Source organism: Leptopilina heterotoma, unplaced genomic scaffold, assembly GCF_015476425.1.
Source record: "Leptopilina heterotoma isolate Lh14 unplaced genomic scaffold, ASM1547642v1 Lhet_62, whole genome shotgun sequence".
In the NCBI taxonomy this organism is placed as follows: Eukaryota; Metazoa; Arthropoda; class Insecta; order Hymenoptera; family Figitidae; genus Leptopilina; species Leptopilina heterotoma.
In genome coordinates this window covers 451,385-523,473 of record NW_025111146.1, presented here as the reverse complement: position 1 = coordinate 523,473, position 72,089 = coordinate 451,385, and the positions used below count along the sequence as shown (strand labels likewise).

Here is a 72,089-nt window from a genome sequence, read left to right as displayed (position 1 = left end):
CGATCAACTTGAAAACGCATTTGACGCATCATCGAATATCCGATTTACCACACAAAAATAAAACGCAACCACTTTCATTCTTTCTATTCAATAGAAAAATATATTTGTGATGTGCTCCCAAGAAAGGTACCTAAGAAACAAAAAAAATTTAGATTAATGTTTATAATTTTTGGAGTAAAAGTAACTTTTGGTTTATAAACTTTTGTTTTGTAAAAAGAAACTTTTTATTAAGGGATTACACCACTGTAGAAATTTCAAAAAAAAAATTAATTTTTTTATTAGCTTAAAAAATTCTTTGAACCTTCTAAAATAAGGGACAAAAGGTTTTATACATGTTCGAAATCGATTACATTGAAATTTCAAGCTTTTTACCGGAGAAGAATTTTTCCTAGCATAAAATATGCATTACAAAAATGGCTCCAGTGCCGCGATTTTTGAATATTTATTAATGAAAATTTGTAATTATTAACTTTAATACATAAGTTAGTAACTACTTAAAATATTGTTACTGTATATCCTTCCATTACATTAAGAAAATTATTGAAACAATGCATTTTATAGCCCGTTATACACGGAAAAAAAGAAATTAGCTGCAGCAGTAAACAGATGTTTGCTGTGAAATCTCTGAAAATTAGCTACCACAGCTAAGAAGTTTGCAGTGGCAACGAATATGTTAGCTGTGACAGCAAACATTAGTAAAAATTTATGCGAGTTTGCTGTCATAGCGAACTTGTTTGATCTCACAGCGAACCCTTTCTATGCGTGTAGTGGTGTTGCCCTTCAAACGCGTTTTTCTCAAATCACAGTTTTTGAAATCTGCATGCAGCATAACTCATACGAAATTTTTAATATTTTCAATCGGGTTACAAGTTAAAAGTGCAATAAATTAATCCCTTTAAATCGATTCCTGTTTACTTTATTCCTTCTATGTAAAAAAATTCATGAAAAAAGGTATAAATTGTGCTGCAAAGGTGTCACTCCCCCTTAAAGGTAACTATAGTTACCTTTCTTCGGAACGTGTCACAGTGAGAAAAAAGTGTGAATAAAAAAAATGTTCAAAAATTTTTCTAATTTTTTCGTTTTTGGTCCGACATCTTAGATCCGCCAAATTGTATTTTGAAAAACTGACGAAAGATTCGTAATCAGCGACCCCGAAAACTCACGAGAAATGATTATGGTGAGATTAAATCTACTTTTTGAATCTATTATTTCAGGTAAATGAAAAACAATTTTAAATTATAAAATTTATGGAAATTAATATTTTTTTCTTTTTATTTTTTGAAAGATGATAAAATTTTTAAAAGAACAAGATCTTTCAGAAGTCATTTGGCCAATATTTTATTTAGATATTTTTTAAAAATTGTCATTTTCAATGTTTTACAAAAATTTGAATAACTTATAAAATAATGAACGCTTTTTAATGTTCTTAGGCTCATTTTACAGGTCATTTTATGCAGTATGGTTTTTCAAGAGAATTTAATTAAAAAAATATGTTTGAATTTTAAAAATTATTTTTCTGTTAATAAGATTGTTTCAAATTTTTTTGATCCAAGTTGACGACCTGCATAAATTTTATGTTCTAAAATGTTTTCCATTCACCTGAAAATGGGTGGTCTCTCAATTTTGACCGGTAGTGTATTTTTTATCATTTTCTTTCTATATAGGGTCAGTCAGGGTTGATGCGGACAGGGGGTAAATGCGGACAAGAGGTGTTGAAGCTTAATTTACAAATTAAAAATTAAGTTCGACGTCAATATTTCAACCTCAGATCACCTACAAGAGATTCTGAGTATTGACAAGTTTTTATCTTGACAATTGACAACACGATAATTTAAATTCTCGATTAATGCAAAAAAAGTTGACAATCAATGTGAGACTGGTTCAGTATTTCATCTCTCATTTGAAAAATAACAAACTTAAAATTCATACAAAAATTTTTTATTATTCCTAGTTACTCCCGAAAGAGAAATTGACTTGGATTTTTAATTTTTGTCAATTCAGTTAATAATAATGACAAGCTGTTCGAATTTACCCCACAAATTCGAAAACTTGGGGTAAATCCGGACAGAGATTTTATTACATTTTAAAAAGTAGAGAGTGTAAGAGAGAGTGAAAGGGCGATAAAGAGGGAGAGAGAGAGTGACTTCAAATTCGTAATCAGCGAACCCAAAAACCCCCGACTAACAGGTTTCAAGCAAATCCGATCAATTTTTTTTAAAAGTTCGCCATATTGGATCTGCCATTTTGAATTTTCAAAATCTGACTTCTTATTCTTATTCAGCAACCCCAAAAACTTTTCTTTACCAAGTTTAATTAAAATCCATTCAAATTTGTTAGTTATTTAAGTTTTTCATTACTACTTTTTGAATGGTTGATTTCTTAACTTATTTTATAACATAACACTTAACTGATTGAACTTTTATACACCCTGGCGGGTTGGGCTACCGTAAATCTACCCAAGTTATGGTAGATTTAAGGTAGGTTTTGGGTAGACTTAAAAAATTGCTATTATTCAATGAAATATTATAAAATAAATTATTGGGAATAATAAAGTAACATTTGTAGATTAAATTTTTAAATTATATTATGTAAATTAAACAATTATAAATAAATTATTGATATGTAAAAGTGACAAAGTAGTTTCCAGTGAATATAGTGGGTTTTAAATAGCATATTTAGTGAATAATGAAAAGAAAAAAATTAGGAAAACTTATTTAATTTAACAAAAGTAATCACTAAAGCATTTATTTATTACATATTTAGGGCAAATTAATGTTTACTTATTGAATAATTATAGTTTAAAGTTGGAGATGTCAGTTCTACCGTGAGATGTATGCGTGTGTGTGTGAAGCAATGATAATATACTACTTGATATATCGCCGCGCATTTCTCACGACAGATGGCGGGACTGACATTTGAACTCCTCTGTTTTATCCACATTCAAAACAAGAAATAGGAAAACCAACTTTCCAAGATGAATTTTATTTAAAGCAATTCTAAAAATTGTATTTTGAAATTAACCTTTTTTTAATTTAATCAATTTCAATGACAATTATTAGTATATTTAATAAAATATAAAAAATAAAAAAGCAGAAAATAAATAATTATACTAAGAAAGATAAAATATGCAATTTTTTCTCATTTTTCTAAAATTAATAGAAAATTTACTTTTTAGACCAATTAAAATGAGATTCTAACTCCTCCTACTTTAAAAAAGCAATTTTTTATTCGTTGGTCCAACATTACAAAAAGGGAGTGAATATTCAATTTTTAAAAAGTTACATTATTAGTTTTAACCCATTAAGAAAAAAAGATGTCTGGCCAATAAAAATAAACTCCTCCTATTTTCAAAATGCAATTTTTGATTTGTTAGTTGAGTGAAATTAATATTTGAAAAATAAAACATAAATAATACCAACCCCCAAAGAAAAAATGGATGATTTAGACCAATGAAAATAATAAACAAACTCCTCCCATTTTCAAAATCAATTTTTCTATTTGTTAGTTTAGTTAAACAAAATGGAGAAAAAATTAATATTTAAAAAATAAATCATATATAGTTCCAACCCCCAAAAGGAAAAATGGATGATTTAGACCAATTAAAATAAAATTTAAACTCCTCCTTCTTAAAGAAACCTTTTTTTCTATTTGTTGGTTGAGTTAAACAAAATGGAGAAAAAAGTAATATTTAAAAAATATAAAATTTAGTCCCAACCCCCAAAAGATAAAATGGATGTTTAAGGCCCATTAAATTAATATTTAAACTCCTCCCTCTTAATAAAAACTATTTTTTATTCGTGGGTTCAATAGAACAAAATGGAGAAAATATTAAACTTTAAAAAATATAAGTCTGAACCCCTCACGAAAAAAATGATATTAGCCAATAAAAAAATCAAACTCCTCCTATATTTTTATTCATTGGTTCAGTTAAACAAAATGGAGAAAAATTTATTATTTAAGAAATAAAACATATAATTCCAACCCCCAAAGAAAAAATGAATGTTCTAGACCAAGTAAAATAAAATTTAAACTCCTCCTTATTAATCAAAGCTTTTTTTCAATTGTTGGTTAAGCTAAACAAAATGGAGAAAAAATTAAATATTTTAATTTAAAACATACTATTCCAACCCCCCAAAAAAATAAATGTTCTAGACCAATTAAAATAGAATTTTAACTCCTCCTTCTTAAAGAAACCTTTTTTTCTATTTGTTGCTTCAATAAAACAAAATGGAGAAAATATTAAACTCTAAAAAATATAAAATTTAGTCCCAACCCCTTACGAAAAAAGAGACTGCTATTAGCCAATAAAAAAATCAAACTCCTCCTACAGATATATTTATTTATGGGTTCAGTTAAACAAAATGGAGAAAAATTAATATTTAAAAAGTAAATCATATAATTCCAACCCCCAAAAAGAAAAATGAATAATTTAGACCAATTAAAATAAAATTTAAACTCCTCCTTCTTAAAGAAACCTTTCTTTCTATTCATTGGTTGAGCTAAACAAAATCGAGAAAAAATTAATATTTAAGAAATAAAACATATAATTCCAACCCCCAAAAGAAAAAAAGAATGTTTTAGACCAACTAAAATAAAATTTAAACTCCTCCTTCTTAAAGAACAAGAGTTCTTCAATAGAACAGAAATATATGATTTATTTTTTAAATATTAATTTTTTCTCCATTTTGTTTAACTAAACTAACAAATAGAAAAATTGATTTTGAAAATGGGAGGAGTTTGTTTATTATTTTCATTGGTCTAAATCATCCATTTTTTCTTTGGGGGTTGGTATTATTTATGTTTTATTTTTCAAATATTAATTTCACTCAACTAACAAATCAAAAATTGCATTTTGAAAATAGGAGGAGTTTATTTTTATTGGCCAGACATCTTTTTTTCTTAATGGGTTAAAACTAATAATGTAACTTTTTAAAAATTGAATATTCACTCCCTTTTTGTAATGTTGGACCAACGAATAAAAAATTGCTTTTTTAAAGTAGGAGGAGTTAGAATCTCATTTTAATTGGTCTAAAAAGTAAATTTTCTATTAATTTTAGAAAAATGGGAAAAAATTGCATATTTTATCTTTCTTAGTATAATTATTTATTTTCTGCTTTTTTATTTTTTATATTTTATTAAATATACTAATAATTGTCATTGAAATTGATTAAATTAAAAAAAGGTTAATTTCAATATACAATTTTTAGAATTGCTTTAAATAAAATTCATCTTGGAAAGTTGGTTTTCCTATTTCTTGTTTTGAATGTGGATAAAACAGAGGAGTTCAAATGTCAGTCCCGCCATCTGTCGTGAGAAATGCGCGGCGATATATCAAGTAGTATATTATCATTGCTTCACACACACACGCATACATCTCACGGTAGAACTGACATCTCCAACTTTAAACTATAATTATTCAATAAGTAAACATTAATTTGCCCTAAATATGTAATAAATAAATGCTTTAGTGATTACTTTTGTTAAATTAAATAAGTTTTCCTAATTTTTTTCTTTTCATTATTCACTAAATATGCTATTTAAAACCCACTATATTCACTGGAAACTACTTTGTCACTTTTACATATCAATAATTTATTTATAATTGTTTAATTTACATAATATAATTTAAAAATTTAATCTACAAATGTTACTTTATTATTCCCAATAATTTATTTTATAATATTTCATTGAATAATAGCAATTTTTTAAGTCTACCCAAAACCTACCTTAAATCTACCATAACTTGGGTAGATTTACGGTAGCCCAACCCGCCAGGGCATCTACTATGAACTTTTTTCAAGTTGTTTCATCCTTTAATACAGTAGTATACTTAAGCTAACTTTTTTTTAAAACCTTTCTTAGAAACTAAGCTGTCCTGATTTACCCCAAATTTTAGGATTCACCCCAACTCACCCTAAAAGAAAATAAATAATAATTTAAGAGCTTAAAATATCACCTAAGCATTTTTTTTAATATAAGATAAAAACAAATTATTTTTTCAAAATAAAATAGTAGGTAATAATTATTATTTTATATTATTTATTTATAAATATTTTCATATCCTTATTAATAAAATCAGATGTCTGTCTGTACATTGCTTAAAACTTCAAAATGTTAACATGATTAGTTATTATGGACATCAGAGATTCCAAAAATGTTCTTAAAAAATTTAATGTATGTATGTATGTATGTATGTATGTATGTATGTATGTATGTTTGTCTGTCACAAAAACTTTGTACCCCAATCACACAAAAACATGTGAATCGATTTAAGTCCAACTTGGTAGGTTATTAGGTATTGACCCAAGGAAGGTTTATAAATTTACAGATTTAAAAAATATTAATTAGAACGGGAGATATTCAATTTTTTCAAAAAATTCAAAAAATCGAAAATTTCAAAATTTTTTATTTTTCATGGATTGCTTTTGAAGTTTATATACTTGAGTATTATATGTTATTTAGTCACATTATAGCATAACTTTGCAAAAAATAAAGTCCTATAACTAATATGTAAGTATAAAAATGTTTTCAAAAAATCGAAAATTTCAAAATTTTACATTTTTTTATGGATTGCTTTTAAACTTTCTATATTTGAGTATTACATGTTATTTGGTCACATTTTAGCATAATTTTTCAAAAAATACTATTCTACAACTAAGATGTAAATATAAAAATATTTTCAAAAACTTGAAAAATGGAAAATTTCCAAATTTCACAATTTTTAATGGATAGCTTTTAAACTTTCTAAAAATGAATATTATATGTTATTTAGTCAGATTTTATCATAATTTTGCAAAAAATACTATCCTACAAGAAATATAAAAAAATTTTCAATATATCAAAAAATCGATACTAATTACTATATGAAGTATAATTCAGTAGTATTTTTGGAGTCTCTGATTAATATTTTGATGTCAAAATAGTGCAATTCAAAATTATTTATCAAATCAATCTAATATTTTCAAGAAGTTCAGAAATATTGAAAATGGAAATTTTTTATGATTAAAATGATTTCGCAGGATGTCAAGAATTGTAAGTCACCTGTGATACAATACAAGCATATTATGCCACTAGGCAAAAACTTACATGTTAAAACGTTTTTTCATTTTAACTCTAGATTTAACTTTAAGAGATGTTTTGAGCAATGTAAAGACAAAAGTTAACACGGTGTCTATTTTTGTTTAACAAAATTCCCTGCTTTGTCCAAACTTTTCACGGTTTATCTCTTTTTTGTCAAATTTAAATTTACTTGATTTTATCCATAAATAAATCTACAAATGGCTATAAAAATTTACTTATTTTATGAAAATACTGTTTCTTAAGTTCATATAAATATAGATTGTATTACTTGCTGTCGTACAGTTTTCTGTTTATACTAATACATTTAACTGGGTATCTACCAAACGGGAAAAACTGTAAAAAGCTGGGAATATGCCGAACCGGGAATTTTCCTATCAAATTAAGAAAAAGTTTCATTATATTAATTCGCTTTTAAAAAATTGCTTTTTACTTCAATTTTTATTGATGTATAATATTTATGAAAACAGACCCGAGTCAAAATTTAAGCCCTACTTTCAGCCTAAAATTTAGGTCTTATGTTAGGTTTTAGCAGTCGTAACGTAGGGTCTACTTGCGATACAATTAGTTCCAATTAGACTCTACTATAACTCCAAAAACTGTATGGAAAATTTAATTTTTTTAATACATTAATTAAAGTACTACAAATTGATAAATATTGTTCTCTGCATTTGAATTGGTTAAAATAACTAATTTGATAACAAAAAGTCAATCACTGATTCAAATAGTAATATTTTCCTACTAAAATAGCTATAATGGTAACTAATTATTATTTTTTTCCGGTCAAATTAAATTCCCTAGCTATTTCCTGATTTTCCAGATTGGTAGAAACTTAAATGTATTGGTAGAAACTAAAACCCGTCGAAGACGGGTACGACAGCTAGTATTATTATATTATCATTTAATAATTTAACAATGTTTTCATAAATGTATAAAAAGAAGTTAATAAAAACCCTATAAAACATTTACATAACATAAAAATTATTTAAAAGAATTTTTAACATTTTAAATATTTTTTGTATTATAATTTGATATATGTATTGTATAAATAAAAGTGTACATAAAAACATATTAATTTAAAAAATTAATGAATTCCTTTATTTTGATTAGGAAATTGAAAAAATGTTCGTGGAAAGAGCGTCGAAATAAAACCATAGCAACCGATTAAAAAAAAATCTGCCCGCCCTTCGGGCGGACACATTCTCACCCGCGCTTCGCGCGGGGGGCTCGCTTCGCTCGCAAGATTCAGCGCGCCTCGGGGCGCGCGAATTTTGGTCGTCGCGCTGTGCGCTCCGAAGATTTTTGCGCGCTTCGCGCGCAAATAGCTCGCAGTTGTCCTAGACCGTTGCGCATTATTAGTGTTCTTTATCCTGTTTCCCAGTAAAAAAGGATTTTTTGATATAGCATTTTGGACAATTGAGCAAGCCGTCTGCTCAATTGTCCAAACGGCATTTGGACAATTGGACTGGTTGCTCTATTATCCGATGCATTGGGTCCAATCATCCCAAATGTTTTTCGTGGCTAAAAAACAGCTGAATGAAAAAAAAAGTACTGAAATGTTACAGAAACTTTAGAGAATTCTTAATTCCAGACAAATACAGGAAAATTAGGTATAAAAATACCTCGAGTGAGGAAAAAGAACAAGATTTCTAAAATATCACTTTCTAACTGACAGTGCAATGCTGTACTTGGAATTTAGTTGGCAAGAAGTGAGGATTCTGATAAAGAGAAACACTTCATTATCCACTCTCAATACTCCTCATGTGGTAATATATTGTACATTTCGGAGTCTCATTTTAAAAAAGAGATAATTCAGCAAAATAAAATATTATTGTCAATACACTATTATTAAAAATCTACAATTATACATATATTACCACATGAGGAGTATCGAGAGTGGATAATGAAGTGTTTCTCTTTATCAGATTCCTCACTTCTTTGCCAACTAAATTCCAAGTACAGCATTGCACTGTCAGTTAAAAAGTGATATTTTAGAAATCTAGTTCTTTTTCCTCACTCAAGGTATTTTTATGCCTGATTTTTCTGTATTTGTCTGGAATTAAGAATTCTCTAAAGTTTCTGTAACATTTCAGTACTTTTTTTCTTAATTCAGCAGTTTTTTAGCCACGAAAAACATTTGGGATGATTGGACCCAATGCATCGGATAATAGAGCAACCAGTCCAATTGTCCAAATGCCGTTTGGACAATTGAGCAGACGGCTTGCTCAATTGTCCAAAATGCTATATCGAAAAATCCTTTTTTACTGGGTTCCTATATTATACGTTTCCTAAAACCATTTTTTTTCTTAAAGTTACTACGACTTTAAGGATTACATTCTCATCACATATTTTTGTTTGCTGATGATTGACAGATTAAGTGAACTTAATGCAAATTTTTGTTCTTGCTGTTGGAAAATATGAAAATATTTTTAATCACTAATTATCTTCGCAGAAAAATGGTTTGCTTAAGGGGTTACGTACAGTTAGAGCTTCAAAAAAAAGTTGTTTTTTAGGAATTTTTTGTGGCCACACATTAAAATAATTAATAACAAATCTTCTTCCACATAAAATATATATATTTCAAGAAATTTTTCTGAAATGATAGTCTATAAATATAAAGAAATATGCGAATGATAGAACATTTGCGTGAGCTCCTTAAATAAAAATGGTTTCGCGGTGATCACGCTATCTCTTGACTAGATCATCTAAAATCAAATCGTGAAGAAGAAATCGTTAGGTAATGATATAATGCGGTACTTGAACGAAGGGATGTGAAAAATTTTGATTTTTCGCAAAATGGCGGATGTTGAAAGTCAAAAATTGTTTTTTGACCAAAATTTTAGTCATATTTTCGGCTATACAAAAAAAATTTATTGTCAAAAAATAAAATCCTTCGTTCAAGTACCGGCCAATTATATAACAAATAAGTGGTAAAAATTTCAAACTGATCGGTAAAGCCGTTCTCCAGTTACAGTGATCACCGACTCTCAAAACATGGTTTTGAGAAAAACGGGTTCAAAGTTTTGAATACCGCCGCCTGGCCACAGAAACGGCTGAGACGGCTCCATTCAAAATTCAAAATTCTATATCTCCATAAATAATAGTCCGATTTGTCTCAAATTTTCAGAGAATGCTTTTGAAATGGTATACTTTTAGAAAATGCATTAAAAAAAATCGATTTTTTGAAAATCCTAAGTGTACGTAACCCCTTAATAAAATGTTAACCACTAAACAAATATGACAATAGTTAATAATGTATTTGTACATTTATAAATTGATTAAATTAATAAACAAGAAGTACACTGCCAACATTGTCTCAATATTATGAATACTTCTTCCAGCTTATTACAATATATGAGTATTCAGACAATGTTGCTACAAGTTTTAGTTATAACTGAATTAAAATCAGATGAGGTAAATTATTAAAATACTTTGATTAAGTAAATATATAAGTTAAAGAAAAATTGTATAACTTAATTGAAAAAGCATGAAAATGGTTTATTTTCTAAACTAACAATTTATAAAATGAAGAAGGGACATAAATAAGAAATGTTGTATGTATTTGTGTGTATGAAGATGGCTAGTAACCGGAAAATAGCAGGGAATTTAAGGGTTCATACCACTTTACACGCTTAAAAATGAAGCTATTTTCTAGAATTTTTTTTACGATTCCTATGGATTATATTAATCTGCATTTTTTTAGTTCAATAAATACACTCTTTAATTTTATAAAAAACCTTATTTTATTCAAAAAATATTATTTGTTTATTTAAAATTTAACAATAATTTTAGACGTGCTAAAAATAACGATGCCAGCTGCGGGATTGATTTCTCAGATTAGAAAAATCTAAAACACAAAATTCAAATTGATTTATCTTCAGTAGGACTGTGCCTATCGCCCGAACTAGAATTTTTAATTTTTATGCAAAAATAACAAAATGGCGGCAATTAAAAATTTTTTTTTCGAAAATTAAGGTTTTTTTTGACAGTTTTTCGGTTTAAAAAAATAGTAAAAATTAATATTTTTAAATAATTCTAGTTTCGGCGATACCCACCCATGTGACGAAGATTTTCGTAAACAAATTTTGAGAATCGGTTCAGTAGTTTCCGAGAAAAACATCCCGCAGCATGGAAAAATGTGGTTTTGAGAAAAACGCGTTTAAAGTTTGTGTTATATACATACATAGCCGTGTACGCGCTCAAATAGCATTGAAAAAAATATATTTTGAGTGCTGGGATCTTTCTAAAAATTTTACACCACATTTTTGACATATTTTACTTTTGAAATCCATAATAAAATTTTTTTGCTTTTTTGCAGATGACAAAGTGGTATGAACCCTTAATTTGTCTTGTAATGAGCGAGGAATTTTATGACAAGCAGGGAATTTTCTTACAAAATTAGGAAAGTTTTATTATATTAATTAGTTTTTAAAAAATTGTTTTTTACTTCAATGTAAGCTAAAATATATATATTTCATTTAGGTTTTAGCATTCGTATTGTAAGGTCTAATTGTAATATAATTTGTTCGATATCTATTTTGACTCCAAAAACTGGCGGGATTTTTATAATTAATGTTTAATACATTAAATTATCTACTAATATTTAGTTATTTTCTAATAATTGTTAAGGTAAAAAGTCAATCACCATTTCACTAATAATTAATTATTTTTATCTAATTCAGATTTACGGTGACATGTTTTATAGCATCTATATATACACTACTAATAATTGTTAATTCAAAATGTTAATTTAAAAATATTATTAGCGAAATTTGAGTGCTGTATTTATGAAAAAAATTTTTTTGAATATTATATCTTTATTAAGAACATGTACTCATATTAATATAATTTGTAGATTTTAAAATAAAAAAAATTGTTCTAAAACTAAGAAAAATGTTTAAATGCTTTTATTTAAAGTTTCTAATTTAACTACATGTATTAAATTCAGAATTATTCTGCAAATATATTTTTAATACCAAAAAAAGAAATATTAAAGAAACGAAATACATTATGTAAAAATATGAAATAAATTATATAAGAAATAATATATTAAATTCGAAATGTTAATCATGTTTAAATAATAAATAGTTTGAATTACATTAAAAACCAGCCCTTCATTTGTAAATAACAAAAATTTGTATAAACTGCGGATCAAATTGATCAAATCATAAAATATCTTCATATTTTTATGAACATCTTAATTATTTGCAAAATTTAAAAATAACCCTAGTTTTTAGGTGCTTAAGATAAGAAAAATAATAATAACTACGTAGTGTACTTCTTATGAGATTCAATGCAATTCAAGGGGTAGAACATATAAAAAATTCAAATTGTTTATAAAATTATTATTGCAAATATGAAATTTTTAAATTTACAATCATGAAAATATTTTCATTTGAAAGAGTGAACTACTTTGTGTAATCAGTGTAAGTTTCATTAATTTATTGTAAACGCATTTTTAATTATTAATTATTTTTTAAAATGATGTAGTATTCTGTTATAATGCAAATAAAAAATTTCAAATTTAAAAAAACAGTTAAAAGTTTTATTTTATTTATTCTAAACTACAGATATTTATAAAAGTTTTAAGATTTTAAAAAACAATAATTTTTTTTAACACAGTAGAACTGATCGGGCCCAAAAACTTAAAAAAAAAAAAAAAAAAAAAAAGTTTTTTTAAAAAAATGTTATAGAGAAAAGTTGTTTGTATTTTTCTAATCTAAAATAATATAAAGTTAAAAATTCTGAAATTTGAAAAAATTGAATTTTCAAAATTTTGAAACTACCGTAGTTTTTGTAATTTTCAACGAAAATGGCTGGTTAACGAACTTAACCTTCATTTTTACACTAACTTTAAGTGTGTTAAATTTAAAAACGATCAGATAAGATTTTCAAAAGTTATTGTGCCTACAACATTTTGGTCTACAGACGGACATACATACAGACAGACGGACAGACAGACAGACAGACAGACAGACAGACACACAGACAGACGGACTCGCCGGACCATGTTTTTCGGGTTCAGGGGACCTCAAAACGTAAAGATTTCATAAAATTAGCAAAAGTCAATTTTCGACCAAAACTAATACTTTCTCATGTGATGAGAATGTAATAAAAATTACTTTTTTTCAAAATAACTCGAAAAGTATAGGGTTTGGCGAAATGATGTCTACAGCAAAGTTGTAGCTGAGGATGAGACGAGAAAAAAAGTCTCTAGTAGCAATATTCCATTCAGAATAGATTCGGAGATAATTGAGTCGGAATATCGATTTTTAGTCAAAGAAGCGCACAAAAAATATATATATAGAGTGGTTTTTCCGGAAATTACGACTTTTTTGTGTACAAGTATATTTTTCAAGTATTTTAGGGTGAGAATATGTCAAAATCAATTGATTGACTTTTATTCCTTTAAAAAAATTCGATTTTCAGTGATATTTTAGGATTTTTTTAGTTTTTTTGACCATTTAAGAGACTATAACTTCGAAAATTGAGTTTCTATGAAAAAATGTTGTAGAGAAAAGTTGTTTGTATTTTTCTAATCTAAAATAATATAAAGTTAAAAATTCTGAAATTTGAAAAAATTGAATTTTCAAAATTTTGAAACTACCGTAGTTTTTGTAATTTTCAACGAAAATGGCTGGTTAACGAACTTAACCTTCATTTTTACACTAACTTTAAGTGTGTTAAATTTAAAAACGATCAGATAAGATTTTCAAAAGTTATTGTGCCTACAACATTTTGGTCTACAGACGGACATACATACAGACAGACGGACAGACAGACAGACAGACAGACACACAGACAGACGGACTCGCCGGACCATGTTTTTCGGGTTCAGGGGACCTCAAAACGTAAAGATTTCATAAAATTAGCAAAAGTCAATTTTCGACCAAAACTAATACTTTCTCATGTGATGAGAATGTAATATTATTGAAATAATTAGTTGAAGAAATATTGTGTAATCAATTATTTAAAAATAATTACTTGTTCGACCTACTAATAAATCACTGCATGTCAATCTTTCTGGCTTTTCTTATAATTGAAATTATATTGAAGAAAAAAATAATAATAATGTAATCGCGTAGTGGTGTTGCTTGTCACCACCAATCACAAAAAAACAGTCAACTTATTGAATTAAATTTATATTTAGGCCAAAAGAATTTAGCTGACCCTTGAATTTAAGAAAAACAACTGTTATTATCAAAAGGAAAAACAGCTCCTGCGAAAAGTAACAAAAAAGAGAAAATAATGTGACTTTTTTTATTGCAACTTGGACACAACGATACCCAGGCGGAAAAGTCGGACGAACGTCAGAGTTTACAACCGGCTGGGATCCGCGCCCGTACAGACCGCAAGTACCGACGGTCTGTACCGATTCGGATCTGAAAAAGCAACCGGCGCGGTACAGATTATGCTCCGACTGTCGGAACCGTCTTCCCACTATTGTCAGTACTGGCTCGGTACTGGATTTCTTCTGCCGGCGGATCTTATTCTTCTGCGGCGTCGGAAGAATGACGGATATGTTAAGTCTGTACTGGCTCGGTGCTGGGCCGGATCCGACTGCGGATCTCGTCATTTATTGTCACATTATAAATTAAATAATTATTACAAGTAATTGCATTATTTTAGAAAATAATTATTAATAAATGAATCTAATCAATATATTAAGTAATCATTTATTGAGACTTTTTTAAAAATTAAATAATTAGAAAAATTCGTTATTAATTAATATTATATATTATTAATTAACATTAATATTATTGAGAATTAATAATAAATTATTAATATTAATAATAATATTAATTAATAATATCTCAATAATAATTGAATAATTGTTTCTCAATATAATAATATTGAAGGTAATGATATTAATAATTTTAATTAATATCTTAATAATAATAAATTTATTGTTATTGATATATTATTAATTAATATTAATATTGATAATTTATTATTAATTCTCAATAATATTAATGTTAATTAATAATATCTTAATAATAATAAATTTATTATTATTAAGATATTAATTAAAATTATTAATATTATTACGTTCAATATTATTATATTGAAAAACAATTATTCAATATAATATGTATTATATAATAATAAAGATATAACAAGTTTCTTTTTTAACGAAATATTGAAATAGTCCTAAATATACATTCAATAAAGTATTGAAAATATAGCGGTATCATTGACGCGTATAGTAATTCTGCAAGTTTTATTTGAGCTAGTGACACTTGAGAGTATTTAAGATTTGAGAGTCCCATGCGAGCGTAGCATAGTGGTTAGCGTGCGAGATTTCGGTGCGTAAATATTCGGTTAGGCGTAGGTTCGTACCCCCAAGCGTTAGGATTTTTCAAATGTCTATGTAATAAAAAATTGCGTTTATGTGTATAAAAAAATGTGTAAAGTGAACTGTCAATGAATTGTCATTAGTATTTATCTTTTGCAATTAATTATTATTTTTTGTATTGATATTTGTTGAAATTATCATTTGGATCCGACCCGGTTGTCAGTCGGTAGAATGCCAGCGCTCGGCTGGCTATTAAATGAAAAATCCACGGTCGGTAGAGTGCCAGGTCCCAGCCGGTTGAATTATACACGGAACGGCTTCTCCCGACCGGTCAGCGGGCGGTAGAATCCCAGTTCCGAGCCGGTTGCCAGCGCGCTCCTGGCCTAGTCACTATTCGGTAGAATGCCCGTTCACATTCGGTTGGCAGGCGGTTCCGAGCCAGTACAGTTACACCGGCGTCAGTACGGGCTAGGATCCGCGCCGGTTGGAAATTTCCGCCTGGGTATAGGAGAATAAAAGGCAACCGCTATAAAACCATTGATAGAGGTCGTTTCAGTCGGTTGTTAATTGCATGGAAAAATAGCTAAAGCCAAGCTAACTTTTTCCTCTTAGCTGAGGGTGTGTGCGTGCGTGGTTCCAGGACCCGCGATGGTTGAAGATTTGCAAGTTCCTTAGCGAATGTGTATTTTGCATGCAGAAATCTCAGAAAACTTTTATTAAAAGTTGATTAAGTTTTTCAGTTGTAAACAACTTCCATAGTTTTTATGGATACATATATACACATATGTGTATGTAAATTACGTGATTGTTGACTTGAACTTTAGGATTATGTTCGCTTTTCGACCTTATAATATCAATCTTAAATTTTTGAGTATATAGAGTCTAAAAAATCAAAATTCATATAAATATTAAACATGTGTTTAACTTTTTAGCCCAAAGAATGACCAAATTTTGTGGTTGTCCTTTTTCTGTCCTCTAACATTTTATTTAATTTCGCAGTCTTATTAATCTCAACTTGACACTTTTGCCCTGAATTTTGAAGTTAAAGTTATTATTATTTTTTTATATTATTTTATGTATTAATTATCTATTAACTATGATGTTATACAATTTAACAAATATTATGGAATGATCTTGTGGATTCTGTGGCAGTAGTAATGTTAAAAGAAGAAGTGGAAATGACGAACATGTGCGTGCTCTCTTAACTCCCCGTTGAGGTTACGAATGAGCTTCATTTTCAGTTCATCACTTTGAAACAAGTGAGTACACATGAGTTTCACTACCCACCAGAACTACATACTAAACTGCAAATGCAAAATTTTCAACTGCCTTATATTCATCAAAAAGTAGGAGCTTAATTATTTGAGGAATTTTTTTTGTTACGAGAGAAATTTTTCTTAAAAGTTTAAAAATATTATTCTAAAACGAAATTTGATCATTTTTTTAATAATTAATATTGTGCATTGACCTTTAATTAATTTCAATTCAAATTACAATACTTTTTTTAAAGATAAAATTTTTAAAAATGTTATTTTTAATGTTTGACTTGTATTATATGGGTGATTCTCCAAAAACCGGTCACTTTTAAGTTAATAAAAAATTTTTTTTTTAATGTTTAAAAATTGAACTTTCTTTTATTAATTACTATTCATTGGTATTTCAATAAACTATATTTAAAGCAGTTACGCTACAAAACTATTTAAACTTTAAAAATATTTAAATTATTTAAATTTGACCAGGATCATTTTGAATTTTTTCACGTCGCTCTTTTTCGACATTTCCTTTTTTCTGTTTGTTTAATTATTCTTTTATGTTAGACAATCCATATCAACTATATTTATTTTAAATTTCATTTATTAATAAACATTAGTTTTCGTGTAATTAGCACTTTTCGTGTAATTGAAATGAGATGTGAAAAGTAAACAGGAAAACTAACCTCATCAGAGGCGTAACATCGAGGGGCACTGAAATTCATATTTCTTCTATATAGGTATTATTAATTGAATTAAATGATTTATTTTTATCATTTTTAAAATTATATTTAAAAATATATAAAAAGATTAGAAAAATTTCAACTTTATTACCTATTTTAAAAAAACTTTTATAAAAGTTTTTTAACAAGCAAATGTTTTGACACGACAGTGGACTCCACGACAATTGAAATTTGTACAAAATCCATTAATACATATTTTAAACAAAAGCAAATAAAAAAATGGCTAGGTATACACTTTTGTTCTACCAGTCTGTAAGTTTTCATCCGTTTTTTATTGATATTTATATTGAAATATTAAAGTTATGACAGCGCACGACAAAGGAATGAATAAAAATACGCAGTGTTTTTCTAGTGTTTTTTCTTAAAAATATGAAAAATATAATTTATTTTCCAATTTCTCTTGGAGATTTGAAAAGTGACATGTTTTTTCTTTAATTTCCAATTAATTTTTTGATATAAAAAGTGCACGTCTTATAGTTTATTTATACACGTTTATCCTTTGTCATGTCAGCATAGAGATTTTTAAAGACACTTATATTTTAATAATTATCAATAACTATATTGATGTATTAAAAAATTTCATCGATAAAAATTGAACCTTTTGAGTTAATCTTTCATAATATTTATTGAATAATTAAAGATAGTTCTTTTTTTATAAGTAATAGTACATTAAAGTTTGGTACTCAGAGGTAAGGACATATTGAATTGCTGTTTTCCAGCTGTTAAATGTTGTTTTTCACTAAATTTGTGTTAAAAAATTATCGTTTTTTATAAAGGGTATAATAAGTGATGTTTAAATAATATTTTTGTCCAATGTTAATATTTAAATGTTAAGATGTTTACAAGATATAATTCAAAGACATGAAATTGCCCACTTTCAGGAGAATCACCCGCATATATGGCTCCGTTTGCATTGTGACCCTTTTTAAAATAAATTTTCAGAATATCCTTATTCAAAATTCGACCAGTTTATGATTTGTTTTTGGTTTTGGTACTGCGATTAACTCTTGACATGCAATTTAAAATATATTTGTTAAAAATATGATAAATTTACTAAAATTAAAAAAAAATAATAATAAACAGTACAAAACTACATAAAACTTAATGTCATACAAATAATGCTTTTTTTTTGCTTAGGGACTTTTGGGAAATCTGCCTACAGATACCTTGGATTCCGCGCTCCAAGGTTATGTGGGGTTGGTATGATAAAACAAAAGGAAATAAAAAAAAGAAAAAAATAAATCTATAAAAAATTAAATTTAATACACTGGCGACCTACTACCAGCCCGACCCACTAAAACCCGTAACCCATCTTCTGGAGCCCTTTACCCTCCCTCGGAACTGTCATAAGACTTTAGCCTTCGAGGGTATACAAATAATGCTTAAATTCATTCTTAAATCAAATAAAACATTGGTAACTATGAAGATAAGTGGCTCCTGTCATATCTAGAAATCGGCAGCTTATTTTAATTTTTTTTGTTAATTTCTCTTATTTTATGAGTAGGTAACTATAGGAGGGGCAGCAAGATAAAACACGTAAATAGTTTTGTATATTATAAATTTTTTTTGTTATATTCCAAAAAAGTAACTATTTTTTTTTGAAACAATAAATTTTTTCCTTCCAAAATACAGAATTTTTTATGATAAAAATTTTTTAAGTAAAGTTTATCAGTAATAAAAAAGTGAAGTATTCAACTTATACTTAAAAAGAAAGATTATACACACTTCCAGTTTCAAATTATGTATGAAACTTTTTTACAGTTCTACTCATAAGAGAAAATATTAGAAATATGCAAATTTTTATTTGACTGGTACATATTTCAACATACGAAACTTTATTCTTTATCTACCACGAGACTTTTTTTTATAGTATGTATATTCGAATAAAAACTCGTAAAAAGTAAATATGTTTCTAGAGAGCGTACAAATTAGTACTTACTTAAAGTGAAAATATGTAAACTGTTTTTTAAGTACACAATATTTTTCTTTTTGGTTAATTCTTTTAAATGGAATAGTAGGGAAAAATGTTTTTCAGTGCATATATATAAATTTTCTTTTTACATCAACTTTAATTTATTGTTCATATCTAGATATAAAGCAAATAAACATGGTTTTTAATAAAAAGTTTCTTAACTTTCCGAGTATACTCGGAAATTTTAATATTTTTATTAAATATATTTAATAAAAATATTAAAATTTCATTATATATTTAGGTATATTTTACAACCATAATCAAAAAGCGTAAATAAACTCGAGAATAGAAATTTATTAACATAAGATTCGAATCCAGCGACCCTAAAAAATGAAATATAATGAAATTATATTTTTTGTAACCTTTTTTTGACAGTTTTAGACCCACAAGCAATTTTCTATCTAGACTGCAAAAGCGTTTAGTATAATTTTATTTAACTTACTTTTACAATTTTTTAGAATAATTATTATATTGTAATGAATCACGTTTTTTTCAAAAATACTTTTTGTTTATTTATAGAACAAAAGAAATGTTATTTTAACCGAGGTGCTATTCACTGAGATGGAAAAGATTCAGGGTCGCCGCAATCTTTTTTTTATCCATCAGGATCTTCTGTCATCTCGGGTCGTCTCCTCGATCTTGCATTGATTGCATTGTTTTGTTAATTCGTCTGATGTTGGCTTCTTAACTTCCTTCAAGGCGTTTAATTTATAAATTAACTTTGTTTATATTACAATTTGTGCAAGGATAAAATATTTTTTATTTTACGTTTATAAATATATGTAAATTGTATTAATTTTTTAAAAAGCTAAAAATTCACATTATTACATTTTTTTTATAAAAATATAGTTGATTAAAAGATTTTTATTTAAATTAAATTTGATTTACTTTAAATTTTCAATTTTTAAGGTTACTTGTGAAGTTCTTTTGCATGTGATATTAAACCTGAAAAATTCAGAAAATGTGAGAAACTGATTTAGGGGTCGAAATTGAAGATTTATCTGTATATCATATTATATAAATTAAAAAATATTAATTTTTAGATATATATTTGAAAATAGTGCTTATTAACGTTAATTTTTTTAATTGAACAAATTTAATTGCAAACGAATCATTTTTTAAGTTTATTAATTTCTATATTTTCATTAAAATTTTTTAAAAGTTTGTATCATTAACAAAATTTATTGATAAAATAAAAACTATATTATCATAGTTTTTAAATAAAAATATTTATTACAATTATTATAGTAATAAAGTAAACAACATTGTAACTAAATAATTTATTTCATAATGAATGTTTAAAAATTAATTTAATGCAATAAATACTAAATATATAAAAAATGCATTGAAATAAAATTAAAATTGAAAACAAATATAATTTTATAAATAAAATATAGACATTTAAATAAAGCGAATGTATTCGTTTGTTTTCTTTAGAAAGATTTTGATATTTGATGTGGTAAGAGTAGGTCCCTGAAGTTGTCATCGATGCTCAGCATCGAAAAATATTTTTTGCACGAAACCGAAAAAAATCACTGAATTTTTTCAGAGGTTTAAGATTAAAAAAGTATTCTTAAAAAGTTTTTTACTTCATAGAAGGAGTTTACACCGTAAGCCTAAAATATAAGCCTCCGCGCGCATAAACGGATATACCTCCAGGAGCATATATTTGCGCCTGAGCGAACACGTGGTCAAGGCAAACTCTTTCACAACACAGCTGCAGGCAAACACATTGCGCAGACGCAAGTATATCCTTATGGAGGCATATCCGTTTATGCTCGCGGAGGCTTATATTTAAGGCTTACGGTGTAAACTCCTTCCTAGATGAATTAATGAAGTGAAATTAATTAAAATTTTATAACAAAAAATAAGAAAAAATAGTTTTCGATGCTGAGCATCGATGCCAACTTCAGGAATCTGTAAGAGTTTGGGTTGACGTTAGTTGCGTTCTATTGTCATCTTATGCGATCGCTGACCATCTTTTTGGATCCCTGGCCGTCTCTTTCGATTGTTTTCCGTCTGATTTTCACTGGATCTCTTGGATCTCAGTAAATAGCCCCTCGATTTTAACACTAAATAAGGTGTTAAAACTTCTCGCAATACTTTTAACCGATACTGCGTGATTTTAATTATTACATTTGGTGTTAAAATAACACTGGAGTGTATTAAATTAACCCTAGAGGCTGTTAAATAAAAATATTCATGTTTATTGAGTGTTAAAATAACACTAGAATTGTGTTAAAATAACACCATCTGAAATCTACACGCAACAAATTTAACACATTTTTTCTGTGCTAATACCTAAATTAGCTAATAATTCTTTTCTATATTTAGTCAATTATTTCAATTGTGAGTTCAAAATTGTTGTTCTTAACCCCTTCGCAGTCCGGTAAAAAATCCATTTGTGGGTCAAAGTTAGTAAAAAAAATTCCTAAATAATTATTTTGCAACACCAACCTCTAAAATTGAATTTTACACACGGAAAACTGTGTGTAAAGTGAAAGTTAAAAAAAAGTTACTTTTACGCACTGTTGGGTCTTTTTAATGATTATGTACTTATGTATACATTTGTATATTGTATAACTAGTGGTGAACGAGAGTGATTTATACTGTACTATTCTGTATATTACTATACTCTTTCGTACAGTACTATACTAAACTATAGTACTACTATAGTTAGAATAGGACTACTATAGTTAGTATATGTAGTACTACTATAGTATAGTATAGTACTGCTATAGTATAGTATAATACTACTATAATATAGTATATTATTACTATAGTATAGTACTACTATAGTTAGAATAGGACTACAATAGTACTACTATAGTTAGTATTGTACTACTATAGTATTGATATAGTTAGTATAGTACTACTTTAGTACTACTAAACTTCTCTTTCCTCATACTTTAACCTCGAAAGTTGCAGTTTCAGACCAGGCGTTGGGAAAATATATATGTTATGTATGTATACATGTATATTTTTTGTTTTATTTATTTAAATTTTTGTATAAAGGGGGGAGGGTGTAGGTGAGTGTTGCAAAAAATGTTGTATGACACTCGTGCATAAAGTTGATTATACGAGTGTGATTTGCATCACTCGCCTTCGACTTGTGCTGCAAATGTCAAACTCGTATAATCACTTGCTTTACGCACTTGTATCATAAATAACTACAGTCGGGCCGCAGAACTGTACGGTACCCCAGAAATAACCCCTCCACTTGATTTAAAACTGTACGCTGACGAACTCATCCCCACTATTTAATTTTCAGGACTGTACACTTATATATTTAAGGAGCAAGTTTTCAAAAGTTGATAAATATATTTTTTTTTAAAATCGAGATAAACATAAATTTAATAATTTAAATATCTCACAAATCGTCATGTCCCTGCTAAATTTAAAAAAAAATTATTAACAGCGAATTTTCAATTTAAAAACTTTTTGACATAACCAAATTGACTTTTAATTTTTATGTTTGTTATTAGAACAAATTACCAAAACCTTAAAGTTACTTTATTATGTGAAAGTTTTATTAAAAACAGAACGTATTAAATATAAAAACTTTGTTACAAATAGTAAAAATTACAAATTTTTTAGTTTGAAATTAACTGAGTGGTTATGTCAGGAAAGTAATTTATTTCGATTTCTCGAAATAATAAGAAAATAGGAATTTATCAAGTTTTGAAAATTTGCTCCTCATTTATCGTCTGGGACTATAATATACATAATTTTACATTTAAAATTAATTAAAATCATAAAAATATATACTATTCTTAAAATTATAAATGTTAGAAAAATTAACAATTTTTAACCAAAATGTATTGCCTCATAAAATTAAAAGAAGTCCACTGATTTATCCAAATTATGAAAAAGAAAATAATTTGATTAAATCAGTAAAATTTTTAATTGTAAGGAAGAATTTGATAAACAATCGGAACAAAAGTTAATCCAATGTCATAATTTCGTATTTTAAAAAAAGTCAAATTAAATTTTCAATTCCTTTTGGTAAAAGCGTAAGGAATTTAATTTTCTAAATTTTGAAAATTTTAAATATATATTTGAATAAAAATTATAATTTTGTTGTCAATAATGAATGATTTAAGTAACATAACCTAAAATTTAACAAATGTTTATTCTTATTGACAGAAAATTGTAATTTTTATTCAAATGAAACTTTTAATCGTTTTAAATATTCAAAATTAAATTCTTCGCCTTTCCAACAAGACGAATTTAAAATTTAATTAGTTTTTTTAAATTACGAAATTATGACATTGGAATAACTTTTTATTTGACTGTCCCTCAGATTCTTCCTTAAAAGGCAACATTTTCAAATATACGGCACTGAATTTAGTAGCGCCACCGTACACTGTGGAGCACTTAAAAACTAAAGCCAGCGTACAGTTTGGCGACAGCGTACAGTTTGAAAGCGTTCAGTTCGGAGGCCCGACTGTATTATGGCCACACTGAAAAACTGTTGGTTTGGCTACAAAAACAAACAGATTTGTCCACAAATTTATACTCGGGGGTTTTCGGGGTCGCTGATTACGAATCCGTTTTCAGATTTTAAAAATTCAAAATGGCGGATCCAATATGGCGGACATTTTCTAAAAATTCATCGGATTCACTTGAAACTTGTTACTCAGGGGTTTTCGGGGTCGCTGATTACGAATCTGATATCAGATTTTGAAAATTCAACATGGCGGATCCAATATGGCGGACATTTTCTAAAATTCATCGGATTCACTTGAGACTATTTACTCGGGGGTTTTCAGGGTCGCTGATTACGAATTCGATTTCAGATTTTAAAAATATAAAATGGCGGATCCAATATAGCGGACGACATTTTCAAAAACTCAACCGATTCATTTAAAACTTGTTGCTCGGCGGTTTTCAGGGTCGCTGATTACGAATGTAGCATAAGATTTTTAAAATACAATGTGACATTTCAAATATGGCTGGTGCCATTTTAAAAAATTTATCAGATTAACTTAAAAGTTGTTACTTCGGATTTATTGATGTCGTAGATTAAAAATGTAATATCGGTTTTGAAAATGGCGGATCCAATATAAGAACAAACAAAAAAAATATAAAAAAGAAAATAAATAAAGGAGTGTAAAATCCTCCACGTGGTAAACTCTGGGGTAGTAAGTAACGTAGTATACTTAACAGCTGACTGCGGGGGAAAATTTTGTATTTATTATCGTTTCAAAAGTTTTTCGTAATCAGCGAAAACCCTCTAGTACACTGAGAAAACTAGAGAGTCAAATTCAGAGGTTCAAAAAGTGTATGTTTCCTTTGCTTATAAAAAGAGTTAAATAGTCCTTCTAAAATAAATTTTGAATTGATAATGGAAATCTACTTGTATATTCTCTCCCATTATATCTGAGGGTTAAAAGTTGCGCAGAAAATGTGTACGATCTGATGCGCGCGAAATTATTTTTCTGACATTTTATGTATTTAATTTAGGGGTTAGGTTGCCATATTTATTCATTTTGCGCCGGATAAGGAAGGGATTTCTCAAGATGGTTAATTTGTCCCTCTGTTATAAACTCATTTTCCCTCCAAGAGAAATGGCACGAATATCTGTCAATGGTGTATTTGAACATTTAGATTGTTATCCAATAGCTAACTCTCAAATATCAACGATTTGTCCCTCCAGATGTTTAGTCCAATACTCCAGTTTTCTCAGTGTAACGATTTTCAAATGAATCCGATAAATTTTAGAAAATTTCATTAGCTATATTAGATCCGCCATTTTGAATTTTTAAAATCTGAAATCGGTTTCGTAATCAGCGACCCTGAAAACCCCCGAGTAAAAAGTTTTAAGTGAATCCGATGAATTTTAGAAAATGTTGTCCGCCATATTGGAACCACCATTTTGAATTTATTTTTTTTTCGATCTGATATCAGATTCGTAATTAGCGACCCCGAAAACCCCTGAGTTTCAAGTCAATTCAGTCGATTTTTAATTTTCATGTCCGCCATATTGGATCCGACATTTTGAATTTTCAAAATCTGATATCGGATTCGTAATCAGCGACTCCAAATACAATACTGCCGTCCAGTTTAAAAAAGGCACTATCTACATATTTTATGAAAAATGAGTTTTTTATACCGTTGGATTCGTAATGAAAAGACGAATCTAATAGTCGTATTCGTAATTGAAAATTTTAATTAGATTAGAAGATAATTAGCGGTCAATTAAACTATCTACAGAGATTTTCGAGAAATATTTTTTAAAGTGTCACTATCTGCAGAAGGAGACGACCTATCTACAAAATTTTCAAGATTTTCAACCCACTTGACCCCTGAAATCCTGATTCACGAGCACTATGTACATAGGTCAGTCAGTAAACTGGTCTCAAAAGTCACAAAAGTAGAGAACTTTGTACATAGTGACGTTTTTCGTACATATTTTTCTCGAACTTTGGTTAACTTTCCTCGAGAGAGAGAGCAGTATCTACAAGTTTAATTTTGCAAATAAGATAAAAATAATACAATAATTTGCCAATAAAGCTTTTATTTTGTATTAACACATATATTTAATGCAAATTAAAAAACAATTTTAATTATTCTTTTTTTTAAGTTAATATTTAATTTAATAAAAATTTCATGCAGAACATAATAATCAAATAAAATAAAGTTATAATGGTAAATAAAATTTATGTATTGAGGGGCTGATAGTAAAAATGGTTTAAAATAATAACGGGAGCAAAATTAGAATAAGTGACTTAGAAGCAAAAACAGATTAAAATGATTGTGTAATTTCCTTATAAATTAATTATAATAATTACAAAATATTAATTCAAATAAAATAAGTTTTTTTATTATTGACAATATTTTAAGCATTAACATAATTAATTTACCAAGAAATTACATAATCATTTTCACCCGTTTTTGCTCTCAAGTCACTTATTCTACTTTTGCTTCCATTATTATTATTATAAACCATTTTTACTATCAGCCCCTCTATTGTTCGTCATTTTTCGTTCGGTATTTTCAAAATTAAAAAATATAATATAATTATAAATAAAATAAAATATAAAATAATGATAAAAATATAACAGAAATAAAGGATTGTGTTAGAAAATAATGTTGATAGTGACGCTTTAAACAGGAAAGTGGACCGACAAAGCAATTTTAAACGTACTATCTACACGGAGAGAAATATCTGGGCTTTTTAGCATGAAGTTCTTCATACTACGATTGCAAGAAACCTATGCGATTTCGGTAAAAGTTTTCTGCAATGTGATTGGTCGGCCCAGGCTCTGGGCGTGGCCTAATAGCCAGTTGCAAGGGTCTAATACCGAAAAAGCATAGGATTCTTGCAATCGCAGTATACTTTCTTGCAGTCATAGTATACTAACATTTCATACTTTTAAAATACAAAGCATTCATGCTATAAACGATTGATTTTTCTCTCCGTGTACCACATAGTGCACTTTTCATGTATTCTCCATAATTTTTGGATAAAAAATGTGCACTATCTACAGTTTTATTAATAAATAATTAAAATTAATAAATTTTTTTTGCACCAATGAAAAGAGCGTGTCCGAATTAGTCAACAACATAAGTTTGTTTACAAAATTTTTAATTTTATTTAGAGATCCAGATGCAAACGCGTTTCCTTCAATATCTCCGATTGAGCTAAAATTTAGATAGTGTCTTTTTTAAAAAGGACGGCAGAATAGTATGCTCGTTTGCGCAAATTTTAGTTTTCTAAAAAGTTGTCGACATTTTGAGCCCACTTATGAGATTTTGGTCTTGACTGCGAAGGGGTTAATTAGTTCGATAATTTCTGTTGTAGTAATTTCAATAAATGTAATAAATTATTTCTATTTTATTATTTAGAAGCACTATTATTCTTAATAATAAAATAAAAAAAATGTCGTCGTATGTAAAGTAGCTAACAGCGCGTGTAGAGAGAGTTGCCTTGTCAACTCATCTTGACAGTCAAAGAAGAGAGAGACCATTGTGGGCGTCGAGTGATATGTCTACACACTATATGGGCATAATTTAAATAAAATGCTGTATAAAGTTGTAATCGTAACAGAAGGTTGGAGTTGACTTATTGTTAGTATTAACGCAATTTAGACACTTGGAACAAAATTTGTTTCCTTGCAGTTGAAAATTTACTTCTAATCACTGACAATGTTTGGTGATGCTTTCATTTTGAAACGTATCGTAAACGTTTTCGAATTTATTATACCCCCACCCTTTGCCTCATCGTTTTCACGCATTCTTTCTCCATGTTGCATGACAGTTGAAAATTCATGCAGATGAAAATTTATACTCTTGTTAGAATTGCTTTGGACGGACATTGTCGAGTTGCGTCATCAGCAGAGTAAAATAACCTCGCGCAACGAGGGTCACTTTAATCTCCTCTGTTATAGTTGTTTTTTCCTCCATGATGACAAGTGCCATTTTGATGGTCCTGTTTTGACTATACTCCCTCTCCACGATTTGTATAAACAGTCTGATTTATTTGCTGTTCTTGATTTACGTTTTTTTTGTTTACTGTAACAGAAAACTTTTATCGTACGGTCATTGCCACTCGGCAATAATTTACAATTACGCGACTTTATAGCGGAGACTATAAAGATATGCGATGCGTGTCTCTTGCATGATGGCCGACTTGCTTGCGAAAAATTTTAGTCATAACTTTTGAATCCTGTATATATGTAAGAGACTTATCTTGAACATGTCTTTGTATCTTTGTCTCTTTCTCTCTGCAGGTTTTCCTTCTCTTTTTTCTCTTTGGCCGGTTGTGTTCCGCTACTGCAATTTGAAAAATTCAGAGGGATTGACCAGGTACCACTGCCCACCTATATATGTTTATAAATGATACATTTATACTACAGAGCTCGACATTGCTAACGAACTGCTTACATTGCCGCATAAAACATGAATAAGAATTGGCTATATAGTGTCCATAATAATGCTCTTTGATTTCTCTACCTCTGACTTTGCTCTCACAGTCAAGTACGATGCGAAACACACACTGTGCGCAAATTTTAACGCAATTAGAAACAACAAAGCTTGATCCTCAATTTTACGAATCATTGAAAAAATATTTGTTACTTAATGGATTGCCATAAGTATATGAACGAAGTTTTCAAACCAAAGATCAGCAATTAAACTAAACGAAATTAAAATAATCAGCAAGAGGATACGTGGCTTATTTATTAATAGGTTCCTTCCAAAATCATTATTACAGCAGTTTTAATAAATTCTCGACAAATTAACTATTAAATTATATAAATAAAAGATGTTTTGATTCTTCTGTTTGACCTAATGGCTTCAGTATATATTTATAACAAGAGGTCGCAGTTCGATGCTTATACTCTGCTATAGAATACACGTCAAATTTTTTATTTGCCGGAGGCCGTTTAGAGGCAAGTAGCTTAATGACGAGGAAATAAGCTAAATTACTGATCGACTCTAGGCAAATAGAAGAATACACATCTTCCACATGTCCATTCTTCTATTTGGGTGAAACCAGTCCTAAAATATCAATGTTGTCCCCTAATTCTTCGATTTTAAAGAAACTTGGTAAAATGATAAAGGAATATATTTAAATAAAATAACTAGAAGTAATTTTTGAAAATATCAAAAGTTTTTAAATTTACGGGATTTTCAAATTTTTTTTCAAAATTTTGAAAACGTTATATCTCGTAGACAAGTGAATGGATTTTAATGATTTTTACACACATTACTTATTTTATAGAGACAAATAAAATAATTATATGACCAAGAAATACAAATTGTTTAAACAAAAAAAATTTATTTTTAATTGTTTAAACAAATTTTTTGGTTAAAAGCGTATTTTTAAATTTTTTCTAATGTTGATATTTCGATTCCTCATGATTCCATGAGTCTTTGAAGACTTCGAAATCTATGGTATGTCTAAAACTGTAAAATATCGAATTTTTTGTTATTGCGTTCAATAATGATTTTTTATTGTCGAATTTTTCATATGCTTTTATACAATTCTGAACAATCTTATTTAATTTGATAATATAGAATAGATTTGAATCCTAATTAATGTTTAAAAAACATTGACGCACCTACACAATGTAAAATACAGAAAAGTTGAAATTTCATCGAACCCTCCTCTTAAATATGGACTTTTAATATTTCAGTCGTTATTTAAATCTATCAAAAAAAACAGTTTAACATGCTTACCTTTCTAGTTTATTAATTAAATTTGGTGAAAACAAAATTTAAACCACTCTGATGTAAATTCCACATCAAATTTCAAGTATTTGCAAATTTAGCGAAAAAATTCTAAAATCTTAAAATTCACGTAATCTTTAAATTCAAATACTGTTCTAAAAACCTCGTTAAAGTTGAAAAAATCGAAAAATCGCAAATATTTACAACTGCGGTTTTGTAAATTTTTATTTTGACTAAACGAGCAATACAGGGTTAAAAATATTTGCTTTTCCCCTTTCAAACGAAAAAACAATTTTGAAAATAGGTTGAAAATTAAGAAAGTTAGGAGAAATTCTTTACATGAATACACAAAAAACGGTTTTTTGCTCCTAAAATGAAATTTTGGGGATGTTTGGGAAATTTCTTATATGCCATATTGTTCATAGTTTTACTAGACCAACAATTTTTACTAGGTCTTTTTTTATTTTGTTACACAGTGTTAGTTGCCGGTAAAACCCGAACTCCAGGCATTTTGCGAAATGCCTAGGCAAATCGGGAAATACCTAAAATCTCAGGTATTACTCGAATTTCCTGGACATTCTTAGGTATTTTCCGAATTGCCTAGGCCCTTTTTTGCATAAACATCTTTTTTTTGCAGGATGTCTGACAGTGGCAGCGGGTAAATCCTTGTCCATTAGTATTTGATTCTTGAGTATACTTCTTGAGTATACTTCGCAAGGAAATTGTTTTATTTTTTGGAACGTCTTGCTCGTCAATAAAAGATGCCTTACATTTGTCAAATTCTGAACTGTAAATAAAAATATTAAATTAAATAACTCATATCTGCAAAGTAAGTAAAAGAAGATGTAAAGCCAACAGACCTGCAGTATAATCTATTTATAATTCCTTGTCTCGTTCCAATCGTATGGAGCTCGTCTTTTTTCTGTAAAACCACACACGGAGAAAAAAACAAGGCTTTTTCCCCACACAGCACGTTAAATTTCCTGAATATGTCCTGAATATTTCGTTGAAATATTGAAATATTTCAATGAAAGGTTCATAACATGTTGATGAAACAGTGAAATATGTCCGCCTTAAAGAAATATTGCAGTATTTGGTTGTATGAATATTTCAGTGAAATGTTCAGGAAATATAAGAATGAAAAATGACTGAAATCTTAATTTTAAATATTCGTGAAATAAGAAAGACAGTATTTTACAAATTTTTAAGTGAAATATTTTTGAAAGATTATTTATATAGATAGTAGAAATATCAAAATGAAATATTTCTAATGTGTGAATAATACATATTATAAGGCAATATTATCTAGATATATTTGTGAAAAATAAAAAAACAATAATCACAGAAATAAATTGTGTTTTTAGTTAAATCGTGATTATTTATTACACGTAAGCGGCAACACATGTAACATTAGAAATATTTCATTTTTATATTTCTACAATCTATATAAATAATCTTTCAAAAATATTTCACTTAAAAATTTGTAAAATATTGTTTTTCTTATTTCACGAATATTTAAAATTAAGCGATTTAAGTCATTTTTCTTTCTTATATTTCCTGAACATTTCACTGAAATATTCATACAACCAAATACTGCAATATTTCTTTTAGGCGGACATTTCATATTCATATTCATCAACATGTTATAAACCTTTCATTGAAATATTTCAATATTTCAACGAAATATTCAGGACATATTAATAATAATAATAACATCACCGAAAAAAATCGTGAGCGTCCTGCATTTAGACTGTGATAATTTTCACGCGTTAAATGCATATTTTTCATGAGGAAAAGCCTTGTTTTTTTCTCTCCCTGCACCAATTACATTTCTGAAATCGCTTTTTGCCATGACAACATCTGGTATCGGGATAGTGACATTGTCTCCGACTTCAACTAGACAATAATAATAAAAAAATTATTCATAAGTAAGCATGTTAAACTGTTTTTTGATAGATTTAAATAACGACTGAAATATTAAAAGTCCATATTTAAGAGGAGGGTTTGATGAAATTTCAACTTTTCTGTATTTACATTGTGTAGGTGCGTCAATGCTTGCCTTTCTAGTTAATCAATTAAATTTGGTGAAAACAAAATTTAAAGCAACCTGATGTAAATTCCACATCAAATTTGAAAAATTTACAAATTTAGCGAAAACATTCTAAAATTTTAAAATTCACGTAACTCCGTCAAATTGTATTAAATTTTTTTTTAAGAAATACTCAATTTACGCAGAATTAAGTATAATTTTAAGAAATTATTATGAAAAAAATCTTTAAATTCGAACACTACCCAGGCGCGAAAGACCAGTGCTGACGATGGGTTGAAACTTGACTGAGTCTTGAACTCCCAGCGTGGGTAACCCAGAGTTGAAGCAGTCTTTATATCATTGTCACTCAATATTGGTTCAGCATGGGACACCAATGTTCGTCCCATGCTCGATTTAACACTCGGTCAATCTTCGTGAGTGGAGCTTCAACATCCAGTCTTTATTCAAGCTTGAATCAATCTTGATAGTTTATTTATTATACCGTGTGCACTTAACAATATTAGATATAAATATTTATAAATTATTTAATATTAAAATATTATTTCTGATAATTTTTAGTAATTTTTTATACTATTTAAAAATTATTATTATTATTATTATTAATTATTAAGTATTATTAATATTAAGTATTATTATTATTGTTATTAAGATATCAATTGGTAAATAAATATTAATATTTATTTAGTGTATAATATTTATATTAATTATATAAGATTCATATCAATAAAGTTAAATTATTATATATATTATTTTTTTTCTTGCACAGTGTCAAATTATTATTTCAAAGTTCAAGAGTTTCGTTTATCTGAAAAATTTTCAGTGAAAAAAATGTTCATTAGGTAGTAATAAATATTTATGCCTAGTAGTTTTACACTAGGATTAACTGTTTACTGAATATTATCAAAAATATATTTTTCGTCAAACGCGCGCGACTAAACGCAAATAACCTTGAGACGTTGCGATTGTCGTGCTCCCACCATCCCATCTACTCAATGCTTTCCCCTCATGACGTCACAGGCGGGGAGTGCATTGAGTAGATGGGATGGTGGGAGCACGACAATCGCAACGTCTCAAGGTTATTTGTGTTTTGTCGCTCGCGTTTGACGAAAAATATATTTTTGATAATATTCAGTAAACAGTTAATTCTAGTGTAAAACTACTAGGCATAAATATTTATTACTACCTAATGAACATTTTTCTCACTGAAAATTTTTCAGATAAACGAAACTCTTGAACTTTGAAATAATAATTTGACACTGTGCGAGAAAAAAAATAATATATAATTTAACTTATAAAATTATCAGAAAAAGTATTTTAATATTAAATAATTTATAAATATTTATATTTAATATTGTACAGTGCAGACGGCAATAAAGGAACTGAATATTGTAACAAGATTACTGAGACTTGAAACGAGTATGGGACAAACATTGGTATCCCATGTTGAGTGACGGCACTGGCATTGATATAGTAGATTAGGCGAGAAGCCTTCCAGCCTTCTGTGGCCGAGCGGTTTAAATGCGTGCGTTGAGAACTTCCGGTATGCGTTAGGGGCGGAGTACGTGAGTTTCGATCCGAAATGCGAGCGAATATTTTTCATTCTTTGTTATAAGCGTTTATATAAAATAATAAAATTGTGTGTTGTGTTGTGAATAAAAAATGTGTAGATGTTTATAAATAATGTTAAAAGTCTGTTAAAAATCAAGAAAAAAATGTAACGATTAACAGAAAAATTGTCTTTTTTTACTAAAATTATTTTTTTAAAATTACTATTCAAATGATATTTATTGTTAGTAATATATTCTTATTTATATGAAAATAATATAATTATTATAAATAATAACTTATTGTCATTAAATGTATATATACACACATACATGAATTAAAATAATAACAATAATATTTATTATTATTATTAATAATTCATATATTCACATTATATTGAATAAACGTGAGAAACGAGTAAATTTGGGAACAGTGGAAGCAGTCTTGTTTCAGTCCTGCATTAGGCGTCCGCAGCATTGATTGAGCATTGGTGTCCAATGCTGAATCAAGGCTCGCGCTGCAGTCTGGAATCGGTGTTACATTAAAGCTTCGATCATTCCTGCTCTCGCTGATTCACTCATGCTCAATCAATGTTGACCAATGCTCGGCCAATCTTTATAAAGCCTGAACTCGGCGTCACTTCGCGCCTGGGTATTCTAAAGACCTCGTTAAAATTGAAAAAATAGAAAAAAATCGTAAATATTTTTAACTGCGGTTTTGTCAATTTTTATTTTGACTAAATGAGCAATACACGGTCAAAAACATGTGCTTTTCCCTTTTTAAACAAAAAAACAATTTTAAAACTTGGCTGAAAATTAAGAAAGTTATGAGTAATTCTTTACATGAATACACAAAAAACGGTTTTTTGACCCTAAAATTAATTTTTGGGGGTGTTTGGGAAATTTCATACATACTACTTTTTTTAGTTTTTCAAGACGAACAAGTTAGGATATGTCCGATTTAAAGTGTTATTTTACTGTCACAACAGTGTAATTCATGGAAACACACCTTTACAATTTTTGCATTAGTTGAACAGCTCCATCTATTTCTTTTCCATTTTGTGTTCTTTTTTATTCTTTATACTCTATAATTCTTATTTCGATGCTTTTTGAGTTCGATTTTTTTCAATTCGACCTTTTTATGCTATGTTTTTTAAGAAAGAATTCATGTATTCTAGACCACACTGCGACTCTCTTTGCGTTTACGCATTAGATTATCTAGAAGTTGGTATTAGTGAAGTGTGCATAGAGGTGCATTCATTTCTAACGGAGCTTTCGTACAGAGTGCATGCGTAAACAGTTACTCCCGTGCAGAAATTAAAATGTGGGCCTGATAGGGTACTGGACAGTTTTCCCGATCTCTGGTGTGGCTCTGGGTAGAGAAACTGACCAGTGCCCGACTAGTGTGTGACGCTGTTCCCGACCAATGCCCTACTTAGGGAAAAACTGGTCAGGGCCTCGTCAGTTTTTCTTAAAATTGCCCTATTTTGTGAGGCTAATTTTATTCAAAAGAAATTACAATAAAATTACTGTAATTAAAAATATTATTATATTAGAAACATAATGAACATATTCATTATATATACAACATATTTATACATAACATAATAAGGTATTATAGTCATTTTGACTAATTTAAAAGTGAAAATGATAAAAATAATATAATTTCAAGAATAGAAAAACTTAAAAATTTTTGAAAAATATAATTTTTGGTTTTATGATTAATTCATTTTTCTTTTGGAGGTTGTCGCTCCTTTCTGCCTCCTTAATTTTATAATATTAATAAAGGTTATAATTTTTGATTTCAAATGTATAAGTAATAATTAATATTTATTTAATAAATATTTTATTCAAATTTATTAATTATGTTTAAAAAATAGTTATTAAATATTATTGGTGTTAAATTTAACAATCTCTCCGAATCATTTCCTCACTTTAAGCTAATATAATATAAAATAATTATTATTATTAAAATAATATAATATATATATACAAACGAAATGATAAATTCATCCTATAAATTAATAATTATTAAAATTCATTAAGTATAATTTATTAATAATTGTTAATTAATTATTATTTTTTAAATTCATAATTTTTATTTTTAAATAAATGTATAATAATTAATTATTTAATAACTATTATTATTCGTTATTTATAATTTAGTCGTTATTATTAATAAATAAACTTTATTATAATATTGTACTTAAGAAAAAAAATTATATGTATTTTCGTTTTTTAAATATATTACCATAATTACTTTGTAAAGTGTTTTAAAAGAACACGCTTTTTTAACTTAAATAACTGTTTTAAAAAAGTTAATTTTAAAAAATTAAATTTATTTACATGCTTTTAAAACGAGGAAAACTGTCGAGGCCCTGATCAGAGCCCTATTTCATATCTAGTGAACACCCCACTTAGGGTTATGGCCAGAATTTCTGGTCAAACCCATAAGATAAAAAAATTCTTAAAAATGTAGTATAATTACTCCGTTTAATAATTTCTTCAATTGTTTATAATTTTATTATGGGAACTAATTTAAAAAACTTAATTCATTTACACTTTATTCAAACGAGGAAAACTGTCGAGGCCCTGATCAGAGCCCTATTTAATATCTAAAGAACACCTCACTTGGGGTTTTGGCCAGGAATTCTAGTCAAACCCCTAAAATAAAAAAATTATTAAATAACTAAAATAATGATTGCCTTTCATTGTTAATAGCTTCTACAACAAAAAGAAATTCTAAAAACTTTAGTAAAAAAAAAAATTTTAATAGGGAAAACTGTCGAGGCCCCAACCAGAACCCTGTTTTAAATAGGGCAAATTTGGGCATTTTCTGGACGGGCTCTTCAGCATTTCGATATCATTCCCCATTCAATTTAATTCATTTTTATATCAATTTTCTATATTTTTCAAAATTTTTGTCCTAATTGAGGTTGATAAATTTTTTAGTTAATTAAGATTTGTTTACTTTTTTCCCTTTAAACAATTTTTTTCGTATATGCAACGTTTTGTTAACTTTTGGCACGTTTATTATTTTATAGCATAGACTTAGGTAGTAAGTACACGGAGAGAGAATATATATTAAATTTTGTAAAAATATTTTCAAATTGGGGAAAAAGTGCGACAAAGCGAAATTTTGATATCAAAAAATACTAAACTTTAAAAAAACTTATGTGAAATTTAGTATAATTATATCAAATATCAAGAATATTAATTAAATTCTAATATAACTTTACTAAATTTCATATAAGTTTTTTTAAAGTTTAGTATTTTTTGATATCAAAATTTCGCTTTGTCGCACTTTTTCCCCAATTTGAAAATATTTTTACAAAATTTAATATATATTCTCTCTCCGTGTATTATAATCTTTTAGGTTATAAAGATTTCTTTACTTTTATTTTTTTCAGGCTTTTTATGGTTGTAGGGTTTTTTATTTATGTTTTGAATTTTTTCTATATTATAAGTTTAAGTGATAAGTATAGCTATCTAATTGTTATTAAGTTCCTTTTTAATCGTTTTTTAAATACGGATTGTTTATAACAATATTATTTTAACAATAAGAATCAATTTTACGTTTCGTTTTTTATCAAATGAACAGTTGATTAAACTTTTATCAGAAATGTGATTTTGAGGTATAGAAAAAAATTTTATTTATAACTTTTGATACAAGCGAATCTGCGTAAAACATAACATTCTCTGAATAGCACCAAAAGCAAAAAACAAAAATTTGTCGTTAATCTAAATTACTTTTGCTAGGGAAGTACCCACGATTAGGTATATATTTTTATGAAAAATTCGCAAATTGGCATCAGTTTTAACATTTTTTTTTCATTTTTTAACTAAAAATCGAGTTTAAATTATTAATAACAATTTTAATTATTTATGAATCTTAAAAAGCATTTCAAATTTCAGGACGCATTTACTATATGCCATATTTAAAATAACGACATAATAGTATATTAACTCACTGAACAAAATTTTATCTATTTTTTTTTTTAAAGATGTTTAACTTTTTTGGATTGTTCTAATATAGTAAAAGATGTTATTTGTTTTTTAAAAAATCAATCCACATTTATTCAAACGATTATTTATGTCAAATGTGAAGCTTTTCGTCCATCGACGATGAACCTCTTCAGACAATATATGGAAACAATGTGGATATCTTTCATCACATATATAATTCTAATAAAATTTTACAAAACAATCATCATATAAAAAATCCGTTTTTTGCATCCAAAACGTTGAGATCTTTGAAAGGGTCATATTGGCGGGTATTTTGTCCCTTTAAGGTTCTGAACAGGGAACAACACGTGCCTTGATATGACAGATATATATATATATTGTAACGCTTTTTTCTACACTACTATTATAAGGGAATTAAATATGGAACATTAATAATAAACAATCATTTACAAATCCAAAATAGTTCTGAAACTATAATTTTAAAGTTACTGTAGCTGAATTCTAAGACAATTTTACATACTTAAAACCTGATTTTAACCGAACTTCAATATTTAACCAAAGAAAACGTTACTTGTGCAATCTAGTTCTTTATAATTTGTCTAGGCGGTCCCCGATAGGGCGCCAGACAATTTTTGTATCGCCGGTATTGTCAACCGGACTAAAACATAATTAACCAAAAATCATTAAATCAAACATTACTCAATACTTAATTAAGACCGACTAAACAAACATTAATATTAACTAGATTTTTCGCACGTGCCGGTACTAGTCAGCTATGCTGGTCGTGGAGAGAGGGGTGAGTTTTGTATTCAAGAAAGAGAAGGTAGTTTAAAACACAGTGACGGAATTATAAATAAATTAACAATCGATTAGATAAAAATAATTAAGTATATTGTACCAACGAAATTCAATTGACAAGTTACAATAAATAGTGATGATCATTTTGTCGTTTATAATTAATAATTAAAATAATAAAAAACCATAAGCAGAATTACTTGAGTATTCTGGATTACAACAAAGAACCATAAATAATATAAATAACTTACAGATTTTGTATCGATGATAAGTTGACTCGTGATAGGGATCATGATTTCATTTTACACTTTTAATTTACTATTTATTAAAGAAAACATTAAACTAATAATTAATTGGAATATTAAACTCACTGTAACATATTATTTAACAATTCGAAACCATAAAAGAATTAAACTGTAACTAACTAGAACTGATTCTAAATCCGCTACATTTTTACTAAAAACCGGAGAAATTAACTAACGATGTTAACACAACAAGGGGTCGATGACAAGAGAGAGATTCAACAGGTTTTGCAGAATTATTTTTAATTTGAAATTAGTACTGAATTTTGGCGTTAGGAGACTTATCGGTATTCTCGCTATTTTCTTACAAAAGGGGGTTTTCTCCTACCTTGCTTCTCCCAGAATTCTGAATTACTAATACTATGATACTTAAACTAAAACGACTTTTCCTATGGCAAGATTGCGACCTTCTTGACCATAGGAACCTGTCAATTAACCCAAAAGGAGAGCTTCTTTGCCAAACGAAGTCGCTTTCGTTTGACAAAGCCTGCCAACTCACTAAAACTAAACTAATTTATCAAAATTCCTTAATGTGGAGCGCCAATGTTTCAATTGGACTTGTGCTAAGTGTAGAATAATTACTTAAACAAATACTAAAACAGACACTGTAACAAATTTACTTTAACAAAGACAGTTAATATTACCAAAATTCAAATACTAGAAAAAATGTTCTCAGATTAGTGCTTTTGTGACGTAAATCGTAAAAATAACGTCACAACTCGCCTCTCAACGGAAAGATTGTGGAAGGGGAAAATGTACGTGAATGAATATCCTCTAAAATCGGGACACCAACTATTCTGAACTCTAAACTGTTATTGGCATAACAAGAAATATAAACGAAACTCTATTACGATAAAACTAAATTTCACAAGGTGCACTCCCGATACCGAGCTAACGCTCTGGAGGTTCGAAAGAAAGGGACTACTCTCAATTGACTACTAGGGTTCAAATAGCAATGAAAATTGGGGATTGGAAGTATCGGTTCAGATAAGACCACACAACTTTTAAATTCAACACCAAGTACTTTTTATCTCAGAGACTGAAATCTAATGGTACAAATAGTATGATAGCAATGGATGTTGTATTAACAATGGTCATAGGGACACTGGGCCGGATTATTAGTGAAGTAAGGGACAATAATATATTGAAAGTTATAGTGAATTAAGTGAATTAGGTGAAGTGGTGAAAATTATCTTATTTTAATATGAAGTTGGGGCTTAAAGTAGGTACGTCCAGAGGCAACAGAATCCAAGTCTGCGGAACAGAAAATTATGAAAATGGAGGCGTTGCTTCAGATTGAGAAGGAAAATTCTTAAATTTGTTTAAGATGAGGGTAGTGAAAATTATGAAGAAAAAAAATTACGAAAGTAAATTGCGTCCAGAAATGTTGCAACGATTTACTTTTAAATTAACACACTTGTACTGTAACGCAAGTGAAACGAAAATAAATTGTTTTCAGAAGTGTTGCAAAGATTTACTTTCAAATTAACTCACTTGTACTGTAACGCGTCGTTCCGACGCCTTGTCGCCAAATTTTCAAAAAAATATGATAATAATAATAATAATTGTGTTAATCACAAAAGAGAAAGTTACCGTAGAAATCATGGGATTCTATCACGAGTCATTACAATGTAACAATATGGATTTAACTCAAGTTACAATTCTCTGAGTCAGGAAAAAATTTTGTAACACAGGGGTGTTCTCCCCCCCGTCAAAATTAAATAACATAGTGAATGTACGGTGAATATGAAATAGAGTGAGAAATGAGTAAAATAATTCAAGTGAATTATAAGTGAAAAATTAGTGAAAAATTCAAGTGAATTTTAAGTGGACAATTAATAAACAATTCGAGTGAATTATGAGTGAAAAAAAAAATTCGAGTGAATTATGAGTGAAAAAATTCAAGTGAATTGTAGGTGAAAAATGAATGAAAAATTCAAGTGAATTTTATGTGGACAATTAATAAACAATTCGAGTGAATTATGAGTGAAAAAATTCAAGTAAATTGTAAGTGACATTAAGTGAATAATACGTGAATTATCATGAGTGAATATAAATTAGTTAAAGTGGGTGAACAATGAGTGAGAATGAGTGAAAAATGAGTGAATTATAAGTGAACAATTCAGTGGAGAATAAGTGAAATTAAGTGACTAATTAGTGAATTATGTGAATTGTTCGAGTGAAAATGAGTGAATTATAGTGAACATACGTGAATTAAGTGAATAATTCAGGTGAAAAATAAGTGAAAAATGAGTGAATTATTATTAAATGAAAATTGGTGAGTAATATTCTTATTTTATGAAACCTGGACCATTCCTTATCGGTGTCGCCGGTATGGGTGGTGTTGGTCCCTGGGAATGTTCCTTCCGTATTTCGGAACATACGGTCCCATTGACGCCCATTTTTCTGCGTCTTTTGGACACGTCTTGGCCGTGTATCCCTGTCGGCCACACATTTGGCAAAAAATGGTCCGTTTAAAAGGGCAGGTGCCGTAGCGGTGGCCTCCTCGGTGGCAATTCCAGCACAGTTTCTGTGGACCTGGGGCCGGTGCTTGGTCTGGGACTGGAACTGGGCCTCGTTCTCGGCTTGGAGCAGGAACTGGTTCCGGACTTCGTTCTCGGGATGGGCCTGGAACTGGTGCTGCTTCCCGTGATGGGCCTGGAACTGGTGCTGGTGCTCGTTCTGGGCCTGTTACGGGTTCACCTTTGGCGTTCAGGAAGCAGGTGGGCTCATTCGGAAAACTGCGCCTGGCTGCTCCTGGCTTCCTCCAGTATTTGCGCCTCCTGGGTCGAATATACCTTTCCGATTGGTGACTTGAGGAGTCATTTTCGGTCCACCAATCGGGCTTTTCAGTGGGTTGCCTGGGCCTTTTAAAGGGATCAAACGGGCCCTCTTCCGAGTCCGAGGAAACCTCGTCCAGATCCATCCTTGCTTGGGAGGGTCCGGCAATAGGTTCCATCTGTCTAGGTGGTTCGAGCCCCGTCGTCTGTGTCCCACTTTCCTTCATAATGGGCCCCGATTGGTTGGCTTGGTCCATCGTTGACGGTCGAGCTAGCGGCCAATCCTGGACTTCGCTCGGTAGGGCAGTTCTCCCTGCCAGATTCGTCCTCCATCGGATAGGGCACTCCCTGTTGTCCTGGTGACTGCACCGCAACACCATTTCTTGTAGCGACTGGAACAATCCTGGTCTGTACTGTTCCAGCCATGCCAGGGCAGGTAAGAATGGCCGAATTGGATCCCAGAACGGATCTTCTTCCAATCTCACTTCTACCTCCTGTGGTGGTCCTGGGATGCCATCTGGTCCGTCGACGTCGGGTTCCGGTGGATTCCATTGTGGTGGGGTTGGAACTCGAGGGACTTCCTCATGGTCGTTTTCGGGTGCGGCGATCTGAGGCTCCTCCTCCATTGGCCAGTCACCGTTTTCCCCATCCTCTTCCCCTAAATTCCCATTATTTCCCGGTTCTCCCTCGTCTTCCAGGTCCCTCATCTCTATGATCTCGATACTCGAGGAGCTAGAGGAGCTTGGTGAGTCCGGTGGGTGTTCCCCGTCATCCACATTCAACAAATAGTCGTCGAGACTACCCACCGTGATGTCGCTGTCCCCGGAGTCAGAGATCTGAAGAATCTCCATCTCGTCTATCTGGCACGTGGAGTCAGGTGGGGGGTACTCCATTATGAGTCTGTAACGTTCTTTTATTGTAATATTCGAATAAAGTCTTATGATCCACCACCTGGACGGTAACAAGACGATTTTACTGTAACGTTTATTGAAAAACTGTAACTTTATTGAAAATACTGGAACACTAGATTATACTGTAACTTATTCTGGACATGAATGTTATACCAAAATACCACATTTGGAATTGGTGTACAGGAACACAAGAAACACAAATATAGACAAATACAAAGACAAACGTTGAAACTCGATGTTGAACATACTGAGTCGTGAGGAATACTGTAACGTTAATTATGTAAGACATTTTAAATTCTGTAACGATTTTTGTTAAGTACTGTAACTAATTTATTACTTTAGGTTAATCTGGATTATCTTGGAGTGGTGCATGGTAAGGTTTTAGGTCTTGTACCGAAAACTTTCCCATCGATTGCCCTTGTAGGTCCTCTAGAACATAAACTACATTTGATATTCGTTTGGTGACAATAAAGGGACCGTGAAATGCATCTGCTAGTTTCGCCATGAAGTGTCTATCTGCGGACGATAGCACGCGTTGCTTTTTCCATACTAAATCACCGACTTCGTATCGTTGGTCGCGTCGTTTGCGGTTATAATAGAGAGATTGTTTTTGGAAGGCACTGTCTAGAGCGTGAACAATACTACTTCGTAATTCGTTAAGCTGTTGCATTCTTTTAGACCAAGTTAGTGGGGGTTGGTGGACAATGTCCATCTCTCTTTCTAATTCTCGGCGTAGGGATATCGCGGCTGATGGTTCACGCCCGAAATTAAGAAACGCTGGGGTACTTTGGATTGAGGAATGGTACGCTGTGTTGTGTGCAAAACGAAATTCTGGGAGGTGTAAGTCCCATTCACGGTGACTTCTTTCTATAAATGCGATTATCATGGTGCGTACTACTCGATTTACTCGTTCGACAGGGTCGGCCTGAGGTCGATAAGGTGGAGTGGTCATGTGTCGAAATCCTATTTTAGTCGCTAAAGCTTTCATGTTATTATTTACAAATTCGGTACCGTTATCCGTAAGTAAAACTTTAGGTGACCCCCAACGATTAATAACTAAGTCCTGTAACGCTGCTGATATTGTTAGACCTGTAGCTTTTCTTAAAGGCTGTATCTCTATCCATTTGGTGTAAAGGTCTTGAATGACCAAAATGTACACGTTACCTCTGGAACTAGGGGTCAAAGGTCCCATTATATCTGTAGCTACCACTGTCCAGGGTTCTTCAACAGTTTTTTTTTCCCATAAAACCAACAGGTCGGATTTGCTCGACCTTGGTGCGTTGACAAGTTTCACAGTGTCTGACAAAAGAAACAACATCCTTGAACATGCATGGCCAATAGTATTGAGTGGCGATTCTGCGATGTGTCTTCTCTACACCATAGTGTCCTGATTGTGGAGTTGAGTGGCTTTCTTGTAGAGCTTGTAGGCGACGTTCCCTGTTGAGCACTAACTTCCAAGCATTTAGATCTGTAACTTCAGTTTCTGGAAAATTGGCTGGTTTGTGGTAATAGAGCCGATCGTCTTCGATTTTCCAATTTGGAAACTTATCCGGATGTAGTTCGACTTCTTGTAGGCGCTTTAGGTACCATCGGTCTTCTGTCACTTCGATCTGGTTGACTTGATCTGGAGTATGTTCAGGTATGCGTGATAGAGCGTCTGGGACGTGATGGAGTGCTCCTTTTCTGTGGATAATTGTCAGGTCGTATTCTAGGAGTTCAAGAGCCCATCTAGCGAGTCGACCAGTTGGATTTTTAAGGTTGTGTAACCAACGTAAACTGCTATGGTCCGTTATCACTGTAAATGAGTATCCTTCTAGGTAACAGCGGAACTTTTTAACAGCCCAAACCACTGCAAGACATTCTAATTCTGTGACTGTGTAGTTTTTTTCGGCACTTGAAAGTGCGCGACTAGCATACGCAATCACACGTTCTTGTTCTTCTATAATTTGGGTCAGCACTGCTCCTAGTCCGACAGAACTTGCATCTGTCTGTAAGGTGAATGGTAACTTGAAGTTTGGACATGCCAATGTCGGAGTACTTGTTAACAATAATTTCAGTGTGTTAAAAGCACTCTCTTGTTCTTCCTTCCATTCCCATGGTTGATTTTTCCTCACTAGTTTGTAGAGTGGAGCAGCTTTTGTTGCATATTCAGGAATGAACCTTCTGTACCAAGATGCCATTCCAAGGAAACGGTGTAGTTGTTTCACTGTTCGTGGTTGTGGGTATTCCAGGACCGCCGAAGTTTTCTCAGGGTCTGTTTGTAATCCTTCGTAATTGACTCGGAATCCAAGATATCGTAATTCAGCACAGCAGAAATGACTCTTGTTTCTGTTGATTACCATGTTGGCCTTTTTGATGTTTGCAAGGACCTTGTCAAGCCAATGCAAATGCTCCTCGAAAGTCTCCGTTACGACTACGATGTCATCCAAATAACAAAACACGTGAGGGAACAATGCTGGACCAATAACGCGATCCATGAGCCTCTGGAATGTGGCTGGTGCGTTGCTCAGACCGAAGGACATCCTCTTGAATTGGAATAAACCTCTTCCTGGTACGATGAATGCAGTTATTGGTTTTGCTCTCTCTGTTAATGGAACGTGCAGGTAGGCTGATGTCAAATCCAAGGTTGTGATGAAGTTACATTGCTTTAGCTGATCCAGGATTCCGATCATGTTTGGAATTGGATATGCATCCTTTTTTGTGCAAGAGTTTACTTTGCGATAGTCTATGCAGGGTCGCCATTTTCCATCTGCCTTTTTTGTCAACACTGGAGGGCTTGCCCAATCTGCTTGCGAAGGTTCTATGATATCTTGTCTGAGCCATTCATCCGTTTCTTTCCACAATGCCTCGAGTTTTATTGGTGTCATCGCATAAGCCTTTTGTCGAATTGGTGGATGGTCTCCGACATCTATATCATGCACGGCAAGTGGTGTAATTGGTAATTTATCCGGTGGTGGTGATATCCTTTCATCAAGGAATTTTTTCAAGATTTCGGATTGTTCATCACTTAATATCTGTAACCCATTGCAAACTGTAACACGATCTGTAGAGCTTTCTGGAGTGAATGTGAATGTTGAATTCGGATCATCTCGAAAATACCAGCTTTTTGCAGCAAAATCAACTATTAAACCGGCTTGTATAAGAAAATCTAACCCTAGTATGCACTGATGTGATAGGACTGGCATTATTAAAAGATTAACTTGAAAATTTCGGTTTTTCAATTGTATTTCGGTGTCGATTGCATATTCGATACGGAGGTTATTACCATTCGCGACTGTAACTCTACGAGCAGGAATTGGTTTCGCGGTTAATCCCATATTTTTTATTAATTCAATCCCTGTTTGACCAAGGAATGATTTACTAGCCCCAGAATCAAGTAGGGCCCTAATCTCACGTCCTGCAAGGGTGAAGTCAACACAGAATGCTACTTGTCTTTTGTTTGAGACCGAATTTGCAAAATCGATTATTTCTACATTATTCTGTAACTTTAAACACTGGTCTGGAAATAGGCTTCCCATATTCTGTAGCTTTTTAGTTTCGGTAACATCTAATTCTAACTGTAACTGATCTTCCGACGTTATTTCTGGAAGCGATACACTTGTCGGGATAGTGTTCACTGTTGAGAGTTTCCCTTATTACAATGGGGACAATCTCGTTTAGTAACACCTGAGGCTCGACAGCGGTAACAAAATCTACGTTTAGGTGCTGGACATAATCTGTGGCCGTGACCAATTTTGTCACAATTCCAACATCTAAACTCAGTGTCACTTGTTTCATTCCTATTAGTATTCACCGCGGGTGACGCTTGATTCACTAAATTGGATGTTTTAGATTCACTAAATTTATCTTTGATACCGGATCTTGTTGTAGGTAACTTAGAATGATCACTTGTTTGTTGTTGATTATGTCGTTGTAATAACAAGGAGTCTAATATGTCACTGTAACCTTCGGCATTGTTCTGTAACGGTACGCTATGATCAACTGCCGCATGTAATTGATCAGTTTTCGAAAAGTGTTGTAGTGGTCGGGGTGGTTGGTAGTGTGCCTTCCGAGGCCCTGAGTACGCATACGCTGGACACATAGAGTTTTCTGGTAGTGGTGGGGGGCGATATTGGTTTACACTTTGAAGTGTTCTTTCTTGGCGTGACGCGTACGCTTCTAAATCGTCCATAGTAAGGTTTCTGTGCAATGGGATCACTAATTTGAATGCCGGTAACATATTTCTGTGAGCATAGCGGATGCATTCCCATTCTGACCATAATGGGTCTGTTCGGGCGAAAAGACCATTCATACATGCAAGATAATCACAAACTGGTTCGTTGTTTGCCTGCGTACGATTAGCAATTTCTTCACGCAAGGCTAATTGATAATCTGGATCTGCATATCTGGAGCGAAGAGCAATCTTAACGTCTTGCCATGTTCTAAAAGAATTGACGCGACCTCTGTACCATGTTAACGCTGCATCTTTTAACGTAAAAGGAATGGCTTTTAATAAATCTGATTCACGCATAACCAATAATTCACGACCCTCATCGATTCGATTTATATAATTCTCGACGTCTTCACCACGCGCACCACTGAATTGTAAATTCCAGCGATGTATTGTCTGTAACAGTGATTGTGGACTCATAGGTTGTTGATAGTTTGGTCTTCTTTCCGTGTTCCCATAATCGTCAAGTTGGTAGTCTTGGGGGTTTGGAAAGACTCGATGCCTATTAAAGTTACGTGATTCCCTAAAATTGTTGGAACGAGAGTAACGACCACGAGTGGTATTGACGTTATCAAAATTAAATTCCGCATTCGGACCAAGCTGAATGTTGGGTTCCCGTAACACTTGATTTTGACGCATTTGATCACCATCATTTCTCATATTATCATCATCGTGACCAAAATATAGGTCGTGTAGTAATGGTTGTAGTTGTGATGGTTCGGAGGTGTCTGATTTTATAGAGTGTCGGTCGTCCATTTTCTTTTTACTTTTTACTAAATTTCTGTAACTATATTTTTTCTTTGAAAATTATTTAAAAATCTAATTTCTGTAACTGTTTCTTTCGTGAAAATATCGAAAATTCAATATCTGTAACTATTTTACACAAAATTGTGCAGAGATGTAAATTTTGCAACTGATTTTTGTTCCTCAAAATAATTTTAGATTAATTTTGTAATTAATTTTGTTCCTCAAAATATTTTGAAATTAATTTTCGTGATTACTTTTCACGAACTACTTGGAACTCAAAGTTTTATATTTAATCTCACTTTACAAAATATTTTTAATCCAATTTGTGTAATTGATTTTCACGAAATGCTCAAAAATCAAAATTTTATAATTGATTTTACTTTATAAATTCAACTTCTGTAACCAATTTTCTCGAGATACTCGAAAATCGAAATTTTGCAATTAATTTCACTTTATAAATTCGATTCCTGTAACTAATTTTCTCGAGATGCTTGAAAATCGAAATTTTTATAATCAATTTCACTTTATAAATTCGATTCCTGTAACTAATTTTCTCGAGATGCTTGAAAATCGAAATTTTTATAATCAATTTCACTTTATAAATTCGATTTCTGTAGCTATTTCTCGCGAAATATTCGAAATTTTGATTTCTGTAACTTTCTATACCAAGGTACTGTATGAATAAAAGTAAGATAATACACTTCAATGGGTTAGACGGAGAAAGATATAGTGCATATGCACTGGTCTTGGCTGCTTGAGAGTACGAACGATCGCACAAAGCAGAGACTCGATAGGACGGAGAACGCACTATAGGAGTGAGCGAGAGCAAGTATATCACTGGCGCGAAAGGAACAGAGGGGAAGCACGTTTCTGTACTCGCACGCTTTACACACTACTACTAACCCGACACCATGAGTAACACTCACGCATACCAAATAGACGCCGGTAGGATGCTAACACATGGCGAGAAAAGGAAAATTTATACACAAAATTTTTCCTTTACACTGAATCGAATTGATTTTGTAGTTACTTACTCGGTGGATGACACGACAGGAACTATCCACACGGGGTTGAGGTGTGAGTGGATGGCACAATGCACCACACACAAGAGTTCTGGCTTTATAACCAACTCAAAAAGAAAACTGTAACTATTAAACAAAAGATCCAAAAAAACTAATTCTTAACAAAAACTGTAACTCTTAATAAGAACTATAACTGTTAACTGAGAAAACTCAACAAAACGCTTTATGAGTAACACTCAATTAATTGTTAAGGAACAACTAAAGTTGCAAAAATATTTCGGGGAAAACTGTATGGTTTGCGAAAAACGCGACCGATTATGTCAGAATCCAGGAAACTAATGAGCATGGCGTCGACCACTTGTTGGGGACATGGTCTTCCCTCGGGTGAGGGGGGTGTCCCCACTTGCGAATTTCCCCCAAAATTTTCAATTTTCGGAGGTAGGGCAAGTCATGTGATCACTCAGTTTTTTCTATATTCGCCCTTACAGAGGACAAATTTAAATTAAAAATAAGAGATAATAATAACTTCGTAAATAAGCAGTTAATTAATTTCGTCGATTTGAAAGAGATAAAATATAATTAACAACAGAAGCTTACAAACTTGGTTCATTATTATTGACTTTCAATAATTATAAGCCAAGTAAAGGTGACTGTAACAATGGCTAAAATACTAAAATTCAAAAAATAAACAATTTTCCGAAACAAATCATCGAGACAAAATGAAATTGGACAATGAAGAATGTATAATACTTTACGTAAATTTGTTGTCAACAACAAAATAATCATCATTTCTTTCGAAATAAAATTTCCTAATTAAAAATTCTTTCAAAAAAGAAAACAGAGATTAAAGACCTTGAATTCTTCAAATTTTAATTTTCCGTTATGAAAATAATATTAATCAATTATAATATTCTCTTCATCTTTTTTTTTTTTTGTAAATAAAAAAAATATGAGATTTATACATGAAAATAGATAAATTGGCCGATTCTTATGATAGTACATTTAAAAATTGAATCAGTTACTTTACCTATTTTAATTATCTGTAACACACTTTAACAACATGACTAAAAAATAAATTTCTTTTTTTTTTTCTAAAAATTTTCTTTTCTCTATTACTCACTGAACTACCTTCTCAAAAATATTGACTTGTGCGCCCCACGTTGGGCGCCAAATTGTAACGCTTTTTTCTACACTACTATTATAAGGGAATTAAATATGGAACATTAATAATAAACAATCATTTACAAATCCAAAATAGTTCTGAAACTATAATTTTAAAGTTACTGTAGCTGAATTCTAAGACAATTTTACATACTTAAAACCTGATTTTAACCGAACTTCAATATTTAACCAAAGAAAACGTTACTTGTGCAATCTAGTTCTTTATAATTTGTCTAGGCGGTCCCCGATAGGGCGCCAGACAATTTTTGTATCGCCGGTATTGTCAACCGGACTAAAACATAATTAACCAAAAATCATTAAATCAAACATTACTCAATACTTAATTAAGACCGACTAAACAAACATTAATATTAACTAGATTTTTCGCACGTGCCGGTACTAGTCAGCTATGCTGGTCGTGGAGAGAGGGGTGAGTTTTGTATTCAAGAAAGAGAAGGTAGTTTAAAACACAGTGACGGAATTATAAATAAATTAACAATCGATTAGATAAAAATAATTAAGTATATTGTACCAACGAAATTCAATTGACAAGTTACAATAAATAGTGATGATCATTTTGTCGTTTATAATTAATAATTAAAATAATAAAAAACCATAAGCAGAATTACTTGAGTATTCTGGATTACAACAAAGAACCATAAATAATATAAATAACTTACAGATTTTGTATCGATGATAAGTTGACTCGTGATAGGGATCATGATTTCATTTTACACTTTTAATTTACTATTTATTAAAGAAAACATTAAACTAATAATTAATTGGAATATTAAACTCACTGTAACATATTATTTAACAATTCGAAACCATAAAAGAATTAAACTGTAACTAACTAGAACTGATTCTAAATCCGCTACATTTTTACTAAAAACCGGAGAAATTAACTAACGATGTTAACACAACAAGGGGTCGATGACAAGAGAGAGATTCAACAGGTTTTGCAGAATTATTTTTAATTTGAAATTAGTACTGAATTTTGGCGTTAGGAGACTTATCGGTATTCTCGCTATTTTCTTACAAAAGGGGGTTTTCTCCTACCTTGCTTCTCCCAGAATTCTGAATTACTAATACTATGATACTTAAACTAAAACGACTTTTCCTATGGCAAGATTGCGACCTTCTTGACCATAGGAACCTGTCAATTAACCCAAAAGGAGAGCTTCTTTGCCAAACGAAGTCGCTTTCGTTTGACAAAGCCTGCCAACTCACTAAAACTAAACTAATTTATCAAAATTCCTTAATGTGGAGCGCCAATGTTTCAATTGGACTTGTGCTAAGTGTAGAATAATTACTTAAACAAATACTAAAACAGACACTGTAACAAATTTACTTTAACAAAGACAGTTAATATTACCAAAATTCAAATACTAGAAAAAATGTTCTCAGATTAGTGCTTTTGTGACGTAAATCGTAAAAATAACGTCACAATATATATATTGTCTGAAGAGGTCCATCGTCGATGGACGAAAAGCTTCACATTTGACATAAATAATCGTTTGAATAAATGTGGATTGATTTTTTAAAAAACAAATAACATCTTTTACAAAATTTTATCTACTTTCGAAAAAAATAAAAATAAAATCATTAAACTTATACAGTAAAATTGTTTTATATCAATAAATAAAATATATTATAATACATTTTTTATTTGTTTGAACAAATTATTGTTGTTATTTACCAACTTTTTCCAGAATGCACCTAGAAAGTTGCAGTTTTTTCCTAACTTTGCAATTTACTAAATCTTATATAATTACAGATAAAGAATAAAAGTTGAATAAAAATTGAACTATTGTTTAAACAATTTTTAAACAAATTATTGATAGGAAAAAACTGTAACTTTCTAGGTGCATTCTGGAAAAAGTTGGTAAATAACAACAATAATTTGTTTAAAAATTGTTTAAAAAATAGTTCAAATTTTATTCAATTTCTATTCTTTATCTGTAATCATATAAGATTTAGTAAATTGCAAAATTAGGAAAAAACTGCAACTTTCTAGGTGTATTCTGGAAAAAGTTGGTAAATAATAACAATAATTTGTTTAAATAATTTTTTAATACTAAAACATAAATGTTTAATGTCATAAATGTCATAAAACATTATTAAAATACAGTATTTGTATTAGCACATAATTATATACAAAACGTTTGATGAATTTTAATCGTTTTGGGAACATAAAAGTAAAATAGCGTTTAACCACCCCGGGTGGCCGTCCGGTATTCCGCGTATACAAAAATCTTTGGTAGCGCGAAGGTTAAGCAACAAGGGTATAAAGGCAGCCATTTGTTTACGATGATTTTTGTGACACAAGTGAAGGTCTCGGGGCGCCGTAGGCACTCTCGACATTCACTCCTATGTTACTTACGATATTTTTTATTACAAATGCACAAAAGTGTCGATTTCAGATAGCAGACGACAGGGAGTAAAAGTCATTCACTTGTTTGACTTCTATAGAAATGGCGGCCGTTTTCTCCCATGGGCAAAAATAACGCATGGAAAACAGCTGATTTTCTTGCCCATGTGAGAACACGGCCGCCATTTTTATACGGTCGAAGAAATTAATGACTTTCCTCCCTGTCGTCTGCTATCAGAAAGCGACATTTTTGTGCATGTGGGATAACGATGAAATTTTTGACGTAATCCATAATGCACACGTAAATGTTGGTCATGGTGGGTGAATTAAAACATTAAAAGAATCAAATAAAAAATACACTAACGTCACTATCGAAATGATAATGTTGTATTTAAGTTTATGCGAAAAGCGTGTCTAAAAAATCAAAAAACAAAAAAAGAGATTTAGTTGTAAAACCTCTACTTACAGCGGAATTTAATTCAAGATGTCAAGTTGACCTAATTGACCTTTAAACACAAGCAGACGGCGAATATAAATTTATTCTAAATTATCAGGATCACTTGACAAAATTTGTGATGTTACGTCCTCTAAAAACCAAAACAGCTTTGGAAGTAGCAAGCAACATATTGGACATTTTTACAATCTTCGGTGCACCCTCTATACTTCACAGTGACAATGGAAGGGAATTTGTAAATAAGGTGATAGTCGAATTGACAAATTTGTAGGATGGTATAAAACTTGTACACGGAAAACCAAGACATTCACAAAGCCAGGGTTCTGTGGAGCGTGCTAACGAGGATGTTCAACATATTCTTGCTACTTTGATGGAGACGAAGAAAACAACCAAGTGGTCGGAAGAATTAAAAAATGTTTAAATGATGAAAAATCGATCCTACCACGATGGTATTAAACAAAGTCCGTATGAAGCATTATTTGGTTAACAAATGAAATTAGGTCTGGAAACATCTAATCTTTCTGATGAAGCAATCAACAATCTTCAATACGAAGAAGAATTAGAAGACATAATTAATGAAGCGACATTGAACGTAGTTGACGAAGCTATCAGTTTATCTCATTCCGAGGAAATTATTGCTGATTTTGAAGAATTGAATGACGATAATGTAAGCGAAGTGATTAAATGTCTGTGACGGAAAATGGCGAACTTCGAGAAATAAATTTGGAGAAGGAAGAAGAAAATAATAATTTAAATCCACTAAAGGTAAGTTTAATATTTAAGTTACAGTAAAAATATTATTTATTTAATTTTAAAATACTTAAATTTAAAAAATTATTCCAGGAAGGTGAACACAAAGAACTTCGTGAACTACATTTGGAAAAAGAGCAAGATGATAACAGCGCAATTCATAAAATACCATTGGAAATAGATCAAGAAACTAAGAATTCATTTTAATTGAAGGTAATAATGAAAATAAAAATAATAAACAAATACTTTTTAAAATAATAAATTTGTAATAGTGAATAATAGTCTTAATTTTTTCAGGATACAGGATCTTCACACACGACTGAGAATTTATTTCTGTCTACTAATAAAGTGAGCATCTCCAAAAAAAGAAAAATAGCTTACAGTGGACTTCAGCTGCAAGCCAGGAAAATGCTTAAATTAGCTAAAGCGAAATGTCCACCTGCTACAATTGGAGACACAGTTAAAGTGCTCATTCCTGATGTGGACCGTGGTAGAACAGACTATCGAAACTTACTCGCCACCGTTTTATCGGTTGATAATGACCAGTACCTGTTAGGAACCAAATAAGAACCAAATAAGGAAACAATATTACAGCAGGAATCAGTTTACATTGTGTAAACAAAAATTTTTATCTCCTGCTGAAGTTCCCGACGTAGAACTATCCTTACGCGAAATTGTCACTTCGAAATCCTTGACTGGGGGGCAAGAGTTTAAAAGATGTTTATGCAAGGGGAAATGCGAAAGTAAACGATGCAGTTGCAAAGCACAAGAATTATTGTGCAATTCAAAGTGCCATGGTAGTGGTCCTTGCAAAAACAAGTAATTAATTTCATTTTCCATTTTCTTTTTTTTTAAATAAATTTAGACTACCTTCCTTACTTTTGAGTATTCATTGACTAAATATTATATTATCTATACTCACATTTACTAACCTACAAACGTCTACTTTGGTAAATGTGCACATTTACCAACTATGTACATTTACCGTAACATATATATATATATATATGTTGCGGCCAAAGACCGGAATTGGACATTCTCCGATAATGACCGGTCAATGTCGACAATGCCCAAAATCGTTGGTCATTGTCGACATTGTCCTGTAAATTTTACCACTGTTCAAAAATCTTTAACAATGCCCGGACATTGTTAACAATGGCCGGTCATTGTCGACATTGCCCAGTCATGTTTGAGCAAAGTTGTATTTTAAAAATCAGTGAACACTCTAGCTGCCACGATTTTCAATCGATTCTTTTAATTTTGTTTATTTTGTTAGTGATATAATTAACTAGCGAAATACGTAACGATTTTGCGAAATATTAATATTTAAATTTTCTAGACAACTTTAAGTAAATAAATTTAAGCAAAAATACGCACATTTTCCTTCAAATCGATGCCATCTTGCGAAAAATATATTTTTTTTAAACGGTTACGTATTTCGCTAGATTTTGAGCTGCAGAAACTAATGCTTTTTTATTTTTTGGTCTAGCTCAAATCTGTACCGAGTTATAGTGTCCACCGCACGGCTATACATTTTTTAAGCACTCCGCCATATCATCTGTCAGACCGACATTTTTGAAAAAAAAATTTTAAAATACATATTTTTTTGTAGTTCAAGAGTTGTATAATACCCTACTGTATTTTAATTTTCTTAAAAAAATTTCTATACTTCAATAAAAATGGTTGAAAAAACGTATACTTTGGTCGGGTCAAAGTGGTGTAACCCCTTAATTACAGAACTAATCATTTTTAAAAATAGTAAAATAATTAATTCAATTTTTATTAACTTTGCCCAATTCGTACCGGTCACTGTCAACAATGCCCGGGCATTGTCAAAGTTTTTTGAACATTGGTAAAATTTACAGGTCAATGTCGACAATGACCAACGATTTTGGGCATTGTCGGAGAATGTCCAATTCCGGTCTTTGCCCGTAGCATATATACAAACAGCATGTTGGAGAATATTTTTCAAGTATGAGATTTTTTTACTTTTAATCTTATAGTTTTGTCTCACTTTTGTATAAAAGGAAACGAAAAGACAAATGATATCTTTTTACACGACGTGCATCACTATATACACTAAACCCAAAAAATTATAGTTTTATTTCATTTTTCGTATGATCCTGAAAGATGAAGGAATTGAGCTTTAGATAACCTTGAAACAAAAGTACATTTTTATGTGTCTTGAAAAATCTTTAAGTCTTAGAAAATATTTTAGAATTTTATGACTACATCCTGCATAAAAAAATTAATTAAAAATTTTATGTTAAGAATTTGGTTAAGAAATATTTTCTATCGAAGAAATTAATTTTCAAAAATTATTTTTAAATTTTTACAAAATGAACATTTAAATACATATACCCAATAAATATTGACATCTCTAAAATATATAAAAAATTGTCAAAAGAATAAAAAAAGTTTTCAATATAAACAATATTTTGATGTGAAATATTTCGGTAAAAGATATTTCCCAAAAATTTCTCATTCACTATAAAAAAGTGTTGTTATTTTTTTTAACTTAACTCCCCTTTACTTCCCACAAAAGGTGGTACAGAGTAAAAATAATGTAGGTTTTGAAATATTTGCATTTGCATACTATTTGGCGTGGATTTTTTTCCCACAGTATAACATTTTTGTTTTATTTTAATTTTAAATATTTTTAGAATTGTATAGTTTAGTCGAGAATTTTTATTGTATTGAGAAAAATTCGTCTTTTAAACCGTTATAAATATTTAAAAAATTAAAATCTTTTAAGTCGCATTTATAAATGGAACTATTTTTTATTGGTTTTTAAAGAAATATTAAATATAGTTAATATAAATTTTCAGTCCTTTTTAATTTTATAAGAAAGTTACCAATTTTTGTAAATTATTGTTGTTAATAATTTTCACTTTATTTATAAATTTATTCTATTCTCTAAATCCAAATTGGTTAATAGTTCTCCATAATTTTAAATTTTAATAGACTAGGGCCCAGGTGCGATTTTTTGGTCGGCCCATAGTTGGGCCAACGTTTACAAAGTCGGTCCAACTTCTCGTGCCAGAGGTTGGGCCAACCATACAGATGATAACGGTTCGCCGTCTAATGGCGACGATGGTTGGCCCGACAACTCATAAGGAAGTTGGCCCAACTTACAATGCATCCCAATGGGAAATGGCCATTAGTCTACCATTGGTGCATTAATGGCCCAATATTGGAAGCCATTGGTTTTCTCTAGGTTTATTATTGGCACCCAATAATGGACCACTAATGGTAAAATCGTGGGATGTCCACGCCGATGCCAATAATTGGCAACCATTATTGGCACATTATTGGCTGTCATTAAAAAACCAATAATAAAAAAAAATTTTTTTATTAAATTTTATTAAATAATAAATTTATTTATTTAATAATTATTTTATTTATTATTATTATTATTATTATTATTATTATTATTATTATTATTATTATTATTATTTATTATTATTATTAAAATATTAATTTTTTTAATTAATTATTTTATAGAAATGGTTATTATTTTCTATCACATCGAAATGTGAATAACCCTTTCGTTCAGAGTCTAAAAATTATTTACCTCACATCTATCAGTGCAAAAATAGGAGAGGACGGGCAGAATAAAATTCCACAAAAATTCGTGAGAATGCTGCCTCCTTATATACTTTTCAAGTTTCATGTTTGTTGCGAGAGAGTTTGAAACAACACCTATTACGGAGCGTTGAGCGAACTACATACAATTACTTACCGACGCTGCAGAAATTATCATGTAGTAAGTATGTAGTTCGCTCAACGCTCCGTAGGAGGTGTTGTTTCAAACTCTCTCGCAACTAACATGAAACTTGAAAAGTATATAAGGAGGCAGCATTCTCACGAATATTTGTAGAGTTTTATTCTGCCCGTCCTCTCCTATTTTTGCACTGATGGATGTGAGGTAAATAATTTTTAGACTCTGAACGAAAGGGTTATTCACATTTTGATGTGATAGAAAATAATAACCATTTCTATAAAATAATTAATTAAAAAAATTAATATTTTTAATAATAATAATAATAATAAATAAAATAATTATTAAATAAATAAATTTATTATTTAATAAAATTTTTTTTTATTATTGGTTTTTTAATGGCAGTCAATAATGTGCCAATAATGGTTTGCCAATTATTGGCATCGGCGTGGACATCCCACGATTTTACCATTAGTGGTCCATTATTGGGTGCCAATAATGGGACAATAATGGAATGGTAGCTCCCATTATTGGGCCATTAATGCGCCAATGGTTTTTTTCCCATTGGGATATGTTGTGCCAACTATACATTTCAATGGTTGGTCCAAAGACTGACGCCAAAGTTTGCACAACTTTAGATGCGTAAGTTGGGCCAACCACAATTTTCAAAGTTTGGCCAACTTCAACAGCCAAAGGTAAAAAATTATTAAAAAACTAAATTATTTAAACAATTAACAGGTTATTTATTAGCGGGAACATCAGATATAACCTTTACCTATTATTATTAAACACAATCTCATACATACATTTTCGAAAATATCTAACGCCCTCTGGGATCGAACCCCTAACCTAACGCACCGAAGACTTATACACTGACCACTACGCTACGCTCACATGGGAGTGCATAACGCAAAATGTATATTAAAGCTGCAACAGTCGGGCCAACCGTGGCCCAGAGTTCGGCCGACCAAAAAACTATAAGTCAATTATACTGCTTTTCTTGAGTTTTGCCAACCGTCGGGCCAACCGTGGCCCAGAGTTCGGCCAACCGAAACTGAAAGTCTTTTAAACTACGTTTGGATGAGTTGTGCCAACCTTTGTCGCCAAAGTTGGCCCGACGGTTGGTTAAACTCTGCATTTAATGGTTGGCTTGCAAAGTCGGGCCAACTGTGGGCACTAGTACTTGCCAAAGTTGGGCAAACTCTGGCAACCAAAACTTCGCTTGCCAGAGTTAGGCCAACCTTGGGCCTACCTTCAAACTCTGGCGGCCAACCTAAATTCGCACCTGGGGGGAGACTGGGGCGAAAAGTTAAATTTTGCATAAATGATTTTTTTTGGCAATATAAGCCGCTTAGATGCAAATATTTGTATATCAATATTGTAGGGCAACTTGTCCTCTACAACTTTCAATAAAAAAGTTCCTGATATTTTCGCAAAAAATACATGTTTTGTCCTTTTTTGAAAATTTTGTTTTTTTTAACTTTTCGCCCCACCCTGGGGCGAAAAGTTAAATGGCTGGGGCGAAAAGTTAAATTCTATTTTTAGCCTACTAAAACTATTTTCTGATAGGTGATAAGTAGTAGATAAGTTAAAGTATACGTAAACAAGTAATTTAGTAAATAAAAGATCTTTGTTTATTTGACAAAAGCTTTAGAATAGTAGTAAAGCTAAACAAGTTGTTCATTTCATGACCATTTAGCTTCCTCAATGTATAAAAATTGCGGTTTTGCAAACTTTTGAAAAACTATGTACAAAAGGGTTCGTCCAGAAGATTTGTTAAAATTAAAATTATATAAATCATTTATAATATAATTGAGCAGTGGGAAAAGGAGAACAATGTTAAACTATAAATATGTTCAATATATTATAATTTTTATAAAATTAAAAAATTTTAAATAAATAAATATTTAAATTTAGTTTAATTTTATTTAAAAACTTTATTATGTATTCTCATTTATTTTATAAAAACATTTATTAATTACAATAAATAAAAAAAATTTAAATCAAACAAGTATTAGTTACACTATATATGTAACGAAGGATATTATAGAAACCTATAAAAACATTATTTTGAATAAATCATTATTTATAAATTAATTTCTTCTGTTCATATCTGCTAATTAATTCTTTAAAAAATATTAATTAGAACGGGAGATATTCAATTTTTTCAAAAAATTCAAAAAATCGAAAATTTCAAAATTTTTTATTTTTCATGGATTGCTTTTGAAGTTTATATACTTGAGTATTATATGTTATTTAGTCACATTTTAGCATAACTTTGCAAAAAATAAAGTCCTATAACTAATATGTAAGTATAAAAATGTTTTCAAAAAATCGAAAATTTCAAAATTTTACATTTTTTTATGGATTGCTTTTAAACTTTCTATATTTGAGTATTACATGTTATTTGGTCACATTTTAGCATAATTTTTCAAAAAATACTATTCTACAACTAAGATGTAAATATAAAAATATTTTCAAAAACTTGAAAAATGGAAAATTTCCAAATTTCACAATTTTTAATGGATAGCTTTTAAACTTTCTAAAAATGAATATTATATGTTATTTAGTCAGATTTTATCATAATTTTGCAAAAAATACTATCCTACAAGAAATATAAAAAAATTTTCAATATATCAAAAAATCGATACTAATTACTATATGAAATATAATTCAGTAGTATTTTTGGAGTCTCTGATTAATATTTTGATGTCAAAATAGTGCAATTCAAAATTATTTATCAAATCAATCTAATATTTTCAAGAAGTTCAGAAATATTGAAAATGGAAATTTTTTATGATTAAAATGATTTCGCAGGATGTCAAGAATTGTAAGTCACCTGTGATACAATACAAGCATATTATGCCACTAGGCAAAAACTTACATGTTAAAACGTTTTTTCATTTTAACTCTAGATTTAACTTTAAGAGATGTTTTGAGCAATGTAAAGACAAAAGTTAACACGGTGTCTATTTTTGTTTAACAAAATTCCCTGCTTTGTCCAAACTTTTCACGGTTTATCTCTTTTTTGTCAAATTTAAATTTACTTGATTTTATCCATAAATAAATCTACAAATGGCTATAAAAATTTACTTATTTTATGAAAATACTGTTTCTTAAGTTCATATAAATATAGATTGTATTACTTGCTGTCGTACAGTTTTCTGTTTATACTAATACATTTAACTGGGTATCTACCAAACGGGAAAAACTGTAAAAAGCTGGGAATATGCCGAACCGGGAATTTTCCTATCAAATTAAGAAAAAGTTTCATTATATTAATTCGCTTTTAAAAAATTGCTTTTTACTTCAATTTTTATTGATGTATAATATTTATGAAAACAGACCCGAGTCAAAATTTAAGCCCTACTTTCAGCCTAAAATTTAGGTCTTATGTTAGGTTTTAGCAGTCGTAACGTAGGGTCTACTTGCGATACAATTAGTTCCAATTAGACTCTACTATAACTCCAAAAACTGTATGGAAAATTTAATTTTTTTAATACATTAATTAAAGTACTACAAATTGATAAATATTGTTCTCTGCATTTGAATTGGATAAAATAACTAATTTGATAACAAAAAGTCAATCACTGATTCAAATAGTAATATTTTCCTACTAAAATAGCTATAATGGTAACTAATTATTATTTTTTTCCGGTCAAATTAAATTCCCTAGCTATTTCCTGATTTTCCAGATTGGTAGAAACTTAAATGTATTGGTAGAAACTAAAACCCGTCGAAGACGGGTACGACAGCTAGTTTTCTATATGTCTTTTTACGAAAATCGAACAAAATTAATTTTTAATCGCATTAGCTATATTTCTCGTGTGATCTACGTGTAAAAATAGACGTGTGCCAATTTTTAACTCTCTAGGTAAAAAAATGTGAACGTTATGGTCATTTTCATAATAGTTTTAATAGAAAGTTTCTACCGGGTAAAGTACCCTGAAAAAAAATTAATTATTCAATTTTTTTATTATAGAATAATTATTTTAAAGTATTAAGATAAAATTTCAAAAAATACAAAATTTCAATTTTTTTATGAAAATCTAAAATATTTATTAATTCTATAAATATTGATAAAATATATACTTTATATACATGAATCGATTCGTTTTTATGTCAGGAATGCAATTTTGACAAGAATTAATGAAAATTTTAATATAGAAAAAAGTTATTTTAAAAAATCCAAAAATTAAAAAATTGTTGAGATAATTTTTTTTTAGATATTTTTGAAAATCCTTCTGTCTGATTTTTAGTATTCATGACCGTAATACACCTACAAAATTTTATCAAAATCCGTCAAGACGTGTAAGAGAAAATTTGTCCACAAGAATCGGTGACACACACACACACACACACGCACACACACACACACACACATACACACATACATCCGGACATTTGTTCCTCTCGACGAATTATATATACTACACTTGAAAATTTGTAAAAATAATTGATTCTAAAAAATTCGGAAATCGACATCACTATAAGGCTTCCTTTATGAGGAAGCAAAAATTGAAATTTCAAAAAAAAAAAAATTTTTTTTGGTTTATTTCACGTTAACCGGTTTATTTTTTGACAGAGTACTTGCCCAATGTCAAATAAATCATTTTTAAACAAATAAACCCAAAAAAACGAAAAATAAAAAAAAATTTTTAACAACATGTAAAAATACATTTAACTTTTCGCCCCACCCATTATTTAACTTTTCGCCCCAGGGTGCGTTTTTGACTTTAACAATAAATATAAAAAATCTGACTAAAGATATTTGGCAAATACCTTTAGGTATCTCTTCAAGGGACCCAAATAAGGATCTAAAAAAATCGCGATGAGAATAAATTCAAAAAATATACTTAAAAGTTGATATTTTCTTTTTCGAAAAAATTTTCAAAAGTAGGTTAAAAAAAACTTTCAATATAGACACCACAAAAATGAACAGAATTGCACACAACTCCGGACATTTATTTAGGGTGATAACACCCTTCTATAATTAAAATTGCAATGCTCTAACTATTTTCGTTCGAAAGATAATGAATTTTTACGGTTTTGTCAGTTTAACTTTTCGCCCCAGTCTCCCCTATACTATTAATTTTCATTTTTTAGCTATTCTTCACTATTTTCGTAAATGGATCTTAAATCACTTAATAAAATAGTTAAAGTCATTACTAATTTTAATTAGTAGACTAGTGCCCGGTTCCACCAACTCGTAGTTAAAGGTTCGATTAACTGACGGTCCGCTAAAGTTAAAGGCGCTGTTAAGTTGACTTTAACCGCCTATGCGTTCCACCAACATGTTATAAATGATTTTGACACTTGAAATGAAATTTTTGAAGTCTTTGTTTTTTTGTCATATTTTTTTCAAAAATAGTTATAAAAAATTTTTGTATATCAGGTTTTGAGCTTTAAACATTTGTTCTTAAAGAACAATTGACCATTTTTGTTTAATACTTATGGTATTGATAAAAAATAACAAACATTTTCAACAAACACCTCCGGGGCGTAATGTATCACTTTGGCCGGGGCGTATTGGCTCGCTTATTCTATTAAGAAAAACCTATTATATTTAAAATATTAATAAAATAATCATATCAAGTCTAATTTCTTGTAATTTATATATTATTAAGTACCAACGATAACCCTTTACTAAAAAAAAATAACTGGAGAATAGATTTTTTAAGTAAATAGATTATGCATTTCGCTACAACTTTTTAAAATTTGAAAATTTCATGAAAATGTTTAAAGTTTAAATTAAATATGTTTCATTTTCAATATTCCTTATTATAAATTTACAATAGAAACCAAAAGTGTCAATACTGTAATAATATTTCATGATCTAAATTATAATTTCATTCCTGATTCAATACGCCCCGGGCCGGGGTATAATGGATCACTTTGCATTTCTCCAAAAACATTGTCCTAGAAAAAAAAGTATGAGTCATATTAGGGCGTACTTTTTTTCAATTGAATGCTGAGATGTTAGGCTAAGTTTTCCATATGCTGAAATTTTTATTAACGCAAGAATGACGATGTTCATCAACAAAAAGTTAAAAGTGATCCATTACACCACGGTCTCCCCTACTATGTTCGAAATAACATTACTTTCTCTATTATGATTGGTCATTTCTAACGAAAAGTGTACGTTTTCTAGATAGAATTTTGACTTTTTCCCTGATCCCTCTTTAAAAAGTTGAAACAGCTAAAAATAAAATTTGTTACTGTACCAAACTTCTGTCTATTATTTTTAAATTTACAATAAAATTCTTTAAAAATTCAATAAATTTTAATAGAATTTATAAAATTAAAATTATTTTACAAACTTACAATTACTTGTTTATAAAATTTCAATCATCTTTAATTTAATTAATAATAACAAAATTGAAATATTTTAAAAACTTAAATTTTTAGAATTTTAAATAAAATTTTTCGAGACTTTTATTAAAAAAAATTACCTAATTTAAATCATTTTAAAATTTACTAATTAATAAAAATTTTAAATGTAACTTTTTCTACAAATCAATTCCATTATTTATAAATTATTAAATGAAAATTCTTTGAGACTTTGGTTTTTTTAATTTCTAATGAAATTTTTTAACAAATTGTATTATTTTTATGTAATTTTTATGTAATATTTTTAAGACAGTTTCACAAAATTTCAATTAATTTAATAATTTTTTAATAAAATTATTTTAAAAATTCAATTAAAATTTCAATTCAATCATTAAATTAAAAAAACTGTACAAATTTAAACTGTATTTCGTTAAACTGACCACGAGAAAACTGCACACTATTAGGATTTACAAATTTTAATGAAGAATTAGAATTATTTTCAACTGTATACAAGGGTATCCGGACAAGAAATCCAAAACAAAAAGTCCAATCAAAAAATTCCAAAGTAAATGAAATCCAAAAAAGTAGAAAAACATAGTTACACTTTGGACTATTATTTTTTGGATTTTTTGTCCTGATCAAAAAGTTCAAAGAAATTAAAAATCCAATGAAAAAATTGAGATATAAAAATTTAAATGGTAGCCTTGAATGAAATTGTCCTTTTTTTGAGTTGCTCATTTCGCTGACTGTGAATCAAAAGTAGATAATTTAATGATTTTATTTTTTAAATTTACTTGTATATATAGTTTTCTCGTATGCATTTTAACTTATTCAGTTTTCCTATATACATTTGAATTGTGGGAAATTGATACCGCCCAACAAAGTGTATGTTATTTTTATGAAAATTTCATAAAATTTTTTCTTTAATAAAATTATTTAAAAAATTTGAATCTTTCAACAATTGAATTAAAATTTACAATTTTATCCTAATTTTAAATAACATTATTTAAAATTTTTGTATTTTGAACAATTGAATTAAAATTTCTTTGAAATAAAATTTATTTGACTTTTCCCTTAATTTCACTGACTCATGGTTCATAAAATTTATTTTTTTGGCAAGAAGAATTTCACTATCTGTCACTTATCAAAACACTTTTTGGGTTAGGATACGTTAACCGACTGTTAACACACCTTAACCGACCTCTTGTGGCCGGTTAGAGTTAACATCGGTTAAATCGAGATAACGTTCCGTTAAAAGTTGGTGAAACGCAAGTAGAAATTTGTCGGTCCGTTAATGTCTTAATCGAGGTTGGTGGAACCGGGCATAGATTTTACTTAAATTTAAATTTACAAAGTAGCATCACAAAAAAATGTAAAATGAAATTGAAATAGTCAAAGAAATAGAATTTCGTTTGACAGACAACGATTCGAAATGTAAAATGATGACTTGACATTATTATTGGTAGATTGTTTATGTATGTATGTCGAATAAAAGCAGAGTTCATCTATTGTGTATAATGAATGTTCTAGGAATTGTTGAATTTATTCTATTCTTGGTGGTTGCATAAAAATTCATAAAGAACTCGAGTCTACATTATTCAGGGGGAATACATACATACACTCAGCCGATGTCGAGAATATAGTGGATAGCATGGAATCATTATAATTTTGATGGTTGGCATTCGTGAGCTTCTGGTACGACCCTATCTTTCTCTCTCACTCACTCTAACACATTTGCAAAATCTACGTGACTCTCCTGTATTTCGCCTGCTTGTTATAATTTTCCTCGTATGTGCGGTATCGACCCCTTCATTCTCGTTTCATGTTCACTAACATTTCACATTATATTGAAATACAATCAAACTTTTTTTATAATCCACTACATTTTTTTGAATGACACAATAAGGAAACTTACTTCAATTTTTTACTTAAATGTCAAATATTTTAATTTATAATTCATTTTGTAAAAGTTTTGAAATAGTAGTGAGTTTTTTTAAATCAACATTAAAATAAATGATTGTTTAACAATTAATTAGTATTTAATTATTATTGTTATTATTTACTCATTATTTGATATTTATTATTTAATATTTAATAATTTATTAATAAAAAACTTTTACGGCTTTTTTCAAATTCAAAATATTTTATAAATATTATTAAAAAATAATTGGGTGATTAAATTTAAAATGTTATTTTTGATCCTACTAACTTTGATTTTTCGATGTTGGATTTTGAACTTAACGATACTCTATTTTGGTTGACTAGAATATATGATGGACAAAAATAATAGTGGTCGAGCAGGTGGAAGCAAATTTTAATTTTCACTAGGTGAAAAACGATAGGCAGAAATGATAAGAAATTTTCTGTTTTCGTTTATTCTTTTCTCAAATAAATTCTTACAACTTTAAAAAGTTAAAATATTTCAAATTACAATAATGAATGTTTCAACATGACTTAAAAAATATTTGTAATGAGTTCTGCCATAAATTAATATACTTTTGAAGACCAAAAAAACATATGAACATTGAGGGACACCACTGACATTTTTGAAAGATTTCACTGATAATTTTTTTGAATAGTGAGAATAAAATCAGCCTATAAATTACAATCCAGTATCATATCTTCATTAACTGCATATAAGGAGTAAATTTCACACAAATTTATTAAAAATAAAATAATAAGCTGCAAGAAACAGAATTTTGAGGGGACACCACTGACAAGGGACACCACTGACATTTTGCTTCATTTCTCAATTTCGAAAAAGAAAGACTTTATTTTTAAGTTAAAGTCGGTGCGGTTTTTAAAGTACGTGTAATACCTGAAAACGAGATACAATAATATTAAAAAAATATTAATATTATGAACAAGTTTTCGATGGGGACACCACTGACATGGTGTGCTCGACAAAGTGATACTTGCTTTCTGCCACTAACCGTGCAAGTTATAGATGTGATAGAATGTTGTAATGTTTTTTCTTTAAGAAGCTATACATATCACCAATACTATTAACGCTTAATAAGGCAATTATCTGCACTAGGTTATTTAAATATCAGACATGATATTCAAAATTTGCGATAATTACTTAAAAATATGAAACTTACGGACAGGCGATTTTGATTTTTTTTCTAGCACTGCATCAAAATTATTCTGCTAGCACAATTACTATATAAAAATATAGACTCTTAGCTGTACAAAATAATTTTTCGGGTACTAAAAATGTGAGAATCAACAATTTTTATTATTAGGTAAAGTTCTGATTTCTTAAGTGCGGACAGGGGACACCACTGACATTTTGCTTCTAATTCTTCTGCCAAATTTTTTCAGAGAATTTCTAGCGACTAAGAATTATTAATTTAAGTAGAAGGAGTGATTAAGAAAATTAATTGACTTCAAAAACTTTTATATATGAACTAGTATTCCAGATTTTTGGGCAGGACATGAAAATGACATTTTAAATTTAATCACCCAATTATAGAAAGTAAATTTATCATTCGGCAGTTAAATATTAAGAAGAAAGAAGCTATCAATTATCCGAATCAAATTTTTACTAAATAAATCAAATATCTTAAATAAATCTCTATAAGCTCTTAGATTTCATATGTATCGACAGCACAGCTGCCCGAATACAGAAACCCGCTTAATCTGAAAAATATTTTCGAAATTAATTAATAATTTCAAAATTATCAAAGAATCCAGAAAAAACGGTAGCATGGTGGGATACGAGCCCACGACCTTTGAAAGGTCGTGGGCACCGTTAACCTAAAAATTAACGTCGTTAATCGTTAATTCGTTAAGTGAAAAAGTTAACTTCGTTAATAGTTAATCCGTTTACGAACAAGAAAATTAACGGAAGTTAACGTTAACTGTTAAAGTTAACATAAATTTAAAAAAATTCGTAATTGCATTCTAATGTACAAAAAAACAAATGTTCTTTTTCATTAATTTTTATTTTTTTACATCAAATCTAAGAGACACATGTTTACTTTAATAAACAACTAAAGTTTCGACAAAATATTTTTATTATGATACCCTGCTAAAAATAAAATCAGGAATAATAAGAAAACGTCAGAAAATTTGATGTTTTGTGACTACTTTAACGTTTTCTGAAGCTTTTGGTTAATTCTGACTAAAGGGTTTTTTATGCTCCTGTTGAATCCTGATTATTATGGATTGTGATTATTTCTCATTGAATTCATCTTTTTTATTTTTAGCTCCCACCAAAATATAGTGGGTAAATGTAAAGTACCGTTAAAACTTCAAATTTGTGCGTATCCCTTTTTTCACAATAGAATCGTGGGTTTTTTGTTATGAGCTTCGGGGGTCTCCAACCTGATTTTTATTGCTCAAAAGTTTTGCAATTTTAATATTCAAGTGAAATCAATATAAATTCAGAATCTAAAAATCTCCACGATTACAAATATCTAAAATTTATTATAAAAACATTTTTTAAGGAAACTGTAACGTATCTCGAAAACCGTAATTGATAAATAAAAAAGAATATTATTTTTGAATTTAAGTTCTAAAGGATATTAAATGGGTTAGTGGAAAAAAAGAACACCTCGAATTTTGGTTAAAAAAGAGAACACCTCGCTTTTTAGTTGAAGAAAAGGACACCTCGAAAATATTAATTTTAAATGCATTTTTGTTTGACGATAATATGTGTAATTTAATTGATTTATGAGATTCTGTGCTCAAAAAACTATGAAGATAATATGTTCTTGAATCTTCTATTACAAAAACTCAAAAAACAATTACATTACACATAGTATCGCCAAACGAGAATTGATATAAAATTAATATTTTCGAGGTGTCCTTTTCTTCAACTAAAATGCTAGGTGTCCTCTTTTTCAACCAAAATTCGAGGTGTCCTTTTTTTCCACTAACCCAGCGTATTGTATAAATAATAAGAACATAACGTTAGAATTCTAAGTCGATGAAAAACAAGTATAATGTTTAAATAAATATAAACGTAAACAAATAAAAAGATTTTCCTTCAATTTTATGACTGTCAGTTGACCTTTTTCCAGGTAAAAGAGGGTGTCGACTTTGTATAAAAAACCTGACTACTTTTGAATTTTTATGCTTAAACATATGACTTAAGTCTGATGTTCTGTGGCTGCAATCATAACAAAAGCAATTTAAAATCATCAGAGATTCTGACTAAATTTCTGTCGCTTTGTGACTTTATTTTTAGTAGGGTAATTAAAATTAAAAAAAAAAAAATTTAACGGACCTTAGTTAACGAAAGAGAAATGTAACGGAAGTTAACAAGTCCGTTAACTGTTTTTAAAATTAACTTAAAAGTTAAATCGTTAACGAAAAAATTAACGAAGTTAATTAACGATTAACGGATTAACGCTTTTCTGCCCACCTTTGGACCTTTCTATTGCCGGTAGACTGCTCTGACCACAGAGCTACATGCACCCCGAGATTCTCCGAATTCTTTGACATATACTATCCCTTCCTACGTTATTTTAATGATAACGTAGGAAGTTTCTTAAAGATGGTAAGCCTAGTATTTCAATTCATAGGCAATTATAATTATAGAAAGTGAATTTATCATTCGGCAGTTGAATATTAAGAAGAAAGAAGCTATCAATTATCCGAATCAAATTTTTACTAAATAAATTAAATATCTTAAATAAATCTCTACACACAAAAAAAAATATGGTAAATTTGACTACTTTTTTACTATTTCCTGTAGTTCCTATAGGCGCCCGTAACATTATTTAGTAAAATGAACTATGACAGAATAGTTAGTCTAACTGTAAAATGTAGTAATAAATACCATTTTTACAGTAAATTTAACTACTAAAACAGTTATCTTAACTATTTGTTGTTAGTCATACTAACTGCTTCATTTAGTTGCAGTAACTAAATTTTCATAGTTCCTATAGGCGCCCGTAACAAATTGTAGTTGTAACAACTGTAAAAAATAGTTAAATTAACTATTTAAAGTAGTAAAATGAAATTATTTATTTGATTTTTATTATTATTGAGGTCCATTTTTTTATATTTTCTCTTACCTATTTTTGTTCATATATAATTTATATATTAAATTCTTATACACCTAACAGAGAAAAATCCCCAAACGCCGGGGATTGAACGCACGACCCTAAAACATTCGCAAACCGATAACCTAACCACCTAACCACGCTCGCACGCTACGATGACTAACATTGTACTTGAGGACATTCTTCTTAGATTCAGTCATAATAACTACTCTGTTTAGTTGCAGTAACTAATTTTTTAAGCTCAAGGACTTAGTTGAGATGTAGCCAGCATATGATTTTAAATGACTCAACGATAGTGCAGTAGTTAAAAGTACTGTTGAAAATAGTTATTTTCAGAATTTCTGTAGTAAAATTATCCACTTTTTACTAGTTATAAAAAAATTAAACTTACTATTTTTATATAGTAAAAATAACATAAAAATTGTTACTTTTATGACTTTTGTAGTTATAAAAATAAATGTTTCTTACCACCATAGAGATAAATTATTAAAAGCTAGTAAGAATTGGTTTTTTTAACTACATTAAACACAAAAATAACAAATTCCAGCGGTTGTTTTTACTCTTTGGAACAGTAAATTTTAATTTATTTTGCAAATAGCAAGAAATGGATATTTCTACTACAGAAATTCCGAAAATAACTATTTTTAACAGTACTTTTAACTACTGCACTATTGTTGAGTTATTCACAATCATAACGTGTAGTAGTAATTTTAACTACATAAAACCTACTATTCAATTTTAGTTCCACTAACTATGGAAGTTTAGTTAAAATGCTGCTGAATATGGTAGTTGTAACTATATTTTTTTTAACTGCACATATGGGGATGCTTTTACCACTCACGTTTTTTCTCTGTAGAAAAAAATGATCTTTTCAACTGCATAAATAGTAAAAATAACTATTTTCAACAATTGATTTTACTATATGAAAACAGTAAATTTCTTTCTTTCTCTGCAACTAGTAAGAAATAGTTGTTTTAACTACATAAATCATAAAAGTAACAACTTTCAGAGGTTGTATTTACTATATAAAAACAGTAAGTCTCATTTTGTTTGCAACTTATACAAAATAGTTATTTTTGATACCAAAATAGTAAAATTAACTATTTTTAACAATAGTTTTTACTACTACACTATAGTTGAGCCATTTACAAGCATCTGTTAGTTATTTCAACTACGTAAAGTAGTTATTTTAACTACATAAAACCAACTACTTCATTTTGGTTCCACTAACTGAGGAAGTGTAGTTAAAATGCTGCTGAATATGGTAGTTTTAACTACTTTTTTTCTAACTACACAAATGTGGTTGTTTTTACCATTCGCATTTTTTTCTGTGTATTTTTTAGTTTTTTTTCTGGATTCTTTGATAATTTTGAAATTATTAATTAATTTCGAAAATATTTTTCAGATTAAGCGGGTTTCTGTATTCGGGCAGCTGTGCTGTCGATACATATGAAATCTAAGAGCTTATAGAGATTTATTTAAGATATTTAATTTATTTAGTAAAAATTTGATTCGGATAATTGATAGCTTCTTTCTTCTTAATTAATTATTAAAAAATGTTTATGGGCTCGTTAAATTTATAATTTTTAGGGTTTCGTGGCCAAGGGCCAAAACCCTTATAGCGAGACTTCGGTGTCCGTCCGTAGTTCTTACGTCTTAAGTTTTAAGTCTTATGCACAGAAAAAAATGCGAATGGTAAAAACAACCACATTTGTGTAGTTAGAAAAAAAGTAGTTAAAACTACCATATTCAGCAGCATTTTAACTACACTTCCTCAGTTAGTGGAACCAAAATGAAGTAGTTGGTTTTATGTAGTTAAAATAACTACTTTACGTAGTTGTAATAACTAACAGATGCTTGTAAATGGCTCAACTATAGTGTAGTAGTAAAAACTATTGTTAAAAATAGTTAATTTTACTATTTTGGTATCAAAAATAACTATTTTGTATAAGTTGCAAACAAAATGAGACTTACTGTTTTTATATAGTAATTACAACCTCTGAAAGTTGTTACTTTTATGATTTATGTAGTTAAAACAACTATTTCTTACTAGTTGCAGAGAAAGAAAGAAATTTACTGTTTTCATATAGTAAAATCAATTGTTGAAAATAGTTATTTTTACTATTTATGCAGTTGAAAAGATCATTTTTTTCTACAGAGAAAAAACGTGAGTGGTAAAAGCATCCACATATGTGCAGTTAAAAAAATATAGTTAAAACTACCATATTCAGCAGCATTTTAACTAAACTTCCATAGTTAGTGGAACTAAAATTGAATAGTAGGTTTTATGTAGTTAAAATTACTACTACACGTTATGATTGTGAATAACTCAACAATAGTGCAGTAGTTAAAAGTACTGTTAAAAATAGTTATTTTCGGAATTTCTGTAGTAGAAATATCCATTTCTTGCTATTTGCAAAATAAATTAAAATTTACTGTTCCAAAGAGTAAAAACAACCGCTGGAATTTGTTATTTTTGTGTTTAATGTAGTTAAAAAACCAATTCTTACTAGCTTTTAATAATTTATCTCTATGGTGGTAAGAAACATTTATTTTTATAACTACAAAAGTCATAAAAGTAACAATTTTTATGTTATTTTTACTATATGAAAATAGTAAGTTTAATTTTTTTATAACTAGTAAAAAGTGGATAATTTTACTACAGAAATTCTGAAAATAACTATTTTCAACAGTACTTTTAACTACTGCACTATCGTTGAGTCATTTAAAATCATATGCTGGCTACATCTCAACTAAGTCCTTGAGCTTAAAAAATTAGTTACTGCAACTAAACAGAGTAGTTATTATGACTGAATCTAAGAAGAATGTCCTCAAGTACAATGCCAGTCATCGTAGCGTGCGAGCGTGGTTAGGTGGTTAGGTTATCGGTTTGCGAATGTTTTAGGGTCGTGCGTTCAATCCCCGGCGTTTGGGGATTTTTCTCTGTTAGGTGTATAAGAATCCTTATTAATAAAATCAGATGTCTGTCTGTACATTGCTTAAAACTTCAAAATGTTAACATGATTAGTTATTATGGACATCAGGGATTCCAAAAATATTCTTAAAAAATTTAATGTATGTACGTATGTATGTACGTATGTATGTACGTATGTATGTACGTATGTCTGTCACAAAAACTTTGTACCCCAATCACACAAAAACATGTAAATCGATTTAAGTCCAACTTGGTAGGTTATTAGGTATTGACCCAAGGAAGGTTTATAAATTTACAGATTTAAAAAATATTAATTAGAACGGCAGAAAAATAATTCAAAGTAATAAAAAAAATAATTCAAAAAATCGAAAATTTCAAAATTTTTAATTTTTTCATGGATTGCTTTTAAAGTTTCTATACTTGAGTATCACATGTTATTTAGTCACATTTTAGCATAATTTTGCAAAAAATAAAGTCCTATAACTAATATGTAAGTATACAAATGTTTTCAA

General features: G+C 29.6%; 2 protein-coding genes across 2 annotated transcripts; both read right to left on the bottom strand.

Annotated features, from left to right (window-relative positions):
• Positions 1-42,205: 42,205 nt before the first annotated feature.
• On the bottom strand, positions 42,206-43,054 carry LOC122509743 (KRAB-A domain-containing protein 2-like). The gene has a single exon (XM_043623975.1). The coding sequence runs from the start codon at positions 43,052-43,054 to the stop codon at positions 42,206-42,208; it is 849 nt and encodes a 282-aa protein (XP_043479910.1).
• Positions 43,055-45,376: 2,322 nt separating this feature from the next.
• Positions 45,377-46,912, bottom strand: LOC122509732. Its single transcript, XM_043623966.1, has one exon. The coding sequence runs from the start codon at positions 46,826-46,828 to the stop codon at positions 45,476-45,478; it is 1,353 nt and encodes a 450-aa protein (XP_043479901.1). The 5' UTR covers positions 46,829-46,912; the 3' UTR covers positions 45,377-45,475.
• Between the last annotated feature and the right edge of the window lie 25,177 nt (positions 46,913-72,089).

Coding starts and splice junctions, on each gene's coding strand:
- LOC122509743 (XM_043623975.1), bottom strand. CDS start 43,054: ATGGGACCTTTGACCCCTAGTTCCAGAGGTAACGTGTACATTTTGGTC.
- LOC122509732 (XM_043623966.1), bottom strand. CDS start 46,828: ATGGACGACCGACACTCTATAAAATCAGACACCTCCGAACCATCACAA.